This window comes from Lithobates pipiens, unplaced genomic scaffold (assembly GCF_037356315.1).
Source record: "Lithobates pipiens isolate NorthernLeopardFrog02 unplaced genomic scaffold, aLitPip1_a1.2 Scaffold_1, whole genome shotgun sequence".
NCBI lineage: Eukaryota > Metazoa > Chordata > Amphibia > Anura > Ranidae > Lithobates > Lithobates pipiens.
Genome location: NW_027507685.1, coordinates 220082758 through 220154846, shown reverse-complemented (window position 1 = coordinate 220154846; position 72089 = coordinate 220082758). Strand labels below are relative to the sequence as shown.

The 72089-nt window shown below is 43.4% G+C and overlaps 1 protein-coding gene across 1 annotated transcript; it reads right to left on the bottom strand.

Annotated features, from left to right (window-relative positions):
• Positions 1-37648: 37648 nt before the first annotated feature.
• LOC143983376 (lymphotoxin-alpha-like) lies at positions 37649-53402 on the bottom strand. Its single transcript, XM_077482988.1, has 4 exons — positions 53262-53402; positions 50171-50201; positions 40435-40461; positions 37649-39515 (listed from the first exon to the last, which is right to left on the bottom strand). Exons 1-4 carry the CDS (start codon positions 53361-53363, stop codon positions 39082-39084), a joined length of 594 nt encoding a protein of 197 aa, XP_077339114.1. The 5' UTR covers positions 53364-53402; the 3' UTR covers positions 37649-39081.
• Between the last annotated feature and the right edge of the window lie 18687 nt (positions 53403-72089).

The following is a 72089-nucleotide window of genomic DNA, read 5'->3' as shown; positions in this document are numbered from 1 at the left end:
CTGTCCGTAAATATGTGGGGCTAATAATTTGCCATGCTGTGTTGACTTTTGTAAATGTAAACCATGTAAATGAATTGTTATATGTATTTTCAGTGTTTCCATATCATGTTTATCCACTTCAGCTCTGAAAGGTTTACCCCCTCCCACTTCATGACCAGGCCATTTATTTGTTATATGGCACTGCGTTAGGGCCGGTTCACACTGCGGCGCGAGGCGAGGCGACACGGCTCGCCTCGCCTCGCTCCCGCAAGTTGTCCCCATTGAGTACAATGGAACCGTTCTGAGAGGAGCGACTCGAGTCGCTCCGACTCAGAAAAAAGGTTCCTGTACTACTTCGGGGCGACTTCGGGGGCGACTTGCATTGACTTCTATGCAGAAGTCCTCTGCAAGTCGCCGCTGACCCCCCCTGCAAGTCGCGGCGAGGAAGTCGGAGACGCCTCGCCGCGGCTCGCAGTGTGAACCGGCCCTTATTTTAACTGATACACAAAAAAAATTGATATTCTTTTTTTCCCACAAATAGAGCTTTCTTTTGATGGTATTTGATCACCTCTGCGGTTTTAATTATTTGCACTATAAACAAAATAAAACTGATCATTTTGAAAAAGAAAACAATATTTTTTACTTTCTGCTACAAAACACATCCAATAAAAAAAATAAAAAAATAAAATTTCTTCATCAGTTTAGGCCAATATGTATTCTGCTACATCTTTTTGGTAAAAAAAAAAAAAAATCCCTATAAGTGTATAATGATTGGTTTGCGTAAAAGTTCTACAAACTATGGGATATTTTTATGGAATATTTATTTATTTATTTATTTTACTAGTAATGGCAGCGATCAGCGACTTATAGTGGGACTGAGACATTGCGTCGGACAAATCGGACACTTTTTTTGGGAACCAGTGCCACTAATACAGTGATCAGTTCTAAAAAATATTCACTGTCACTGTACTAGTAACACTGGCAGAGACGGGGTTAAGATGAGGGGCGATTAAAGGGTTAGCCCTTGTACACACGGTCGGGCATTCCGGCAAAAAATGTCCGATCGGGCCGTGTTGTCGGATAATCCGACCGTGTGTGGGCTCCATCGGACTTTTTCCGTCGGAATGTCCGAAATTTTCCGAGAACATGATCCGATCGGATTTTGTCCGATCGTTTGTAGAGAATTCTGATCGGACAAAGTGCCACGCATGCTCAGATTAAATTACGAGACCAAAGCTATTGGCTACTAGCCTGAACGTAGTCCCGTCGTTAACAAACGAACATCATCACGTTCCGAACGATCGGATTTTCCGACAACTTTGTCCGACCGTGTGTATGCAACACCAGTTTCGGCCAAAATCTGTCAGAAAAAATCCGACAGATTTTGTGGTCGGAATATCCAACCGTGTGTACAAGGGCTTAAACATGTTCCCTTGGAGTGCTTACTAACTGTGTGGGGGGTGGTTTGACTGGGTAAAGACAGAGATCTGTGACAGGATCTCCATCTTCCTCTCTCACAGAACGGTGATCTGCCTTCTTCTTGGCAAACCACCATTCTGCCTCTCTCGGGAATGGTCGCTGGACCTGCTGATTGGCTCCCACTGTGTCCAATCACAGCGGAAGCGGGTTGCTGGCAGCGCGCAGTGCCGGAACAAGATCATCCAGTGCAAAAATGCCAAATTGCACTCCCCTTTATTATATGTGAGCTTAGGAAGGGGAAAGAGAGCACAGCCCGCACCTCCTCCCGGCTCTCTCCTCTTCTCCTTGTCACTTCCAGCACTGGGCTGACAGAAGTAGTGATGCCACTGTCACTACTCCTGTCAGCCTTAGTAGAAGGAACTTGCAGTGCCCCATCTCTACAATACACGCTGTGCCCAGAGCAGCTGTTCCTTCAAGCCCACCCCAGGCCCAGAAATAAAGATACTGTACGGGTATGTGATTTTGCGCTGAAGAGCGTTCCTGCCGCAGTACATGTACATGGGGCGGTCGGGAAGTAGTTATACTGTTTAAATATGGATTGTCTTTGTTTTATTAGGAGTTCAGATTGTCAGTAAACATGCTCAAATTGAGTAAATTCAGTAAAAATGTAAATTTCCTATGTTTTGTCATGACTATGGTATTAACTAGGGATGAGCTTCGTGTTTGAGTCGAATGTACGTTCGACTTGAACATTGGCTGTTCGTCCGTTCGGCGAAATCCGAACACTTGGTCCGTTCGCGTCAAAATTCGCGTGGCGCTCACGGCCCACAATGCACTGTGTAGTGTGTTGGCGTCTGAAGCAGTGGGTGTTCTGTGTACCTTCAACACAGTACACACCGATCGTTTTCGGCTGATTTTCTATCTTGCTGTTGTGTAGTGGTTATTGTCTGCGTGCCCTGACCGCAGTATACACCACTATATTCACCTCACCTATATAGCTAGTGATCTATCTTTAATAATAGAGCTTGCAGTCAGTAGTGTTAGGAGATAGTGCGTGCTGTCTGCGTGCTCTGTACCCAGTACATACCGCTATATCCACCTACATAGCTGTTCTCTATTTGAGCCCAATTGCCATCTGAAGGAGTTATTGGAAGTTGTGTGTGCCTCCAGCACAGCACAGTATACATCTGTATATACCCCTTTATCTCTGCTGTTCTCTGGTTATTGTCTGCATGCCCTGACCGTAGTATACACCGCTATATTCACCTCACCTATATAGCTAGTGATCTATCTTTAATAATAGAGCTTGCAGTCAGTAGTGTTAGGACATCTGTATATACCCCTTTATCTCTGGTGTTCTATAAAAAAGGCATCTGCAGGAGTTAGTGGGTGTTGTGTGCCTCCAGCACAATATAAACTACCCAACTGCTGTTTTACCCAACTCCCTTCAGGCCATTACCATGTCTGGAAGGCCAGCAAGGAGAGGCAGACAGGCGCGAGCCGATAAAAGAGGGCAAGCAGGCTCTGTGTCTAGAGACAACAGTGCTGGTCATGGACGCGGTGCATTGTCATCAGCACGTGGCCATGGGACATGCTTGTCCTTCTTTTCGGCAGCTGGACATGTTGAACCGCAACATGCCAACGACTTGGTAGAGTGGATGACCAAGCCCTCTTCATCCTCCTCATCCTCTCTCACCCAGTCTCAGGGTAGTAGCAAAGCAGCTGCCAATGCATCGTCTTCCCTCCTCTCAATGTCATCATCAGTGACTCCTTCCCTAGACCCACCACGTCCTCCTGAGGAGTCTTCTGAACTCTTTGAGCACAGTGTTGGGTACATGCTCCAGGAGGATGCCCAGTGTTTTGTGGGCTCTGATGATGACACTCAGCTAGAGGAAGGCAGTAGCGTGAGCGCAGAGAGAGGGGATGCTCAAGAAGGACAGCAATCTGGCAGTCATGTTCCACAAGCTGCAGCATACTGCCAGGTTTGCTACAGCGATGAAGAGGGAGGGGATGATGAGGGCACTGACTCCACGTGGGTGCCTGGAAGGAGGGAGGAGGAGGAGGAGGAGGAGGCACATGTCCAACGAGGCAGGATGCCCTCCGGGGGCCAGCTTAGGGGCAGCACACCGACTGAATCACACCGCAGAGCTCCGCCTGTGCAGAGCGCTGCCTCTGCGCGTTATTCTAAAAGTTCTTTGGTGTGGGCCTTTTTTGAGACGAGTGCATCAGATCGCACCGCTGCTATTTGCAACATATGTCTCAAGCGTATCTCACGTGGCCAAAACATCAGCCGCTTGGGCACCACATGCTTGACCAGACATATGTTGACCTGCCATGCAGCTCGTTGGCAAGCGTACCTCAAAGACCCACACCAAAGAACAAAGCGGACCTCTCCTTGCTCCTCATCAGCTGGCATCTCCAACCCCACTAGACCTTCAGTCCTCTCTGAAACCTGCTCTGAGAGGAATGAAGGTGTAGAATTAGGTGTGTCACAGCCAAGTGCTTCCGGGAACTCTTCTAGCGGTACACCCACGTCCGATTATAGCAGGCAAATGTCCCTGCCCCAGCTGCTGGACCGGCGGAAGAAGTTTACTCCCAGCCATCCACATGCCCAGCGGTTGAATGCTAGCTTGGCTAAATTGCTAGCACTTCAACTGCTGCCTTTTCAGTTTGTAGACTCGGCCCCCTTCCGTGAGTTTGTACAATGTGCGGTTCCTCAGTGGCAGGTCCCCAAACGCCACTTTTTCTCACGGAAGGCGATTCCGGCTCTCTACCGGCATGTGGAAGGCAATGTCCTTGCCTCGCTGGACAGGGCGGTCAGCGGTAAGGTGCATATTACCGCTGACTCATGGTCCAGCAGGCATGGACAGGGACGTTACCTGTCTTTCACGGCCCATTGGGTCACTCTTCTGGCTGCTGGGTGTCAGTACTAGAATCCCTTTAGGACCCAGCACAACTCACCTGACACAGCCTGTGTCTGGGAAACAACAGTGATTGGCCAGCTCACGTTTAAATCACCTGTATCAGCATTCAGTCAGCGCTCGTGTTAGAGTTCACTTGTGTTTGATCCAGCTGATATTTGCTCTGTGACTTTCTTGTTTGACCCGGCTTGTTTGACCTTCCTTGCTTGCTTCTGATTCTGTACCGTTTGGATTCTGATCTACCTGTGTATGACCCAGCTTGCCTAGACTACGCTTTGCCTGATTCTACTAGTACCCACATCTGCAGCAGTGAACCACAAGGTCCAGCAATCATCTATCCTCATCTACAACAGTGAACTACAAGGTCCAGCACTCATCTACCCTCATCTACAGCAGTGAACTACAAGGTCCAGCAATCACCTACCTTCGTCTGCAGCGGTGTACTACAAGTCCCAGCTGACCTGCTCTGCTTAGACCTGCTCATGGTATGTGCTTTGAACTCTTTGTATAATCAGCACACCTGAACTGTTACTTGTTATCTGCACCTAGCCTGACACTGGGAAGGATGCAGGACAAGGTGCAGTAGTGTTGGAGGTTGTTCCGCCACCACGCCTCCAAAATGCTACTATTGGTTGTGACACACCTCTCTCCTCCACCCCCTCCTCTTCATCTTCCTCCATGGCTATTCCAGTGCTCTGTCCTCAGAACCAGCGGTGCTCCGTAGGCTTTCCAGGGGCTATGCAAGTACGCAGGCAAACCAATGCCATGCCGTGCTTGCGCTGGTTTGTTTGGGGGACAGGAGCCACACTGGGGCGGATGTTTTGTCAGCTCTGCAGGGGCAGGCCGAGAGGTGGTTGACGCCACGCCAGCTTAAGCCAGGAATGGTGGTTTGTGACAATGGCACCAACCTCCTCTCCGCCCTCCGACAGGGACAACTGACCCATGTGCCCTGTGTAGCTCACGTCCTTAACCTGGTGGTGCAGCGGTTCTTGGGCAGGTACCCCGGCTTACAGGATGTCCTGAAGCAGGCCAGGAAAGTCTGTGTGCATTTCCGCCGATCATTTAATGCCTGTGCTCGGCTGGCTGAGCTCCAAAGGGAGTTGAACCTGCCCAAGAACCGCCTTATATGTGACATGCCCACCAGATGGAACTCAACATTGGCCATGCTGCAGCGGCTGCACACGCAGCAGAGGGGCATCAATGAGTACCTGTGCGACTACGGCACCAGGACAGGGTCAGGGGAGCTCGGTTTTTTCTCACCACGCCAGTGGGGCATGATCAGGGATGCATGCACTGTCCTGTCACCGTTTGAGGAGGCCACAAGGATGGTGAGCAGTGACAGTGCATGCATTAGTGACACTGTACCTCTTGTCCACCTCTTGGAGCATACGCTGCGTGGAATAATGGACAGGGCACTTGAGGCAGAACAGAGGCAGGAAGAGGAGGACTTCCTTGCCTCTCAAGGCCCCCTTTATCCAGACAGTGTTCCTGCTGTGCCACCCATCACACAGGAAGAGGATGAGGAGGAGGAAGAGGAGGAGGATGATTGTGTCAGCATGGAGGTGGAGGCTGGCACTCAGCATCAGCATCAGCAGCAGCAGCAGTCTTGTAGGGATGATTTACAGTCCCAAGAAACACGTGGACTTGTACGTGGCTGGGAGGAGGTAGCTGTGGATCATGTTGCCCTTAGTGACCCAGAAGACTCCGGACCAAATGCCTCAGCTAACCTACGCTGCATGGCCTCCCTGATCCTGCAAAGCCTGCGGAAGGATCCTCGTATTCTTCGGATCAAGGAGAGGGACCATTACTGGCTGGCCACTCTCCTTGATCCACGGTACAAGGGTAAGGTTGCCGACCTTATCTTGCCATCGCAGAGGGAGCAGAGGATGAGACATCTCCGGGAGGCCTTGCAGAAAGGTCTGTGCAACGCGTTCCCAGAGACTGGGAGGTTACAAACTCCTGTTCCTGGACAACGTGTTGCTGAGGCATCGGTCAGAAGGAGCGGTGGAGAAGGTGGCCGTCTGACTGATGCTTTCAGACAATTTTTTAGTCCGCAGCCCCAAGGTATGATCGGTTCCAGCACCCATCGCCAGCGTCTGATTTACATGGTGCAGGAATACCTAGGGGCAAGGTCAGACTTGGACACCTTTCCCACCGAAAATCCTCTGGCTTACTGGGTCTTGAGGATGGATCACTGGCCAGAGCTTGCACAGTATGCAATTGAGCTACTGGCCTGTCCTGCATCCAGCGTTCTTTCGGAACGCACCTTCAGTGCTGCTGGTGGCTTTGTTACCGATCACAGGGTGCGCCTGTCCACCGAATCAGTTGATCGACTGACCTTCATCAAGATGAATCAGTCTTGGATCACCCACAGCTACCAAGCACCTGAAGCTGATGTAACAGAATAATTTTTTTTCAAATACCACATCCCTTCAAGACTGCCTATGCTGATGCTGAGTGACTGTCCTGTTATGTTGATTGTCTATCCTCTTCCTCCTCCGCTGATATGTTGGAAGAACATTTCTGGTTCTGGTTGATGCCATCAGCCCAATTTTTCTGCCCCTGTTTAACAGGGGCGTTTAAGTACAATTTTTGATGCAATGCTTTGCAGCAGGGCTAATTCCTGCAATAAAACTAGAGTATATGGCAGAGGTTGCAGTGTGGTGGCACCAGCACCAGTGCCTAAGGCCCAATTTTTCTGCCCCTGTTTAACAGGGCCGTTTAAGTACAATTTTTGATGCAATGCTTTGCAGCAGGGCTAATTCCTGCAATATAACTAGAGTATATGGCAGAGGTTGCAGTGTGGTGGCACCAGCACCAGTGCCTAAGGCCCAAATTTTCTGCCCCTGTTTAACAGGGGTGTTTAAGTACAATTTTTGATGCAATGCTTTGCAGCAGGGCTAATTCCTGCAATAAAACTAGAGTATATGGCAGAGGTTGCAGTGTGGTGGCACCAGCACCAGTGCCTAAGGCCCAATTTTTCTGCCCCTGTTTAACAGGGCCGTTTAAGTACAATTTTTGATGCAATGCTTTGCAGCAGGGCTAATTCCTGCAATAAAACTAGAGTATATGGAAGAGGTTGCAGTGTGGTGGCACCAGCAGCAGTGCCTAAGGCCAAATTTTTCTGCCCCTGTTTAACAGGGACATGTAATTACAATTCTTGATATAATATTTCACAGGAGGGCCCCTTCCTGTGCCCACCCAGAGTAACGGTGAGGACTTATAGTGTTGTGGCACCAGCACCACAACCACCAAAGGTCAATTTTTCTACCACGGTTCAACAATGGCATGTAATTACAATTCTTGATATAATCGTTCACAGCAGGGCGCTCCAGCGCCCACCAAGAGTCACTTTGAGGGCTTACAATGTTGTGGCAAAACCAACACCTTGTTCCGCCATTTCTGCAGAGCATATAGGGCAGGCCACTACTTTCAAACATCCAACTTACAAACATCTCCTACTTGCAAACGGAAGGAGACAACAGCAAGTGAGATGAAAAAAGATGGACGACAAAACAAATTATACAGGGGTGATAACCCTTCCCTATGTTTTCCAAAAAGCTTAAAAATCGTTTTTTTGACTGGAGCTACACTTTAAAAATGTACCAGTTGAAAATTACAAACAGATTCAACTTAACACAACAAACCTACACAGTCCCTGTCTTGTTTGCACCGCCTGTATACTGCTGTTCTGAGTATATAGGGCCTGGGGGCCACACGCATTTCCTTTTTTTAATATGGGTACAGGGTTCCCCTTAATATGCGTACAAGACCCAAATAGGCTGGTAATGGGCAGGGAGGGCTACCCATGCCATTTTTCTTTATGATTTTCAACCATATTGCAGGAACCAGATATAACATTAAAACCGCAAGCAGTTTTAAATGGTGTTATTTCCGTTAAATGTCATTTTGTGCAGGGACTGTTCTAAACACGGGAAACACGTGGCACTTCACAGGCATACTACAGACACCCCCCAGGCACCATATTTACAGGAATATTTCACTTTTTTTTTTCACTTTAATCGTCATTAAAATCAGTGCTCCCGCCAAAACGGCCATTTTTAAAAACATTTTAGGCATTGACCCATGTCCCCTGGGGCAGGAGCCAGGTCCCCAAACCCTTTTTAGAACAGTATCTTGCATATTATCCATTAAAATTAGCACTTTTCATTTCGAACGTTCGAGTCCCATAGACTTCAATGGGGTTCTAACGTTCGTAAGGAACGTGGGGTCCGTTCATAAGTTCTGGTACGAACCGAACCGGGGGGTGTTCGGCTCATCCCTAGTATTAACTATGGCTTAACCTGTTACCAATAAACCCATCCCTCCCCCTAATGACCACACAACACATGGGTGGAGTGAATTGGCCACAGCATCCATTTTATTAACCAATATAGACCTTTCCATAATTAACATAAAATAACATAATAACCTTTTTATCTATATATATATATATATATATATATATATATATATATATATATTCAGTTTTATCACCACCATGGGGCACAAGGTCCAATAGGCATAACACATAACTGTAACCTGCTAGCCACTTCTCAGGCCTCAAGTTGCTAAAGCCTCTGACTCAGAGACAACTAGCATGTACCCATATACCAACTGGGAGCCGCCCTCAGACGGGTCCCTAAACCATGCCCTTTAGGTGCCCATATGACCTTAACAAGTACCTTGCACCCCGCCAAACAACCACCAACCAGTATTCTGGCCCCCCTCTTCATACCATCACACCAATCTCCTCCAATCGTAGGGCTGGTGGGTGGGAAGCTGCTTACCCTCACGGCTTCTCATGTAGTCTGGCCCCTCCCCTTCCGCTTCCTGCCTACCTTGCAATGTATGGAGCCCGCCCCGTCCTCTAAGACAGCAAGCCCCATCCAGTCACCCCCTCCATGGCTCCGCCCCGTTAACCCCTGTCATGCCGGCCCTCCGCCGAATACCTTCGGCATTGCTCCGGGCCTCTCTGTAAAAATGCAGTGGGAAGTTGGCAACTCTGCTCCGGAACATGATTGATAAATGATAATCCAAGATGCCATCATGATTCAGTACTACACAATACAAAATGAAGAATAGTGTCCCCTCATAGTGGTCCAGGGATCCAGAAAATCGAGACCATCTCTCTGCTGGAATCTTCAAGAGATATAACAAGCTGTTGGCTGTCCAACCCGCTGCTGTCTAACCAAAATCAGAATATCATTTTGCTATGGAGTCTGTGGACTTTTATTTTTCCAACTAGAGCAATTTTTTTGAAATTGGAGAATTGCAAACAGAATAACGTTTATGTTTTCTCTCTCATTTTAACGCTCGCTCTAGTTTTAGTAGATTTGAATGCAAGTCTGGCTTACGAGCTTAAAGCTAAGGCAAAAATAAGATAAAATAAAATACCCTTGAAGTGGGCTCCTCCTGTGATGCAAGGATTTAATGCTGGTGTTTGCATAGGCTACCAGGGAAAAGTACTTTTATTTACCTTACCCCTCACTCCCTTATGCTCCTTCTTCCATGTGACTGGTCCTTCAAAAGCATTCTGGCCAGCAGTCGCAGCTCTGATATCATCAACTACAACGCAGGACAAGCAGTCCTGGACTGTGAGGACGCCGAGAGCCTGCCCACAACCCAGCATGTCTGAGAGAAAAGATGCCTCCTGGCTGCCAGGGCAGCAAGGGGTAAGGTAAGTAAAGATATTTTTTCTTCGTAGCCTAGGAAAAACAAACACAGCACAGGGGAAATCCCGCCACGCGATTATATTTTACTTTTCCCCAGAATTTAGCTTTAAACTGAAACTGCCCTTTTTTGGAGAAGTCAACAGTAGTTTCCTATCAGTATCTATATATGCACTCTTTTTAGATCCATCTATCTATTTATCTATTATCTTGGTTTGCATTTTCAAGTGATGAGTGGTCAAGACACCACATCCCCCCGATATTGAACTAAGAAAAAGCTATTTTTTGAGAATGGAACTTTCCACAAAGACTTCTGCGAAGCTTAGGTGCAGTTTGTTTGACCAGCTATTATACACCAATACCTATCCCCCCAAAAAGACACCGGACTTATTTAATCACTTAAGCCCCGGACCATTTTGCTGGCCAAAGACCAGATCACTTTTTGCGATTTGGCACTGCGTCTCTTTAACTGACAATTGCGCGGTCGTGCGACGTGGCTTCCAAACAAAATTGATGTCCTTTTTTTCCCACAAATAGAGCTTTCTTTTGGTGGTATTTGATCACCTCTGCGGTTTTAATTTTTTGCGATATAAACAAAAAAATTGTGACAATTTTGAAAAAAAAAAATATCCCCCAAAAATTTGGAAAAAAACGTTTTTTTCCTCAGTTTAGGCCGAAACATATTCCTCTACATATTTTTGGTAAAAAAAAATCGCAATAAGCATTTATTGATTGGTTTGCACAAAAGTTAAAGCATTTACAAAATAGGGAATAGTTTTATGGCATTTTTATTAATAATTCTTTTTTTTTACTAGTAATGGCGGTGATCAGCGATTTTTATCATGATTGTGACATTATGGCAGACACATCGGACATTTTTGACACATTTTTGGGACAATTGTCATTTATACAGCAATCAATGCTATACAAGTGCACTGATTCCTGTGTAAATGACACTAGCAGTGAAGGGGATAAACACTAGGAGGCGGTGTAGGAGTTAAGTATGTCCTGGGGAGTGATTCTAACTGTGGGGGGGCGTGGCTATGTGTGAGACATCTCTGATCTCTGCTCCTGAACACAGGGAGCTGTGATCAGTGACACTGTCACTAGGCAGAACAGGAAGATGCTCGTTTACATTAGCATCTCCCCGTTCTTCCTCTCTGTGAGGCGATCTTGGGTATGCCCGCGGACATCGAGTCCGCGGGACCCGCGACCCAACTCATGGAGGTCCTGGCCGGTGTGTGCACGCAATGGCACGGCGGAAAATTTAAAGGGATGTACAGGTACGCCCATTTACTCAGCCATTCCATTCTGCCGACGTACACCGGCGTGCACCGGTTGGGAACCGGTTAAGTTGGAATTAGGGCAAGGCCATAACTTTATTGAACTTAACAACTTTAACAATATTCAAAATACCATATAACAATGTCAGTCATGGTTATACCGTGAGCATCCATAACAAAACACAGACAGTCTTATGCCATGTACACACAGTCGGATTTTCCGATGGAAAATGTTCGATGGGAGCTTTTTGTCAGAAATTCTGACCGTGTGTAGGCTCTATTGGACATTTTCCATTGGAATTTCCGACACAAAATTTGAGATATGGATCTCAAATTTTCCGACAACAAAATCCGTTGTCAGAAATTCCGATTGCGTGTACACAATTCTGATGCACAAAGTTCCACGCATGCTCTGAATCAAGCAGAAGAGCTGCACTGGCTATTGAACTTCAATTTTCTCGGCTCGTCGTACGTCACCGCGTTCCTGATGTTTGGAATTTCCGACAACATTGTGTGACCGTGTGTATGCAAGACAAGTTTGAGCCAACATCCATTGGAAAAAATCCCATGGATTTTGTTGTCGGAATGTCCAATCATGTGTACGCAGCATACGCGGCGGGTGAGTGATCAACTCTTGTGACGTCAGGATCTCTTCAGAGTAATGGAATGTGCCCTTGTGTAGCCCTTTTATAGAGTTCGCGAGCCACCCAGTCACCTCGTGCCTCGGTGGCCAATTAAATTCAGTTTTTTTGAACTTACCAACTTTAACAATAACAAAACACAGACAGTCTAAGAGGCCTCTCTCCATTATCAGTGCGAGACAGGCATTAAACTGATCCCAGACTTAAACTTGAGGGCATGGCCCATAAATCAATATCCACCACTGGCAAGGTAAAACCGCCACATGCACATCAGTGGTACACTGGCGAGCACCCCACCACAGCCAGAGCCCCCTCAATACCACTGATGAGACCCAAATTAAAAATATCAAGGCCAATATCATTTAAATGTACCCCATCAGGCCTGATTACATTACTTAACCAGTTCCCGACCAGTGCACGCCGATGTACATCGGCAGAATGGCACGGGCAGGCATATTGGCATACAGGTACGTCAAATCTTTAATGCCGCCCTGCCATCGCATGCTGGTCGGGACCCCCGTGAGCCCAGTCGCGGGTCCCGCGGACTCGATCGCGGCGGGCATACCCGCGATCGTCTCACAGGGCGGCTGAACGGAGAGATGCCGTTGTAAACAGCATCTCCCCGTTCTGCCTAGCAACAAGTGACGCTGATCTCTGCTCCATGTGATTGGAGCAGAGATCAGTGTTCACTAAATGAAAGCCCAGCCCCTAACAGTTAGTAACACACCGCTAGGAACACTTAACCCCTACACTGCCACCCACTGGTTAACCCCTTCACTGCCAGTGTCATTTACACTGGAATCACTGCATTTGTATAGCAGTGATTGCTGTATAAATGACAATGGTCCCAAAAATGTGTCAAAAATGTCCGATGTGTCCGCCATAATGTCGCAGTCACAATAAAAATCGCTGATCGCCACCATTACCAGTAAAAAAAAAAAGGAATTATAAAAATGCCATAAAACTATCCCCTATTTTGTAAAGGCTATAACTTTTGCGCAAACCAATCAATAATGGCTTATTTTGATTTTTTTCACCAAAAATATGTAGAAGAATACATATCGGCCTAAACTGAGGGAAAAAAATGTTTTTTTTATATATTTTTGGGGGATATTTATTATAACAAAAAGTAAAAAATAATGCGTTTTTTTCAAAATTGTCGCTCTATTTTTGTTTATAGTGCAAAAAAGAAAGCTCTATTTGTGGGAAAAAAAGGATGTCAATTTTGTTTGGGAGCCACGTCGCACAACCGCGCAATTGTCAGTTAAAGCGACGCAGTGCCGAATCGCAAAAAGTGGTCTGGTCTTTGGCCAGCAAAATGGTCCGGGGCTGAAGTGGTTAAAGTCTAAATGCAGCACTGAAGGTAGGAGATAAATGAGTAGACGGTGGGTATAGATGGACGTAGGGACGAAACACCTCACACACAGAATTATCGATAAAAAAAAGGGGTTTTCTTAAAATGCCTCTTAGTGACCATCTCTAGTATTGCAAGTCATTACATACTGTGCATAAATTTTGCAATCAACAGTAAATTTTATTAACGTCATAGGTTTTTACACTTCAATATATTGCTTGACTCAGTTCCACTGTGTTAAGCAAGAGGTGGCTGAATTCTCAACATGTTTCACTGTCTGCTTGTTCTTGAGATATGAGATAATCAAGGTGATATAAATAGATATAGGAATAATACCAAAAATATACACATAGGGGGAGATTTACTAAAACTGGAACATGCCGCATACACACGATTGGACTATCCGGCAGACTTTGCAGCGAAGGTCCACCGGACTTTTGGAACGAGCGGACCTGCCCACAAACGTCCACACACGACCGGACTTTTCCGGCGGACTAGGTCTGGCGGACAATCCGCCGGACTATGGCGGGAGTCCGCCGCACTTTTGAAATGAACGGACTTGCCCACACACAGAGTAAAGTCCATTTTGAACGTGGCTCCAGGTAGACGGAACTAGCGAAGGAATTCAATGTCGCCGCCTCCATCGGCGAGATTGACACCTCGTTAGCCCCGTCACCTGGTATGGATTTAAAGGGGAATCCCTACGCAGAAAAAACAGCGTGGGGATCCCCTCAAAGTCCATAGCAGAAAAAAAAATGAAGAACAAATTACATTGTAAAAAAAACAAAAACATAAGAATAAAAAAGACTATTGACACCATCCACTGCCCTACTGACACTGTCCATTGCCCTACTGATTCTGTCCACTGCCCTACTGACACTGTCCACTGCCCTACTGAAACCATCCACTCCCCTACTGACACCGTCCACTGCTCTACTGACACCGACCACTGCCTACTGACACCAACCACTGTCCTACTGACACAGACCACTGCCCTACTGACACCAACCACTGCCCTACTGACACCAACTACTATCCTACTGACACCTACAATTGCCCTACTGACACCAACTACTGCCCTACTGACACTTACTATTGCCCTACTGACACCATCCACTGCTCTACTGCCACCTTCCACTGCCCAACTGACAATGACCACTGCCCTACTGACACCATCCACTGCTCTACTGACACCATCCACTGCCCTACTGACATCGACCACTGCCCTACTGACACCGTCCACTGCCCTACTGACACCTTCCACTGCCCAACTGACACTGTCCACTGCCCTACTGACACCATCTACTATTCTATTGACACCATCCACTGCCCTACTGATACCATCCACTACCCTACTGATACCAACCACTGCCCTACTAACACCATCCACTGCTCTACTGAAACCTTCCATTGCCCTACTGACAATGACCACTGCCCTACTGACACCGGCCACTGCCCTACTGACACCATCCACTGCTCTACTGACACCGTCCACTGCCCTACTGACACCATCCACCGCCCTACTGACACCACCCTCTGCTCTACTGACACCGTCCACTGTCCTACTGACACCAACCACTGCCCTACTGACACGGTCCACTATCCTACTGACAACAACCACTGTCCTACTGACACCTACCACTGCCCTACTGACACCGTCCACTGCACTACTGACACCAACCACTGCCGTACTGACACCATCCACTGCTCTACTGATACCTTCCACTGCCCAACTGACAATGACCACTGCCCAACTGACAATGACCACTGCTCTACTGACACCATCCACTGCCCTACTGACACCGTCCACTGCCCTACTGACAACAACCACTGTCCTAATTACACTGTCCTCTGCTCTACTGACACCATCCACTGCTCTACTGACACTGACTACTGTCCTACTGACACCAACCACTGCCCTACTGACAAAGTTCACTGCCCTACTGACACCAACCACTGCCCTACTGACACCAACCACTGCCCTACTGACAGCATCCATTGCCATACTGACACCATCCACTGCTCTTCTTACACCATCCATTGACACCATTTACTGCTATACTGACACCTTCCACTGCCCTACTGACACCATCCACTGCCCTACTGGCACTGTCCACTGCCCTACTGACACCAACCACTGCCCTACTGACACCAACCACTGCCCTACTGACAGCATCAATTGACATACTGACACCATCCATTGCTCTACTTACACCAACCATTGTCCTACTGAAACTGTCCACTGCCCTACTGACACCTTCCACTGCCCTACTGACACCATTCACTGCCCTACTGACAAAATCCACTGCTCTACTGACACCATTCACTTTCGTACTGACACCGTACCAATGCCCCATACCCCCACCCCCTTCCCCATAAGCACTGTTAAAAAATATATTTAATAAAACCACGTCCCCATTAATGTGAAAAAAAAAGTACAAAAATAAATTGTAAAAAATAATTAAAAAATAAAAACAATTCTGACACTGTCCATTGCTCTACTGACACCATCCACTGGTCCCAAAAAAAGCATTTTGAAAAAAAAAATACTTAAAAAATTTAATTGTAAAAAAAAATAAAGAACTACTGACACTGACCACTGTCCTACTGACACCACTCTGCACTCCTCTCCTGCAAATACTACCCACCTCCATACACTCTGCACTCCTCTCCTGCACATACTACCCACCAGTGGCTGGTGAGGTACTGGCTAGTATCAGAGCCAGATACACACAGGTAATATACACTGTGATCGTTAGCGTGAGAGCAATAATTCTAGCACTAGACCTCTGTAACACTAAACACGTAACCTGTAAAAAAAAGTTTCTCCTATGGAGATTTATAAGTACTGAAGTTTGGTGCCATTCCACAAGTGTGCACAATTTTAAAGTGTGACATGTTAGGTATCTATTTACTCGGCGTAATATCATCTTTCACATTATACAAAAAGAAATCTGGCTAACATTAGTGTTTTTATTGATGAAACAGTTTTATTTCCAACAAAAAAGACACGTTTACAAAAATTGCTGCGCAAATACCGTGTAACATAAAAAGTTGCAACGACCACCATTTTATTCTCTAGGGTGTCTGCTAAAACTATATATATATATATATATATATATATATATATATATATATATATATATATATATATATATATAAATAATGTTTTGGGGTTCTGAGTAAAATGATGATTTCTACATGTAGGAGAGAAGTTTCAGAATTGGCCTCGGTGGCAAGGGATTAATTACCATAAGTAAGTAATATACAAATAATTATTATATATTGTTTTTAAGGTAATTTACTATATTTTCAAAAACTGTACTGGCTTAACAGATAAATTACTGAAGTTTGAAGTAACTTCCAACCAGTAATTTCACAGTAAATAGGTACATAATAAATTATTATGTTATAACATATAGTATATAAATATATGATTTAGCTTAATTATAACAGTACCTTTTCAGCAGGCAGCAGAGTCTCATTCACCCCTCTTAACTGTGTGAGAAAAACATGGGATTGTGGGTAAATCTTATGTAGCACTGACCCTCGAAGGAGCGGCTGGTTTTCTTGGGCTTACCGTTTACCTCCTCCACCTTGTAGCTCGTCGTTCTTGTCTAGGGGTTCCCGAAGTTGATGGCCCAATAACTGCAGAGACCGGCACCTGGATTCCTTTTGGAATTTTTATTTGCTTAAAACGTTGAACAATAACAGAGTCTCTCAGTTGGGAATAGAGGGTATGGGTAGGAAGCTCAGGCCCTTTGAAAACTGCTGACACTTAATGAATGTCTCTTTAGGTAATCCAGGGAGCCACTGGCAGCTGGATATTTCCACTGTCGGATAAGTCCTGGTTTTAGGGACTTAGCAGCCGACACATGAATCAAACTTAGTCTCTCAAGCATAGTCTCTGCCACAGACTTGGTTGCAAACTTTTAGATCAACACAGAAAGTCTCACACAGGAACTTAGTTGTAACAGAAGGATAGGAATAGGAACCTTCTTGCAGTACCAGTATCTTGCAGCCAGTCCGGCGATACCGTAAGAAATGTGGATTCAATTCGTGTCCATACAGCTCAACATCCAGGCTCTTACCGAGCAGCCAGCCTCGTGCGTGGCCCTCTTCCAGTCCTCCACTGGTTTCATGATGAGTTTCTGGGCCTCTCCAAAGCCCTAAAGTGGCACCAGACCACTTTAGAATCCTCCTTCCAGTTAATGTGCCTCGGACTAGCCAGTTCTGAGACTTGGAAATGGATGGATCCGCACCCCAGGCCATGAGGGCCTCTGGGGGCTGGTCAGGAGGACCAGGACCATGGAGTCAGAACATACTTCTGGACCGGAACCCAGAACCACGTGACTTCAGCTCCTTAAGTACCCTCTCCCCGAATAGCCAGACAATCCACTGATTGGCTCAGAGAGAGAGATTAGTACCTAATACGTCAAACCAGACTGTGTTCCATTGCCTGTCAGAGGTGATACATGCACCTGTGACCAGGCAGAACATTAGTACAGCCCAGCCAAACTGATGTCAAAACCAAAATTTAGAACAATTAACCCCAAGACTCAACTATAGTCTTTGGAAAAAAACTAAATTTACAGACATAGCGCGTACTCTTTAGGAGTACCGGTGCTACACCTATACCCATAAACACGTGATTTTTCCTTGTGGTTAGGAGGGCTGGGCAGAAGGCAGTATTTGTCTTCTTCCACGACACTGCAGTGAGAGGACAGCCTACACGGCAGCATTTTTATTGGACAGCTGGGACCAATGGTACTTTACCATTGGTCCAAGACTCTAAACTGTTTGTTAAGCTCAGTGACTCTGAGTATTGAGAGGCACTGTGAGCTCATCCTCTCAGTCTGCTGTAAACAGCGTCTGCCAGCTTGCATTTAAAGTGGTCGCTCAGTATTTAGTTTCTGACAGGCTGCGCAAGGAGACCCACATCTCTGGAACCATAGGTCATAGGAGCCCCAAATTTTTACCAGTGGTGGGGTAGCACTTAGGCTACATACCCCCCTCCCCCAGATGACCCTCGAAGCTTGATTTTCTTTTCTTTTAATGTTCATGGCCCTGCCTCACCTGCCTCCCCTCACTGCACGTCCCTGCTACCCACCTCCATACACTCCGCACTCCTCCTGCACGTAACATCCACCTCCATACACTATTCTGTCTCTATCATTTAAAATACACCTATGATAAATGTAGCACTAACCCCCAGAAGGAGCTGCTGGTTCTATTGAGCTTACTGTTACCTTCTTGACCTCGTGTTCATCTAGAGGTTTCCCGAGGTAGATGGCCCAAAGAATTGTAGAAACTGGCACTGGATCCACTTTTTAGGATATTTATTTGAAAAGGTAGACAAACAGTCTCTCAATAAAGGGTAGAGAGTTTAGGTAAGTCGGTAGATCCCGGACTACGAGCCCCCACATGTAGCACTAACCCCTGAAGGAGCTGCTTGTTTGATTGGGCTTACTGTTACCTTCTTGACCTTGTGTGCGTCTAGGGGTTTCCCAAGGTAGATGGCCCAAAGAATTGTAGAAACTGACACTGGATCCACTTTTTAGGATATTTATTTGAAAAGGTAGACAAACAGCCTCTCAATGAAGGTTAGAGGGTTTAGGTAAGAAGTTCAGGTAATCTTGGAACTGCAAAAGATAGAAAGTCTCTGACTATAGAAATCCAGAGAATCACCGTTCACAAGGGGATTCTCACAGCTACCAGATAGGCCTCCTCTCACTAGGCCTAGCAGCAAAGTGTTTAAGTAAATCAAAGTCTCTGCCACAGACTTGGATGTAGAACACTTGAACAAAATCTCTGCCACAGGCTTAGATGTAGAACACTTGAACAAAGTCTCTGCCACAGACTTGGATGTAACTGAGGGACGTAGGTAAGTTTAGAGAGCTATCATACGGTACCAGTATCTCGCAGCCGGTCCGGTGATAGCGTATGAGTGTAGATCCTTTAGTCTCCTCCAACTGAGCCTCCAGGCTCCTTCTGAGAAGCCAGCCTTATGCATGGCCTTCTCCCGAAGAATCCACCCCTGAGTGCTTCTCCAGTTGCTGGGCCTCTCCACAGACAGAGATGGCACTGGACCACCTTTGAATTCTCTTCTTAGTTACTTTGCTTCGGGCTATCCAGCCCCGAGACTCGAAATTGGGTGGATCCGCACCCCAGGCCATGAGGGCCATGGGGGCTGGTCAGGAGGACCAGGACCAAACAGACAGAAAGATCTTCTGGACCGGAACCCAGAAGGACGTGATCTCAGTACCTTAAATACCCTTTTCCAGAATGCACAGCAGGATGACACACCCACTGGGCTGGTTTAGAGAAAGAATGGCACTCAATACGCCTAGCTAAACTGTATTCTCACACTTGCCAGCAGTGACAGCGACACCTGTGGTCAAGGAGAACCCAGTGCAATCCAGCTAGACTGGTACTGAAATCATAATTTGGCATAATCAACCCTAAAACCCAAAAAAAAAACACATAGTATGTGCTCTTCAGGAGTCGGCGCTACATAAAAATGATAGACTCTTAATTTCTTCATAAGTGGACAAACTTACAAAATCTGCAGTGGATCAAATATTTTTTTTCCCCACTGTAAGTCTTCCAATAGTTGGTGTGAAATTGCATGCATATACATACGAAAAGAAATTGCATCAATTAACCTTGCATGGGAGGTGTGCCAGGAAAAAGCCTTTGCTGTCCAAACAAAACCTTTAAAACTAGACTACAGTTTTCCACTGAACATATCGGCAAACAGCAGGCTTTCTTGAACAATGGGGTTTATTTACTAAAGCTGGAGAGTGCAAAATCAGCTTCTAACCTCAGCTTGTTCAATTAAGCTTTGGAAATAAACCGTGGAAGCTGATTGGTTTCTATGCAGCAGTGAGTGTGGCTTTGTACTCTCCAGCTTTATTAAATAAACCCCAATGTGCTGCAGACAGATGAATCAAAGGCAGTTATTTTGTAATGCCCTGTACACACGGTCGGACATTCTGACCACAAAATCCATCGTATTTTTTCTGACGGATTTTGTCCGAAACTTGTGTTGCATACACACGGTTGCACAAAGCTGTCGCAAAATACAATTGTTCAGAATGAGGTGACGTACAAAACGTACGATGGGACTACGTAGAGGCCAGTAGCCAATAGCTTTCGTCCCCAAATTTATTCTGAGCATGCATGGCACTTTGTGTGTCGGAATTCTATGCACATGATCGTAAAAAGTCAGATCGGATTTTGTTGGAAAATGTTAGGTCCTGCGGTCAAATTTATTCCATTGGAAATTCCGACAGAAAAAGCCCACTAGAGCCCACACACAATCAGATTTTTCAACAACATAATCCGATCTGAGTTTTCCTGTTGGAATTTTCGACCGTGTGTACAAGGCATAACAGTAACAGTAGATATATTTGGTTCAAATTGAAGACAGAATTTCAGGGGAAGAACCTCACAACAACTGTGAAACATGGTGATAAAAGCCAGGCCTTCTCATCCACCTCAGTGCCTGACCTCACAAAGGTGCTTCTGGAAGAATGGTCAACATTCCCATAGACACACTCCTAAACCTTGTGGACAGTCTTCCCAGAAGAGTTAAAGCTGTTATAGCTGCAAAGGGTGGGCCACTCAATATTAAACCCTACAGACTAAGACTGGGATGCCATTAAAGTTTATTTGCGTGTAAAGCAGGCGTCAAAAGTCCCAAAACTTTTAGTAATATAGTGTATCTTCAAAGGCTTCCCCAAATCCCAATTGTCTAAAATGTATTTGTATCGTTTTTGCATTAACAATGACTGTCACTGGAAACACCTGAATTCAGTGATTCAAAGAGGTGCTCATATTTTGACCATACAGTAGGTGTTAAAGTAGAACTAAACTAACTCAAAACTTTTTTTTTTTTCATTTTGCATAGCGTAAGGGAGCATTATACCCCTGTCATTCTTTTATGCCATACCACGGTATCCTCACTACCTTTCTTTCCCCCTCTATCTCCCCCCCAGCCCTCTGCAGCCTCTCGCTCTACAGCTGGCTGCAGAAAGAGCTCCGAGGCGGAGCATCAATACTGCCAACTTCTGCTGACAGTGTGGGCAGGAAGGGAGCTCAATGACTATCCTCAGAGATCCCACTGGGAGGGATGTAACCTCCGGCAGATGTGTATGAGGAGTGAGCTGGTTTGATGTTTTGGGATGTAAGAAAGGTGTGAAGGTGGCAGTGTGCCAAGGTGTTAGGGGGGCAGGGAGGTGCAAAAGTGAGATGCAGGAGGGAGGTAGGCACTGAGACTGTGTGTCTGCAGTTAGCATCAGTTGCTGCCACTATGCATGCCATTGCTCAATGGCTGTGCAGTGATGGAGCATTGAATTAGGGCTCATTCACAACATGGAACTTCATACTATCTGCATTCCTCTCTCTGCACTTCTGAACTCTGCACTACGTATGTAGCACACTCTCGAACTCTGCACATTGTACCCTGCAGTCTGTATGCAGCGCACTCCTGAACCCTGCACTCTGTATGCAACACACTCTTGAACCCTGCACTCTGTATGCAGCACACTCATGAACCCTGCACTCTATACACAACACACTCCTGAACCTTGCACGCTGTATGTAGCGCACTCCTGAACACTGCAGTCTGTACATAGTGCACTCCTGAATCCTGCACTTTCTATGTAGCTTGCTTCTGAACTTTATAGATATGTACCCTTGAACGCTGCACTCTGTACATAGCACAACATGAACACTTCAGGAGTGCATAACACAATCCTGAAGCCTACACACTGTACATAGCACACTACTGGTATTTAGTAAACCAATTTTTTTTTTTAACCTTGTAAGACAATGGCATAATGTGCTAGTATGCATCGCATATACTTACCTTAGAACGAAGCCTTCCAGCAGCACCCTGTCACTGCTAAAGGCACTTCCATCTTCACCTGGTCTTCCTTCCGAGTTCGTGCTCTCCAGCCGTCTGATGTGCCATGATGACATCACAGAGCATGGAGCTCTGAATGGACAGAATGAGTATGCCATCCCTTTAGAGCAAACCGTGCAGGTTTAGGAAATATTCACTGTACCTACAACTAAGTCTTATTATAGGCTTACCTGTAGATACAAGTTCAAATAAAGGGGTTTACCTTTACTTTGACAATGTCCCTTTAAGACCCTACCATTGTTAATGCAGCTTGGCCACACCCACTATAGATGCAGTGCGCTCTCGCCCCCACGTTTTGGGGGGGGGGGGGGCATGGTTGAGTTCCTGTACCTATTCTCTGAGGAAAAAAGTCCTGTTGCGCATCATAAATTAACTTGCAGCCAAATAAATCTCTAGAAGCATTATTAAAAAGTCATCAATAGGGCTATAAGGAAGAGGACACTAAGATAAGAATACTCACCCATACTTGTTACAAATTCCTGGGCACCAATTGCCCAACAACCAAACATAAAATGTATGAGAAATACAAATAGTCATAAACCTAAGAAATGCATTGGTGAAATAGGTGAATGGGGTAGTAAAGGGACTTTGTGCATGCACAGTGCACGTGCTGGATTTTAGAGTTTCCTGGAAAGTCCCGTAACTAAGGAGAGAAATCAGGACAGGTAGTAGTAACAGTAAAAAACACAGTGGGGATAAGATGGGAAGTCAGGAAACAAGAAGAGAAAATAAAAAAGAATGGAAGGGAAAGGAAGGAGGCAAGGAAATAGAGTTAAAGAAGAAAGAAGGAATCAACAAGATAGAGGGGTATAGGAGCTCCCATTCCACCAGGGTATAGAAACCTCCATATAAACATCGGGTCCTGTTCACAGTATATGGAACCTAAATAACACCTGAAATGAAATGCAATTTATGAGACTAATACCCTGTACACACGATAGATTCAATTAAATAGCCAGTGTGGCTCTTCTGTTTGATTCCGAGCACACGTGGAACTTTGTGTGTTGGAATTGTGTACACACGATCGGAATTCCTGACAATGGATTTTGTTGTTGGAAAATTTGAGATCCAGATCTCAATTTTTGGGTGACGGAAATTCCTATGGAAAATGTGTGATGGAGCCTACACACAGTCGGAATTTCTGACGAAAAAGCTCCCATGTAGCAGTGAATTTAGTGATTCTGTCTTGAGAAATATGTATTAACTCTTCCATCTTCACTATTTTTTTAAGTCTAGTGATTCATTCCTTTATGGTTGGGGAGTTGTTTGGATCACCAGTGTACAGGGATACATATTCTGATGCCATTGACCATTTGCATTGCCGGGATCTGAAATAGGATTGTCAGGGCAAAGATGATTGGTGTAGGCAATATTGGGCTGGAGTTTAAGGTGACTAATTTAGTGTACCTCTTTCCAAAAGTGCTGAAGATCCGATGATGTCCACCAAGTGAGCAACAATGTGCTTTTCACCTTATTGCCCTTCCAGCATCTGTATGAGACAGTTGGAGACAATTGGAAAAAAACTGTGGAGTAAGAATGGTATTCTTGATCTAAGTTTATAGTCATTTTTTGTTGAGGTCTGCTAATTGCATATCCCTGCTCTAAAGCATCTCCTTCTGTCATGTACCTTGGTTGGAGAGCTGATGAGAGGGTTTCCCTTGCAGCTCTGGTCCGAGCACCCCTGAAGGTGGTGACAGAGGTACAAGGCTCAGAGAAGCACGGGGGCTGGTAGCTTGGTAGCAGGTGACTGCCAGGAAGAGAGACGTCGTCAGGGTAAGACAGGGTCATACACGGTAAGGCCAAAGTGTGGTCAGGTAGCAGGCAGAGTAGTCAGACGCAAGCCGAGGTTGGAATTCAAAATCCACAGATCAAGGTCAGGAACTAGCTGGGTCAGCCACAGAGGATCAGTTAGCATAAGCAGGAACACAGGTCACAAGGAAGCTGAAGAAGATCCAGCGATTAGCAAACACTAGGGTTTCCTTTAATTACTTGCCGACCAGCCGCTGGCATTACGCGGTGGCAGGTTGGCTCCCCTGCGCAAATCACCATAGCTGTATGGCGGGTGCTTTAATGGGTATAGCGGGCGCGCTCGTGCCTGCCACGTGATGTAGGAGCTGATACACATGCCCGGCGGCCGCCATGTCTACCGGGCACCATAAGATTTTACCAGCTGTCATATTCACAGTGTAGCTGGAGACACAGCCAGTCCTTTCTCTCGAAAACTATCTGCTCAAGCTTTGGAGCCCCTACTGCTGCATGCTTTCCAGCCATCCATTGCCTCTGTATATCTTTAGCTGATCAGCTCTGTGTGTCTCAACCTGCTGTGTTACTATCCATTTGTGGATTTGTGATTTCTGACATGTAAGTGTGCTGCTTTTAATAAAGTTGTTTTTGTGCTTGGTATTAATCTCAGTACCTTGCTATTTGCTATTTCTCATGCTGGATATTAGCTAGAGCTAGTCTGTGTGCTGGTACATGTGCACAAGTATTAGGTGCATAGTAGTGAGCACTAGCTGTAGCATTAGCATTAGCTGTGCGAGTATTGGTCCCCTGATACCTTCATACAATGAGATTAAAATGGGGTGAGTGTTGGGTTCAAAAGCTGATGAGATTGGGGTAATTTAAATAGCTGTTAGTTATACTTTAATTCATAAAAAGATAAGTGGAGCTAGGGACACTCTGTCCACAATCAGTAGGTACACCATGGTGTCTTCCAGTTCACCTTAGCAGTACTTTTAATAGTATTGCTCTCAGAATGGATATACGAATGTAGAGCTGGCTCCTGACAAGCTTTTTTTTTTTCAAAATTAACCTTCCTGCTGGGTTGCACTGGGTTTCTGCTTGGCCGCAGGTGTCACTGTCACCACCGGCAAGGGTAAGAATACAGTCTAGCTGGGTGTATTGAATGCCACGTTTCTTTCTGAACCAGCCCAGTGGGAGTGTTCTCCTGGTGTGCATTCTGGCAGGTGGTATTTAAGGTGCTGACATCACGTGTCCAGGGGATTCCGGAGAATATTTTCTGTCTGTTTGTTTCTGGTCCTCCTGACCAACCCGATGGCCCTCCTGGCCTGGGGTGCGGAACCATGCATTTCCAAGTCTCGGGGCTGGCTAGCCCAAGGCAACGCAACTGCAGGGACAGGCCTGAATGGATCTCTGGGCCTATTGATTCAAAGGTGGTCCGGTGCCGTCTCATCTAAGGGAGAGGCCCAGCAACTGTTGAAACCCCAGGGGAGGACTCTTCAAGAGAAGGCTGTGCGCAAAGCTGGCTTCTCTGAAGGAGCCTGGAGGCTCAGTTGAAGGACACTACATGGATCACTCATATGGTATTGCCGGATCGGCTGAGAGATACTGGTACCGAATGATAGCTCTTTAAATTTTTCTATGTCCCTCAGTTACTCAAGTATTCTACACTCAAGTCTGTGGCAGAGACTTTCCTTAGCACCCTGCCGGCTGCTAGGCCTAGTGAGAGGAGGTCTATCCGGGGGTTGTAAAATCCAGCTGTGAAACGATTGCTATTCTCTGGATTTTTTCTTTAAGAGACTTTCTATTTTTTGCAGTCCAAAGTACCTGAACTTATTCCTAACCCTCTACCCTAACCTGTGAGACTCTGTTTCTGCTTCAGATAAATAACCCAAAAGAAGATTCAGTGTCAGTTTCCACAGTTCTTTGGGCCATTTACCACGGAAACCCTAGACGGAGAGGCATTCAAGAAGGTAACGGTAAGCCCAATAAAACCAGCAGCTCCTTCGGTGGTCAGTGCTACACGAACATAAAAGATACATCTTCCATTGTGTAGCACATAACCATTTTTTTAAATATACATGTAAGAGCCATATTTCCAACATCCACAAAACAGCATTCCACATCACCACTGCTCTCTGCCCCACACGTTTTGACCCATGGGTCTGTTGTCAGGTTGTATGTGCTACACTATAGGAGGTTTCTCTGGTAAGTCCTTATATCCATTCTCAGAGTGTTAAAATTAACAGAATGGAGGAGCTGGATGTGATAGAGTGCACTATGGACCATACAAACGCACTGTACCACATCCAGCTAAATGTAGAACGATTCATAGAATGGTGGTATTGCTCCAAACCAAATTTTTCTGCACCTACTGGCCACGGGTCTTGAAACACGACTCGGGAGCTTTCTTCTTCTCAAACATCCAATAACTTACCAACAAGTTGACACTGCTGGCCTCCTGGAGTGTAATACAATAGAAAATCACTAATTCATGGCCTGTGCTTGGGCTTGTATGAAACACCGGTGCTCCAGCTGAGAACACCCAGTGTTCCTCAGGTGGTTCCACTTCTCCATGTCCACTTCCAGCCCACATCTCCACTTTGATAAAAAGAACAGAGCCTTAAAACATGCAGGGTGGTCTGGAAGTGTGCATGAAGAAGGTGTTGGGCAGACTCACCAGTGTCCTCGGCAGCAGAATCTGTATGTCACATACATTCCACTGCTGCCCATATACAGATGGTCGTCCCACCATTCTTCACTTTGCTCCCATCCAGGTCTATCTCACTACATTTTCTACAAGGGGACCATTTTAGTGTGTCCTTTCTCACAATACGAGCGATTCCTGCTCTATGTTGGTGCACGTCTTTTTTACTTGTTTCCAGCTGTTGCATCTTTTCCTGAGTAATTAAATACATCTACAAACATAAGAATATTATTTCCTAAATTATGGAAATCTGTTCAGAAATCGCTCAACCCCTCCAGAGATGTTCTACTGGAGACCTTGAGCCCTTTCTATGCACAGTAACCTGAATAGGCTCTTCAGTTAACCACATAAGCCCCGGACCATTTTGCTGGCTTAAGACCAGAGCACTTTTTGCGATTCGGCACTGCGCCGCTTTTACTGACGTGGCTCCCAAACAAAAATTAAGTCCTTTTTTCCCACAAATAGAGCTTTCTTTTGGTGGTATTTGATCACCTTTGCGGTTTTTATTTTTTGAGCTATAAACCCAAAAAGAGTGACAATTTTGAAAAAAAAAACACATTATTTTTTATTTTTTGCTATAATAAATATCCCCAAAAAAATATATAAATTTTTTTTTTCCTCAGCTTAGGCCAATACGTATTCATACTTTTGGTAAAAAAGTAAAAAAAATCGCAATAAGCGATTATTGATTGGTTTGTGCAAAAGTTATAGTGTTTACAAAATAGGGGATAGATTTATGCAATTTTTATTAATAACTTTTTTTTAACTAGTAATGGCGGCGATCAGCGATTTTTATTGTGACTGCGACATTATGGCCGACACATCGGACATTTTTGAGACATTTTTGGTGCCATTGTCATTTTTACAGCAATCAGTGCTATACAAATGCACTGATTCCTGTGTAGTGGTGGCAGTGTAGGGGTTAAGAGTGTCCTAGAGGCGTGTTGCTAACTGTGAGGGGCGTGGCTGTGTTATACAGATCACTGATCTCTGCTCCAATCACAGGGAGCAGAGATCCGTGTCACTTGTTGCTAGGCAGAACGGGGAGATGGTGTTTACATCGGCATCTCCCCGTTCTTCCTCAGCGTGAGGCGATCGCGGGTATCCCCACGACAATCGAGTTTGCGGGATCGGACTCACTGTGATTTCAACCGGCGCACACGCAATGGCATGGCACCAAATTCAAAGGGACGTACCTGTACGCCCATTCTGTCCGTGCCATTCTGCCGACATACATCGTCGTGCGCAGGTCGGGAAGAGGTTAAAGAAGTAGAAAAGCATCTCCAACCAGACTCATACTTCTCTCTCATTACCCAGAGCCAGCTCTGACCTACAGATCTGCTTTATAATCCACCCTGGTGAGAATTGAATGATCTGATACATCATACCTCCACCTAGATTCCATTTCCTGCATCTAATGCTCCCAGTGACCCCAAACTTTCCATTATGAACAGAAATCCATCAACAAGAGCATAATCACTGCCGGTCAGTGAGCATCTATTTATTATTGGGAGGGGAAATGGATGAGTGCTTGTGGTTTTGCCTAATGATATTTACTTACTAGTCGTGACAGTACAGATAAAATTATCTATCTATCTATCTATTATCTATCTATCTATCTATCTATCTGTCTATGTCTGTCTGTATGTCTATCTGTCTTATATAAAAAAACAACATTTAAAAAAAAAAAAAGTCTATTATAAATAAATACATTTTTCTATAGATACATTTTACATAATGTTAACCATACCGACAGAAGATATAACAGTTATATGACAAATATATAATTCCTAACTCCTAATTCTTATAATAGAATGGACTGAAGCCAGCTATGCTCCCATTCTGGAGGGGGGATGGATGAGGGCTTGTGGTTTTACCTAATAATATTTACTTACTAGCTTTGGCAGTACAGATAAATCTATCTATCTATCCATCCATCCATCCATCCATCCATCCATCCATCCATCCATCCATCCATCCATCCATCCATCCATCCATCCATCCATCTATCTACCTATCTATCTATCCAATTATGTCTGTCTGTATGTCGGCATGTATTTCCCTATGCCTTATCTAAAAAAAAATAAAAAAAATAATCTAAAATAGTCTAATATAGATAAATCTATTGTTCTATAAATGTTTCATACAAAATATTATTTTTCATAGGGTTAACCATAACGACAGAAGATATAATAGTTATGACACCATATATAATTCCTTTAGAATGGACCTTACCCAGCAATGTTGAGTTGCTCTAACACGTATGTATGAAATCTTGTATGAAAATCATGCTCTGCTGCTGCCACCTAGTGTTAAGAGTTGATGTTAAGGTTTAGATATTTTTTGCGTCGTTACGTTGGTATTGGTCTAACTTGAGAAAATGCAAAGTTTTCTCTGAATGGCATCTGATTGGCATCTGTGCCAAGTGTGCAACATCCTGTGTTGACTAAGCAGAAGGGCAGCTGCTCGGCACGGGAACCTGAAGCTAGTGGTGATCACTGTAATAGCAATGCCTATTACAGTGATTTCCAGCTTCTATGGAGATATATATATATATATATATATATATATCATTATATATTATATATATTATCATTACACCAGGGTCTTCAGAGAGCCCCCTTACATCAGGGTTCCTAGGGAGCCCCCCCACTTTACACCAGAGAGTTTCCTCCTTGCACCAAGGTCCCCAGAGAACCCCCCACTTGCATCAGGGGTCCCAGAGAACCCCCCCACTTAATCAGGGTCCCTAGAGAGCCTCCCCTTACATCAAGGTACTCAAAGAGCCTCCCCCTTACATCAGGGTGCCCAGCGAGCCTCCTTCTTACATCCGAGTCCCCAGAGAGCCTCCTCCTTGCATCAGAGTCTCCAGAGAGCACCCACTTACATCAGGGTCCCCAGAGAGCTCCCCCTTACATCAGGGACCCCAGAGAGCCTCTCTCTTACATCAGGGTCCCCAGAGAACCTCCCCCTTACATCAGGGTCCACAGAGAGCCTGCCCCTTACTTAAGGGTCCCCAGAGAGCCTCCTCCTTACAACAGGGTCCCCAGAGAACCTCCTCCTTACATCAGGGTCCCCAGAGAGCCTCTCCCTTACATCGGGGTCCCCAGAGAGCCTCCCCCTTACATAAGGGTCCTCAGAGAGCACCCTTTACATTAGGGTCCCCAGAAAGACTCCCCCTTGCTTCAGGGTCCCCGGAGAGTCTCCCCCTTACATCAGGGTCCCCAGAGAGCCTCCCCCTTACATCAGGGTCCCCAGAAAGCCTCTCCCTTACATTAGGGTCCCCAGAGAGCCTCCCCCTTACTTGAGGGTCCCCAGAGAGCCTCCTCCTTACATCAAGGTCCCCAGAAAGCCTTCCCCTGACACCAGGGTCCCCAGAGAGCCCCCTTACATCAGGGTCCCAAGAGAGCCTCTCTCTGACATCAGGGTCCCCAGAGACCCTCCCGCTTACATCAGGGTCCACAGAGGCCCCCTTTACATTGGGGTCCCACTCCCCAGAGAGCATCCCTTTAAATCAGAGTCCACAGATAGCCCCCTTTACATCGGGGTCCTCAGAGAACCCCTCCTTACATTAGGGTCCCCAGAAAGCCTTCCCTTGCATCAGGGTCCCCAGAGAGCCATCCTCTACATCAGGGTCTCCAGAGAGCCCCCCTCTTAAACCAAGGTCCCCAGAGAGCCCCCCCTTACATCAGGGTCTCTAGAGAGCCTCCCCCTTACATCAGGGTCCCCAGAGAGCCCCCCTTACATCAGGGTCCCCAGAGAGCCCCTCCACTTACATCAGGATCCCCAGAGAGCCCCCCACTTACATTGGGGTCCCCAGAGAGCCTCCCCCTTATATCAGGGTCCCCAGAGAGCCCCTCATTACATCAGAGTCCCCAGAGAGCCTCCCCCTTGCATCAGGGTCTCCAGAGATCCCCCACGTATATCAGGGTCTCCAGACAGCCTCCTCCTTACCCCAGAGTGCCCAGAGAGCCGCTCTTTACATCAGGGTCACCAGAGAGAAGGCGGGCAGTGAGAGATGATATAATCTCTCTGCTGCCCATGGCTGCACAGTGAGGGCGGAACAGCGATGATGCAGGGTGGTGGTGAGAGATGATGTCATCTCTCTGCTCGCCCGCCTGGGTCTTCTGTGCTGCTTGCCAGCTCTCCGGCTCTCCCATGCTGCCCGCCACACTAGTGTCCCAGTTGCAGGGAGGCCGCTGCCCGGTAGTGGGCCTCAGCCCTGTAGTTGGGGACCCCTGCAGAGACTCTGGGCTATGGGCCCCAGATTCGGAGCTATAACCCCAAAAGCCACCCCCTAAAGACGCCACTGCTTGCCACAGATTCTTAATAGGATTAAGGTCTGGACTGTTGTTCTTTTTGGCTCCTCTGTAATCATTGGTGCAGCTTTTGATACCTTGGGGCTGTTCTAGAATTCACAGGTTGCAGGGTTGATTGCTTCCCCCTGCATTCTGGAGGCTTCTGGAACATAGATGGCTGAGAGAGGCAAATGGACAGCTTGAATATTTAGTGTGCTTCAGCCAATCCCTGGGGAGGTGTGTCTAGTAGGTGGCTGGAGAGAACACAAATAGCCTGGGGTCTGGAGCAGCCCTTGTTCTTATCCTGCGGGGGATGTTCCACAGCCTCAGGAACTCTGCCCCTCTGAGGTAGTTTTTACTAGAGTTTACTGATGTTTATCAAGGTCCCAGCTATGGCAGAGCTTGGGGCTATTTCTAATCATCTTTGGAGCTAACAAAACAGTATCTAATGCCGCATACACAAGACCGGACTTTCCGTCAGACTAGGTTCAACGGTCTTCCCGACTGACTTTCGGCGGAGTTACGACTGACTTTCCGAACGAACGGACTTGGCCACACATGAACGAACTAAATCTGTTCGAAAGTCTGTTCCTTTTGAACGTGATGACGTAAGATGGGACTAAAAGAGGAAGTTCGATCGCTAGTGGCGTCTTATTTGTTCGGACAAGCATACAGACAAACGGTTTTCCCGATAGGAATTGAGTCCATCGGACAGATTTGAAACATGTTCTATTTCTATTTCTGATTCTGTCTGACCTAGTCGGACCTAGTCTACCAGAAAGTCCGGTCGTGTGTACGTGGCATTAGGCTCTGGTCTGGAGGACTCACTGAAGAGTGCTGGAAGCTGAAAATATGTAGCTGTCCTGTGACATTGTGAGTGTTGACCTCTTCCTCACTGAAAAGCATCTGGTGGAATCTCAGAACTGAGGGGTTGTCCTGCAACATAGGGAGTTTAGCTGTCCTTGAGAAACATGTGAGAATAGACCTGAGCTCAAGATTCAAGTGACTGTGTGCTATTTTGAAGGATAAGTCCCAGCAGTAGTACTTACTGAGACAGTTCTTGCAAGGTCTCAGTTCTGGCCATTCCTTTTAACCCTTGGTAGACAGACTGTTTAGAGAAGCCCAGCCTAGGCAAGAGTGTTCTCCTGTTACAAGTCAGCATTTTTTTTCAGCATCCCATACCACCCCAACCCCTCTTCCGTTACAAGTTCTACCAGCAATAAACCTTAAAAGACATCCTAGACCAGGGGTGTCCAAGCTTTTGACCTTCCCAGCACTCCTCTAGATACATGCAGCATTTACTTTCCTGGTGCTATCAGAGGTCCCTGTATTTGCTGCTGTTAGTGCTATTACAAAAATGACATCCTCTGGATCCCTCCAGTCATTCCTGTGCCTTGATTCTCAGAGCCCGGCCGCTGCTATGCTTGCACGGCATCCCTGGCATCTCTCAGTACACGCCGGTATCTAGCTCCTCCCTTCTGATCGAAGTGGCTTCTATGCTTGCACGGTACTGCTCCAGACATGCTCGGGCCACATGCTAAACTCTCTTGGGCCGCATGCAACCCGTGACCCACAGGTATGGACATCCCTATCATAGACTGTTTACTTTAGTCAGAGTAAATGGACTAGTCTGTCTGAATGGTGGTCTCTGCACTGTTTTAGGAAGAACCAGTTAAATACAGTAGATCCTACAGGGGTAGCACTACATGTAATTAATTGACTCAATGATAATAGGAATGTTCTGACAAAGAAAACCTGTTACTAGTGTAGCACCCTCTAGTGTTCTAGGAGTGATAGTACAGTTTTGTAATAGTAGCCAAGCCTGGGTGTGTTTTTGTAATCTGGATTGGGAGTGACTCAGAATAGAGCTAGGACCTCTCACTTCTTTCCAGATTCCTCTGGTGTTTTCTGGAAAGACAGGTGAAGAGGGGAGGTGGAGACACCTGGCGTATTCTGAGAAGGCCTGACCAATCCCCAACCTGGATTGACAGGGGGCAGGCCACCTTAAATACCCAGGGTCAGCCCAGCTGGTGAGGAGTTGATCAGGTGGAAGATGGAAATGGATTGTTAGACTGTCGGGGCCTTTTAGGGAGCTCCCCAGTCTGGGGGGGTGACCTTGGGCCTGGGCTTGGGTGCAGACGGGACCCTCTTACAACCTACAGAGGTGTTCTGACCAGGACGCACAGGAGGAGCAAGAGAGGACAGTGGGAGAACACTGCCGGGCAAGTTTCCAGGAGTTCCACAGAAGCGACCGGGAGGGCTGGTGAGTGTTCACACAGTCAGGAGGACTGGGAGGCATGTCTGAGAGGACTGGGATAGAGCAGTCTGGGATGGATGCAGAGCCAGTCTAGAGGATTGTGGTGGCACGGGCAGTGGAGAGGGGCAGCTGCAGCCAGGAGGGCTGGCAGTACCTGAAGAGGTGGAGCTGGGTGCAGTAGCCACAGGGACAGCTAGCACTGGAACTTTCTATTTTTTCTAAACTATAGGGGCCCACGGTCCCTGCCTGCAAAGGGCATCTGCTTTGGGCCTGGTAGAGCCAGCATCAGGCCTACAGTGCTAGCTGGTCTGGGAAGTGCTAGCAAGTGATATGCTGGAGGAGCAAGGAGTGATAGTCTAAGCAAGGAAGTGTAGGAGAAGAAGAGGAGGTTATATATACTGTGTATATACCATGGTGTATATAGTTGGTCCCATTGTCAATTACCTGGCCATCGTATGAATTTCCTATCTCCATCCAAGTTACATCCTCCTCAATAAAATACAAAAAAAACGAGTGCAAGGACTGCTTTCATGTCTCTGCATGCTTGAAAAGTGTGTGCCTGGCTGGGAAGGGTGACAGACGGACTACTACACTCAGCAGCCCCTACGTGGGTACCGCTAAACTTTTTTCCCTGAATAGGCAAAGTGACAGACGCTCTTTAACAATGAACACTAATCCACTTCTCTGATATACAAATGACCTCTGAAAACACCTTTGTATGGACTACAGTAATCAAATTATGGAGCAGCAAATAAGAATTCAAAAATGTGTCGTAATAACTTCCAGGCAATCGGTATAATAATATCCCAAAATATCTTCATACTAAAAATAGACTTGAGTTCACCTTCAAATGAGATAACATTTGATACATATTGTTTTACACTTGAAAGTTTTATTTTTGGATTTACAGCTGTTTAGTACATTTCAAAATAGATCAGTATAAAATGTAACAAAAAAATACAAACAGACACTTATATTAAAACATAACATAAAATAAAACAAGTATATAAAAAATGTCTTGTTTTAAATTATTTTATGTTTTCAATAAACTCCTCTCCTCTTTGTCTCATGAGAACACTGTCCATGTCACTGTCCAGGCATAAACATGCCTAAAATATTTCACATAGGACTTGCAGCTATTTATCTGGCAGTCATGACAACATCCATCACAAATCTATAAATAAACTTTAAATATTATTACATAAATAACAATTTAGGCTCACATTTGTAAATATCACTAAATAAAAATATAACACATTAGTTAGATTTAGTGCATATATAGTGTGTCATACAATTTTAACAGTACAGGAAAAAAAAAAAGAAAATTCTAGGTAGCTTATAATCTCTTTTTAAAGTGACTCTGTCACCATTTTATAAAATAAAATAAAAAAATCCTGCAAAAAAATAAAAATAAAGCCATGTCTATTCACCTGCTGCCCGTTCTTGGAATCTTTATATTGCTTCCAGATTTTTCAGTCGTGCCCAATGGCTCTATCCCCTGCCACATGCCGTGGTTCCATCCGCTGGTTCCTATGTCACCACTGGACACAGTACGCACATAGGGGCTGTTGGGAGGAACCACTGAGGGCAGTGGGGGGGATAGGCATCTAAGGACAGGTGATTATAAATCTTTCTTATGCAGGATTTTTTTTTTTCAAAAAGGGAAACAGGGTTGTTTTAACATTCATAAATACAGTGCATGAAATTTTAAAATGTACCATGAAAAATATTATTCATTATTTTATTAAAAAGAGTCAGTTTGAAAAGGTTTTAAGGCTTATTACAGGAATGCACGTCGGACACATATAAGGGGGCAGCCATTGAAGACGCCCTTTTAAAAATGAAAGTTCCTTGGCTGTCTCTGTCTTCAATCCATTAAACATACTCATGGATCAGTGAGGTCAGAGTGAAATCAAAACCCCTAAGCTACATATAATCTACATACGTGTACTAAGGCAATGACTTACAAAGCACTGAAGCCACTGGATAATGGCCAGGGCTAGGTCAGCAATGGTAGCCTCCAAATTTCTCTAAATCAGGTTTCCTTTAACTTACCCTGAAGGGTCCTATCCTGCTTGTGTTTTTGTTGCTGTTTGAATATTTAAATTGTATGTTTTTGATAATTTTTCTATCACCTATATACAGTTTTTACTTTCCAAATAAATATTTAATACAGAGTACTACTAAATACTATCCCAGTGTTTAGTTTGGGGAGAAAACTAGGCTTACTAATGAGAAAGCCCAGCACCACCTCTATATCATTATATATATGAGTGTGTATAAGGTAGAAGAGGGGGAGGGAGGTGTCCCTCTTCTGACTTAAGCCTTATTTACCGGGGGAGCCAAAGATTGTAAAAATAAGTAGTCAAGCTGTGTTTTTTTTCTGCCCCCCCCTCCCCCCAACCAGTACTGGGACAAGATCATCCCGTGCCCAGGGCAAAGATGTCAATTTGCGCCCCCACCACTACCACATTAATAATGTGCAAGCTTAGGGGATCCTACGCCCAGCAGCTGCTCACTTGCCGCTATCACTACCCCTGCCAGCCTTCTAGCAGAAGGAAGGCGCCCCCATCCCTACAGTAAACCATTGCGCCCAAGGCAGCCGTCCCTCCTGGCCACCCCTTGTCCCGGCCGAGCCCCCAACTGCCAAGGCCATGTTTTTACACAGCTGCAGTTGTGGTGCATTGCAGTGAAAATGACGCAATCTGTCGCATTTGGCAGGCACAAAGGCAACCCATCCAAGCCTATGAAACAACACCACAGTCATTTTGCAACATTGTGTAATGCACACAGTTGTGGCGCAGTGCTTGCTGTAGGCTTTCGCTAGTTAAACCAGATGTTCAGGAGGCAACATATCACTTCCAAGCCGCCTGTCAAATGCCTCTGAAAAAACAATTCCGGGTGGACCATTGCATGTGTAAACGAGGTCTTACTCTGCTTTACGCAGCTGTGTTTTATTCATGAATAGCCCTGTACTGCAGGATTACACAAGCTATTTACAACATAGGAGTAAATCACTGCAGAGATCCTAGAGTCTGTAGTCTATAGCCTGACACCTACTGGCAGCAAGCAATAAGTATGAAATATCCATATGCAAAATTGCATACAATATATATATATAATATAAAAATGATATACAGTATATAAAAAATATAATATAAAAAGAAATATTATACATAAATGCAATACAATTTGAAAGAGACCCTTTCATATCCCTAAATTAATCCAAATACCAGAACCCTGTATCAGAAAACACGTTATATTCAGCTCTCATGTATTCTGTGTTGTTGCTCCATCCTCGGACCCCAGTATCAGAGTCCTGTAGTGACATAGGGGTCAGAGGATGGAACCATGGCATGTTGACGACACCGATGAAAGCGGTCGCTCTGGAACAGATGAAAGGCAAGACATATAGACCGATAAAGAGATGAGCATAACAGCTCTTATTTTGCAGGTTACTGGATTCGTTTAGGAACGTGACAGAGTCCCTTTAAACAGCAGGTAAAGTACATAGTTCATAATTACTGTAAACAACGCAGTCCTCGTCTATGTATTTTAGCTTGGTGTGTTTTCAAACCCTGCATGCTGCAGTTTAGATTTAATTTCCAGAAGCTGAATGAGACAGCTTGAAAAAAGTATATAAAATACATTATATGTACAAAATACCCTCCCCATGGAAGATGCAAACACATGAAAACCGCACTTAAAAATGCAATTGGTGTCTTTAGGGGAACTGGAATTGGATTACATTCAAGGATACGGTTAGTAAATATTTTATGAGACTAAAATACAGAGAAGAAAGAAAGATTCCTGTCTGGTAATGTCATAGGAAATGAAGAGAAGTGAGTCTGTCTTTGCTTTTCAGTGAACCTTTTCTACGAGAAATATGGGTGCTGCCACTGAAACCAGAAGCTGTTGGGTACCTGATTGCTTTATACCCCAATTCCTGGCTGCATTTAAAAGCAGCCCAGAGTTGGGCTTTAAGTAATTTTGGAGTCCCAATTACAAAACTCACGAAGGTCAGAGTAAAGTCGAAGGTCCCTATCTGCATACTTGTTGTTCTGAGATGGGGGGGGGGGGGGGGGTATGAGGATTGATTTATTAAAGGCAAATAGACTGTTCACTTTGAAAGGGAAGTTGTGCTTTACAAATTCATTTTCCCCAAGGCTTAGTGAATGAGATGAAGCTCCGCTGACTTCCATTATCCAATCACATGCAAGCAAAAATGCTTTTTTTTTTTTTTTTAATTTACCTTGCATTTAATTGGGTATTCTTCGCAAAGTGAAATTTCACCACAGTCACTAAGCGCTGGAGAAAATTCCCTTACAATCGAAGCTTCTCTTGGAAAGTAAAAAGCTTTGAAAAAAGCTGTTGTATGGAAGTCTGTTGTATGGCAGCTGTCTTGCTTGCAGATCTGTTGACTGCGTCACCCCCCCCCCCCCCCCGGTAAAGTGAATCAACAACGGTAACTCAAAGTATTAAAACCAAAGGTCAGCATGCTAGCCAGGCATCTAGAATTTTAGAAGACAAATGGGTTGATATACTAAAACTGGAGAGTGAAAAATCTGATACAGCTGTGCATGGTTCTATCTAACTTCAGCTTGTTCTATTAAGCTTTGACCCAAAAACCTTGAAGCTGATTGGATTCTGTGCAGAGCTGCACCAGATTTTGCACACTCCATCTTTAGTAAATCAACTCCAAAGTCATCAATGACATCCCCTATGTTTCTTTCAAGGGAGGTTTCCTTCAAACATCCAAGCATATCTAGAATAAATTTTGAAGTGAATATCGAATTGCATCACCTTATTAGGTCAGACATTTCTGAAAGATCAAGCATGCATAATTAGGCAACAGCAGAAAGCCTGGGGGGCACGGAGTTGAGAACCAATCACATGCACAATGTCAGACTCGGGGTGAGGTGTTCCATGAACACCCAATCTCCAGAAGACTGAACAAAATAGGGAAAGCTGGTTTACCTAAGCAATGTATGGACAACATTCAATATATCCACTCATTATCCTTATTGTATTGGACAAAACTCAATGTTCCTGGGAGGTTAAGCTTTATCCCTCTAAATTTACCAACCACATTTCAGTTTGATGGGATTGTACATTTAACACCTTCATCAGGGAATTTGTGGAAGCCTTTTAGTGATATTGTTTTCCTAGACAACAAAAAGTATTTCATCCCAGTGTTCTCCCCTCCGATTCACTGTTTTTTTGGCAATACAGCTTTGTCAGATGATCACTTATAAATGATTCTTAAAAGCACACTCCAATCAAAATTGAAAATGAAACATTAATATACATACAGGGAGCCCACCCATTCTGTTCATTAGTTGTTTCTTCTAGGCACGACTGTACAGCACACAGAGGCTTTTAGGTGTACATTCCCAGATCACCTGTATGGTGATCTCTGGATTCTGTCTTCAGTCGTCCATGCAGAATCCAGATTAAAGTGTGAACAGATACCTATGATTCAGTCAGTAAATAGCATTAACACTGCAGTTTTGTTTTTCTGAGTCTTGCTTGCAGATTTGTTGACCTTTTGTAATAGGCCACGCTGTCCAGCAAAAGTGACAGTTACATTTCTTGGGACAAACCATATCACACTGACAGGGACCATAAGACTACTCTATCTCGCAAATGACAATACTCCTTTACATTGTCCCCCCCCCTCCCCGGTAAAGAAAGCGTGAGATTAACAGATCTACTGGCAGTATAAACAGGTAAAACTATGTTGTAAGTGGCAATCACAAATACAAAACTGTTGTTTTGCTATTGACAGACTGCATCAGATATTTTTTCGAATTTGCCCACTTGAAAGCAAACTAAGGGAACTCTCTGATTTTAGCACAGTTGTCCTGGAGACCCTTACCAGTTACAAAGCATACAAGCCGAAGTAGGTGGCACCACCCTGGCCCAGCAGGTAGTTCATTTCTAAGGTGTGGGTGTACAGCACATCTCCGTTTTCCAGCTGGAACACCCCTCCTTGGAAGATGGACTTCCTCCATCCAAGGGTTACAGCTGAATTTTTGGGCTTCCCTGCAATTTTCTCTTCGCAGACGGTCTTCTGTGCATGGAGGAGTTGTATTTTGTCTTGCAGCTGTATGGAATTTAGGATCACAGCATGGGAGAGGAGGAAGGGTTTATCCTTAAGGCAGGCTACAATGTCAAATGTAGCCTGGGTGTAGACAAAGTAAAGACCCTTCTGTTTGATGTGCACCTCATTGTTGGTTAGTGAGAGCCCACCATGGACGAAGGCGCTTTCCGTATTGTTGGTCCAGATCAGAGATCCATTAATGGGTGTGACAGCTGAAGAGAAAGTTTGCCAAAGTTGGTAAATACAACAAGGATAAAAAATAAATAAAAATCATCACAGAAGAAAGAGAGGGAAGAAGAAGAAATGTGAGGAGTAAGCCCCTGTACACACGGTCGGAGATTTCGACAACCAAATCCGTCGGATTTTGTCCGTCGGATCTTGTCTGAAACTGTTGCATACACACGGTCGGACAAAGTTGTCGAAAAATCCGATCTTTCAGAACGTGATGACATAATTTCGTTACGATGGGATTACATTCAGACTAGTAGCCAATAGCTTTGATGTAGGAATTTGATCTGAGCATGCGTGGCACTTGGTCCGATCAAAATTCTCTACACATGATCGGAGTATGTCCGATCGGACCAGTTTGTCGGAAAATATTTCCAACAAGTTGCATACCACACACAGTCGGATTATCCGACAACACAGTCTGATAGGACACATTCCGACGGATTCTCCGACCGTGTGTACAAGGGCTAAGAGGAGGGTACAAAGGTAAAGAAAACGAGGGTGATGGGAAAAACAGAAGAGGGTGGTAAGGGATAAAGTGGAGGATTGTGGTGGAGAAAGACAAGGTAGTTGAGGATGTAGAAGACAGAAGTGCAGGATAGGGGGGTGTTGGAGAGTAGATAGAAAAAGGATGTGGGGAAAGGAGAGGAGAGAAGGTGGAGTTGATAGAATGTTGTGGGGAAGCAAGAGGAGGTAGTGGGGGGCTGTCGGGAAGAAGAGTGTGAAAGAACAATAAGAGTGGGTAGAGTATGGGTGTGAGGTAGGGAAAGGGATGGATGAAAGATTGAGGAGAAAGAGGATTGGTGGAGGAAGAAGACAAGGAGAAGTAAGAAAGAAGATGAAGGAGGAAGAGGATGGGAGTTTAGCTATAATTGAAATAGTACATTGACATGAGATTCGTACCTTCAAGGTGAGCAGCGGGTATCTGGCCTGTGGAAGGAGAGAGACAAATTTGAATCACTTTTGATAATTTAGAGGGATCAAATAAAAGTATGCTACTACAGCATAATTAAATTGCTTGCAAAATATGCTGTCGTCCTTCCTTTAGTACTTAGACCCTGATCTGGAACAAACATGCAGCCAAAGTATCAGGATCTCTGACAGAGATTGCACATACTGGCTCCAGAGCAGTGACTCCTCAAATGGTGGATAAAGGTTAAGGATGACAGCCTCGGAGACTGCACTTTGTTGTGATTAGGAGATTTCATAAACTGTCAGCATGGTCCGAAATAGAGCATGACTGAGACTCACAGTTGGTCCTAATAGAATTTCCAGTCATCGGGTCCATGTGTCCAGTTTGACCAACAATGTCAAGCCTAAGCTGTTCTTATGTAGCTGTGATGATTGGTCTCGTCAGTGTGAAGCAAAGGCTAGCTTGGGTAGGACCCGTGATAGTATAAGATGGATGGCCAAAGGAGTCCACCCAATTCTGTTTTTCTAGTTTTGGACAGGTGTCTCCTGCTTAAAACAGCCACCAAACTCATATCTGTTGGATTGCCTCAGACAATTATAAGGGGCTCCTCATACTCCTTTTGGATTTTCTATTCATGTACAGTAATGTAAAGAAAAGATTTTTTGGCTTGGGTAAGGAATAATTAAAACTCCTGTCATTTGGAAAATTTCCTTTTATTTCCCCGCTTGAAGATACAATGGGAAGTGGGGGGACATCTCTTCAAAATGAGGACAATCCCCTTTTAACCACTTTAGCCCGAAAAAATTTACCCCCTTCCTGACCAGAGCACTTTTTGCGATTCGGCACTGCGTTGCTTTAACTGACAATTGTGCGGTCATGCAACATAACTCCCAAACAAAATTGATGTCCGTTTTTTTCCCCACAAATAGAGCTTTCTTTTGGTGGTATTTAATCACCTCTGCAGTTTTAATTTTTTGCGCTATAAACAAAAAAATAGCGTAAATTTTGAAAAAAAACGCATTATTTTGTACTTCATGCTATTATAAATAGATCAAAAAGAAAAAGAAATACCGCGCTAAACCTAAATCAACACTAGTACAACTAAAAATCGTTGCAGCTCAGTTTTACAAGATACACGTAAACACAATAAGATAGCAAAAGAAAAAAAAACGCACACATACATAAATACTATAAATAAAATTAAATATAAACATCTAAGAGTGATTAATTGATTGCAATAGTAGTGAAAAAGGTTGATCTACCCCTCTAATAAATCAAGCATACCATAATTTATAGAAAGAATTATTAATAACAAGTGTTAAAAATGGAATTCAAAAAATCCCAGTGAAGTGATAAAAAAGTCCAATAAATGAAAAATAGTCCAGTGAAAACTTAATAAATACCTAAATTTCATAAGAATTCATGGAAAAATAAAAAAATATTAGATTAATAGTAGCAATAAAAATTTAATGTAAAACATATATATTAGTGATAATAATAAAATAATTGGTGATAATATTAGTGTAATAATAATGTAAAAATAAAAAATAAAATAAAAAATAATAAAAAGTGTTCAATCTTCTGTGCAACCAAAACACACCAAGGATCGTGACCACCCCCCACACTAATAGTCAATCTCCACAGCACCTCCTCAGACCATGATCACAGTAGGCTCCCTTATTGAATGAAACAGGCCGGGACCGTCAACAGTAGCACGTGACACAGAAAGGCAGTACTCAGGATTCCAGGGAAATGAAAAGAAGACCCACCATAGCATAATTCCGTATAACAAATGTAATAAAAGTAAAGAAATACACTTACATAGAAAGCAGTAAAAACACCCATAAAAAATGCCGGCCGGCATGCAATCGCCCATCCAACCTACACTGTATCGCAATGACGTCAGCATGTCTGCCACCCGACGTACGTTTCGTCGTAAACAGACTTATTTGTGGGGGCCAGGCGATACACTGACTCATCGCTTTATATAACAACACATTCCAACCAAGCCTCGCTGTGAAGCATAAGCGGCCCATCCAGATTGGCTGATTCACTACAATGCAATATAAGAATGTCACTAAATACTCAAACTTTTTTTTTAATAAATAGTAAATAAAAATAACAACTATTTAAATATACCTGAAAAATGAAAATATAATGGAGTAACAACTAAAATATATATATATATATAAATAAACTGACATTTGTGAATCATTATCTGTGAAAGCACTGACTCATCACTTTATGTAACACATTGGAACCAAGCTTCGCTGTGAAGTATAAGCTGCCCATCCAGATTGGCTGATTCACCACAATGCAATATAAGAATGTCAATAAATACTCTAACTGTTTTAAAATAAATAGTAAATAAAAATAACAGCTATTTAAATGTACCTGAAAAATGAAAATATATAAAGGAATAGCAACTAAAAATATATATATAAATAAACTGACATTTGTGAATCAGGCTATTCCTTCTATGTCCACAATGATGCCATCACATATAAGTGAGGACAAAACTCCTCACTGACATCTAGTGGGGCAATAAGTAATTGCAATCAGGCTATTTCGTCTCTCTCCACAGTTATAACATCCCATATAAATGTGGATAGACCGCAACACTGACATCTAGTGGGAAAATGGAAAAATAAAATCCCATTACCATAACACAAAGGAACTGGGACCTCGAAAAATCTAATATCCCAACACCCTACAAAAAATAGAAATAAACCAGATGTCATATATAAAGAAATAACAACTAAAAAAAATATATGTATAGACTGACATCTATGAACCAGCCTATTCCTCTGTGTCTACAATAATGCCATCACATGTAAGTTCTGACAGAACTCCTCACTGACATCTAGTGGGGCAATACATAATTACAATCAGGCTGTTTCGTCACTCTCCACAGTTATAACATCCCATGTAGATGCGGATAGACCTCAACACTGACATCTAGTGGGACAATAGGGAATTAAATTCCATTAACATAACCCAAAGGAACTGGGACCTCAAAAAATCTAATATCCCAACACCCTACAAAAAATGAAAATAAAACCAGATGTCAAATAGTCCATAGTATACCACGTGTTGAGAAATCACTCTACGCAATATGGAAAAAGGTATATTAAAATAAATAACAACACCATTGAAGCAAAAAACGCCACAACATGTTCACTAATGGGATGGAGGTTATTTCATATCCAACCATCACATCCCAAATCAGCCTCAACAAATATCGCTTATCAGCAGACATTGTGCCAACATTCCCTCTAACCACGATATGTAACTAAATTACTGGGAAACGGCCTCAAATCGCCACCCTCACAATAGCATAGTATCACATTATCCCACTGCAAAAATCAAAAAGTATATATCAAATAAATAAAAATAAAAATTAATTAAAAACTAAACCCAATGGATATGGCCACTGAGGCTTCACAGCAAGTTCACAGAAATTATATTAAAATTAATTGGTATCAGGAATTATCAATAAAAGCATTTATATCAATGTCCACATTCAACCCAAAAGGGGTATAGCATTTTATTTTATGAATCCACGCCATCTCAAGTCTCGAGATTCCCCATACTAAGGAACCACCTCTCCAATGAGGAGTATAACGATCAATGCCAAGAAAATGGTCTGAGCCGGATATTTATTATGGACCTCTAGGTAATGTCTCAAGACTGGATGTTTAGGAAAGCTGTGAATATTAGTTATATGCTTGTTGCGTCTCACCGAGACGGCCTACTTAGTCCTGTCCACATACTGCAGCCCACATGGGCACTGCAGCAGGTATACAACCCCCTCAGTAGAACATGTAACAAAAGGCTTAATTTCAAACTCTTTCAGGGTGCTGGATGATGTGAATTTGTGGGTTCTTCTATGCGTGCACCCATCTAAAATATTAGGTGCCACAGGTTGTTTATAAGGGAGCTCCTTCTATTAGGGGCAGAGTGCCACCTAATATTTTAGATCCACCGCCTATTAAAAGAGTTTTTTTCTAGAATCTAACTGAGTTCTATCAGTGCAGGAGGTGTAGGGTCTGCTCGTTGAGTGGGTGCACGCATAGAGAACCCATAATTTCACATCATCCAGCACCCTGAAAGAGTTTGATATTAAGCCTTTTGTTATGTGTTCCACCAAGGGGGTCGTATACCTGCTGCAGTGCTCATGTGGGCTGCAGTATGTGGGCAGGACTAAGCAGGCCCTCTTAGCGAGACTCATCGAGCATATAACTAATATCAGCCACTGCTTTCCTAAACATCCAGTCTCAAGACATTACCTGGAGGTCCATAATAAAGATCCGGCTAAGACCATTTTTCTTGGCATTGATTGTTATACTCCTCGTTGGAGAGGTGGTTCCTTAGTACGGGGAATCTCGAGACTTGAGATGGCATGGATTCATAAAATAAAATGCTCTGCCCCTTTTGGGTTGAATGTGGACATTGATATAAATGCTTTTATTGATACTTCCTGATACCAATTAATTTTAATATAATTTCTGTGAACTTGCTGTGAAGCCTCAGTGGCCATATCTATTGGGTTTATTTTTTATTTTTTAATTAATTTTTATTTTTATTTGATATATACTTTTTGATTTTTGCAGTGGGATAATGTGATACTATGCTATTGTGAGGGTGGCGATTTGAGTCAGTTTCCCAGTAATTTAGTTACATATCGTGGTTAGAGGTAATGTTGGCACAATGTCTGCTGATAAGCGATATTGGTTGAGGCTGATTTAGGATGTGATGGTTGGATATGAAATAACCTCCATCCCATTAGTGAACACGTTGTGGCGTTTTTTGCTTCAATGGTGTTGTTATTTATTTTAATATACCTTTTTCCATATTGGGTAGAGTGATTTATCACCACGTAGGTATACTATGGACTATTTGACATCTGGTTTTATTTTCATTTTTTGTAGGGCGTTGGGATATTAGATTTTTTGAGGTCCCAATTCCTTTGGGTTATGCTAATGGGATTTAATTCCCTATTGTCCCACTAGATGTCAGTGTTGAGGTCTATCCGCATTTATATGGGATGTTATAACTGTGGAGAGAGATGAAATAGCCTGATTGTAATTACTTATTGCCCCACTAAATGTCAGTGAGGAGTTTTGTCCTCACTTATATGTGATGGCATCATTGTGGACACAGAAGGAATAGCCTGGTTCACAGATGTCAGTCTATACATATATATTTTTTTTAGTTGTTATTTCTTTATATATGACTTCTGGTTTTATTTCTATTTTTTGTAGGGTGTTGGGATATTAGATTTTTCGAGGTCCCAGTTCCTTTGTGTTATGGTAATGGGATTTTATTTTTCCATTTTCCCACTAGATGTCAGTGTTGCGGTCTATCCACATTTATATGGGATGTTATAACTGTGGAGAGAGACGAAATAGCCTGATTGTTATTACTTATTGCCCCACTAGATGTCAGTGAGGAGTTTTGTCCTCACTTATATGTGATGGCATCATTGTGGACATAGAAGAAATAGCCTGATTCACAAATGTCAGTTTATTTATATATATATTTTTTAGTTGCTATTCCTTTATATATTTTCATTTTTTCAGGTACATTTAAATAGCTGTTATTTTTATTTACTATTTATTTTAAAACAGTTAGAGTATTTATTGACATTCTTATATTGCATTGTTGGTAATCAGCCAATCTGGATGGGCAGCTTAAGCTTCATAGCGAGGCTTGGTTCCAATGTGTTATATAAAGTGATGAGTCAGTTCTTTCACAGATAATGATTCACAGATGTCAGTTTATTTATATATATATTTTTTAGTTTTTACTCCATTATATTTTCACTTTTCAGGTATGTTTAAATAGTTGTTATTTTTATTTACTATTTATTTTAAAAAAGTTAGAGTATTTAGTGACATTCTTATATTGCATTGTGGCGAATCAGCCAATCTGGATGGGCCACTTATGCTTCACAGCGAGGCTTGGTTGGAATGTGTTGTTGTATAAAGCGATGAGTCAGTGTGTCGCCTGGTCCCCACAAATAAGTCTTTTTATGACGAAACGTACGTCGGGTGGCAGACATGCTGACGTCATCGCGATACAGTGTAGGTTGGACAGGCGACTGCATGCCGGTCAGCATTTTTATGGGCGTTTTTACTGCTTTCTATGTAAGTGTATTTCTTTACTTTTATTAAATTTGTTATACGGAATTATGCTATGGGGAGTCTTCTTTCCATTTCCCTGGAATCCCAAGTACTGCCTTTCTGCGTCACGTGCTGCTGTTGACGGTCCCGGCCTGTTTCAATAAGGGAGCCTACTGTGATCATGGTCTGAGGAGGTGCTGTGGAGATTGACTATGGGCATGAAATCGCTTGCCTTTTGGTAAGCGCATATTTAGTGTGGTGGTGGTCACGATCCTTGGTGTGTTTTGGTTGCACAGGGGATTGAACACTTTTTATTATTTTTTATTTTTACATTATTATTACACTCATATTATCACCCATTTTTTATTATCACTAATATATATTTTTTACATTTCATTTTTATTGCTACTATTAATCTAATATTTTTTATTTTTCCATGAATTCTTATGAAATTTAGGTATTTATTAAGTTTTCACTGGACTATTTTTCATTTATTGGACTTTTTTATCACTTCCCTGGGATTTTTTTTACCACTTGCTATTTATAATTCTTTCTATAAATTATGGTTTGCTTGATTTATTAGAGGGGTAGATTAACTTTTTTCACTACTATTGCAATCAATTAATCACTCATAGGTGTTTATATTAAATTTTATTTACAGTATTTATGTATGTGCGCGGCTATTATAAATATCCCCAAAAAACATTTAAAAAAACATTTTTTTTCCTCAGTTTAGGCCGATGCGTATTCTACATATTTTTGGTAAAAAACAATCGCAATAAGCGTTTATTGATTGGTTTGCGCATAAGTTATAGCGTCTATAAAATAGAGGATAGTTTTATGGCATTTTTATTGATTTTTTAATATTTTTACTAGTAATGGCGGCGATCAGTGGTTTTTATGTGACTGCGACATTATGGCGGACACAACGGACAATTTTGACACATTTTTGGGACTATTGGTATTAATACAGCGATCAATGCTAAAAAATTGCATTGATTACTGTAAAAATGCCACTGGCAGTGAAGGAAATAACCACTAGGTGGCACTGTAGGGGTTAAGTATGTCCTAGGGAGCAATTCTAACTGTGGGGGGAGGGGCTGTGTGTGACATATCACTGATCGCCGCTCCCATTTACAGGGAGAGCTGATCAATGACACTGTCATTAGGCAGAATGGGGAGATGCCTGTTTACATTAGCATCTCCCCGTTCTTCCTCACCATGAGACGATCGTGGGTATCCCCGTGGACATCGGGTCCGCGGGACCTGCGATCACGGTCACGGAGCCCCCGGCGGGTGCGCACCTGCGAGCCGATTCTTAAAGGGCAACGCACAGGTATGTTAATCTGCCTGTACGTGCCCTTCTGCCTCAGTATATTTGCGTGAGGTGGTCGGGAAGTGGTTAAACAGTTTTACCTAGAAAACATGTCCCTGTTGAGGCTATCCAGGCTCATATGGAAGAACAAGTACTCTGGTGGTTGATATCAAATAAAATAAATATTTAACCAGTGAATTATAAATGTTAATACACATATAACATACTATGGATAATATAGTGTCCAAATAAGTCAATAATGACCGTGCTGAAAAACGTGATTTAGATCATATAACAAAGTGCTCATGTGAATGTAAATAGCGGCCAATTGCGTCATTAATCCAGCAATGATCACAGTCTGTGTAATCCAAAAGATGTGATCCAAGCTGTGCTAAAGTGTGTGCTAAGGTGTTATCACTCAGGTGCCCCCCCCCCCCCCCCCCCAGGTAATAAATGCTCACCTTGGAGCGTGCGACTTTGCGATTCATCTAAATCAAAACACGCCTCTGAATCTGTGTGAGTACCCCTGAAGGGGATCTTTTTTGCTTTATTCAATAAATGGTTCAAACTGTATTTGCACTTTCAAGTTTTTTCCTGTTTCATATCCTGGTTGGTGTATTCTGAGGAATCCATGAGCCCAATACTATTCATAGTTTTATAGTTAGTAAGGTTGAATAAAGACACCAGTCCATCCAGTTCAACCTGAGTGAGTATCTACAATTCTCCCTATCCCTGTACATTGCACACTCAAAGTTACATAGTTACATAGTTAGTCAGGTTGAAAAAAGACACAAGCCCATCCAGTTCAACCACAAAAAAATAATAATAATAATATCATACAATCCCATACACCCAATTCTATACCCACAGTTGATCCAGAGGAAGGCAAAAAACCCCAGCAGAGCACGATCCAATTTGCTAAAGCAGGGGAAAGAATTTCTTCCTGATCCCTCGAGAGGCAATTGGATTTTCCCCGGATCAACTTTACCTATAAATGTTAGTACCCAGTTATATTATGTACACTTAGGAAATAATCCAGGCCTTTCTTAAAGCAATCCACTGAGCTGGCCAGAACCACCTCTGCAGGGAGTCTATTCCACATTTTCACAGCTCTTACTGTGAAGAAACCTTTCCGTATTTGGAGATGAAATCGCTTTTCCTCTAGACGTAAAGAGTGCCCCCTTGTCCTCTTTCTTGACTGTAAAGTGAATAACTCGACACCAAGTTCACTATATGGACCCCTTATATATTTGTACATGTTGATCATATCCCCCTTAATCTCTTCTTATCGAGAGTGAATAAATTCAGTTCCTCTAATTCACTTGCAGTGTTCCCTTCCCTCAAGGAGCCCACAATCCAAGGTCCCCATTCATATACTAGAGCCAATTTCAGACAGAAGCCAATTAGATATTATGAGAGTGCTAACCACTACACCACTGTGCCACCCAACACCACTGTTCCACCCAACACCACTGTGCCACCCAACACCACTGTGCTGTGTGAGATTTTGACAACGTGACGTCATCATGCCGCCCGTTGTCCTGGCAACATTGCAAAATAACAGAGCTCGTAGCTGTAGCTACTAAGTGTGCGTGGGAACCAGCAAGGAATGCTGGTTCCTCAGAAGCGAGGAAAGGAGGAAGTAATTGCTTGTGGGCTTCAAATGCCCACAAGCAAAATGACATCGGCCGAAAAATTGTAATATATGTGTCTGCAGTTGCCGGTTAATCTTCGGCTCCTCCAGTGCGTTGTTCCTGTGATTCCCTTGTTCCTGTAACTGACGTGGCTTATCCTGAACCTGTTTCCTGCCTGCCTCCTGACCTGACCTCAGGTTGAATATTGAATCTTCCCTTCCTGCTCTATTGTGTATGACACTGGCTATCCACCTGACCATGTTTGCTCTGAATCCCATCTGACACCTGACCTTGACTTTGAACTGACTTTGCTTCTCTCTCCTTGCTACCAAAGACCTGTTATGTCTCATGGGCACCAAATTTCTGCAGACACCACCCCAGTGTATCATCAGCTGTACTCCTGGGTTCCTCTAACAAGCATCCTAATCAGAACATCCCAGCAGGAAACCCACACTTTGGGCCTGACTCCTCCTGTTTCACCTTCAGGGGAGCCTGGAACTTAGCCGCAAGGAAAGCCCTCTCTCCATTGGCCTCCAGCACCAGGTACATTATACTTCCTGACACACAGCATTACATTTGATTGACACACAGGTCAGACAAAACAACTAAATAGCAGGATGTTAGGATGCATAGAATAAGAATTTGGCCATACCTCGATTTCTGCTTCTGTGGCTTCTATCTTTCTGTGAAAAGGAAGGAAAGTCATATTATTAATATTATTATTATTGTATTTAGGAAACAAAAATATAATTTGACTTAAACTACAGTATATCACAAAAAAACTTTTTGGCTAAACACAAGAACAAACGGGGCGCTGGATTCAGATTTCCTACAGGCCACTAAAATTGTCATGGGGCACACTGATTCTGGTGCAGCAGCACTCTACAAAATGGGGACTCACCTTAGGAACAGGGAAAAGACCCAGAGTTGAGAATCCACATACATACAGTCCAATGTGCACACCAAACAAATGTCTAAAGGTCCAAGGTTTTTAAAGATAAATCTGATCCACAGCACAAAAAACAATGTGTTATAGGGGACAAAAACACTCCGTCTTCATCAGGGCTTAGGAATTTTGACTGTGGCACATACCAAATAGATCTGCACTGTGATTTACTGCTTGGAACAGCCTCAGGAGGGCAGGATAAGCCAATGTTAGTAAATGCAGCAAGGGCCCCTTATCAAAAGGAACTCAGTGGAAATTCCCAATCCTTGATAAAAGGGGAGGGTGTTTGGGCCCCCAAAATGCGTTGGCTTGTTTCAGCCGTAAATACATTCTATCATTAAAACCCTGTCCGTTTTTTTGGCGCTCTCATTGGAATGTATGTATGAGGTTTTTATTGCGGTCTGTGGATTCAGCTTCTTTATTTTTCCTGTTGACTATTAACAGCAACACAGAAAACGATGGGAAACCCAAAATGAACCAGTTGTTACTGGACCAGAAAATGAGGGGAAATCGTCTTTGCCCAACAGAGACACCTGGTCCAGTGACAATCATTGAAGACTCTCTGATTCCCACTTCCTGTTGTGTCTCTGGGACAGGAAATGATAGTGACTCTCACAAACAGCAACAAAAAAAAAAAAAAGACAGGGTCCAACTCATCTCCTACTCTGTAACAAAAAAATAAAAATAAAAAAAGAGAGAAAGCTTTTGCTATATATACACTCATAGCTACATTCAGCCCACATCAACTATTTTAAAAATGAATGAACTCTGCAGTGGTCCTGCACCTGATCACATTGTGTTATTATCAATGCATGGGTCATGAGGTGTCTGCTGAGAAGGAGAAGCTTGAGAGAGAGAGGTGGAGATTTACTAAAACTGGTGCACACGGAATCTGGTGCAGCGGTGTCTATTCAGTTTCTAACTTCAGCTTGTTCAATTAGGCTTTGACAATAAAACCTAGAACTATACACCGCTGCACCAGATTCTGTGTGCACCAGTTTTAGTAAATTTCCCCTGCAGTGTCACATATTTTTAATTTTGACTCCTATTTTGTATGGCTGTCCTATGTTATTTCAGAACAATTATTAACAATTGATAGATGATTGATAAGGAAATACAGTATCTAACCATTACCAAAATGGAATATGTTATAATCATGGCATGGAAAGGATGAGGAAAGACTTATACTGCAGTGGAGTCAGCCAAACAGATTATGTAATTTTCTTTAATAAAATAGGATGGTCCACATGTAGAATCACATTAGGGTTAATTTAATGAGTAGTAGAGATGAGGGAAAGATTTCTGTATGGTCAACATAACCTGGGGCTGGGATTTAAGGGGGGGAAACATGATCAACTATACATCATGTTGCTTATTGTCAGCAACACGTTTTGGTGCAGAAGAACAGGTTCTAGACTGCACAATTTTTTCTGGTGGAACAGTGTACTGGGTCCACACACCTAGAACTCAACTGTTAGCAGAATAAAGTGACAGTTTGTAGAAGGTCCTTATGAATACTAGAATATTTAAGACTGAAATTGAGATGGGTCTCATGTAAATGGCAGTTCGTCCCAACAAATTTTCTAGTCATCTGTTCCGGGTGGCCTTTGGCCAAACTGTCTTTTTCAGCCTTTCCATCCCCAGCCCGTAGCTGGTCTTATCAGTGTGATGCAGGCTAGCTTGGGTAAAGGCATGGTGGCACAAGAAGGCTAGCCAAGGGGAGTAGGAAGTATAAATTCATCCTCTAAGTTTTTTTGGGTCAGTCCATCCAATTCTTTTGTGCCAATTTTGGTTGTCTCCTATTCAAGACAGCCACCATATCTCATGGGTTTCCTCAGCCATTATAAGGGGTTCTCAATGCTCTCTTTTGGATGTTCTATGCTTCTATATCTAAAGTTAAAACTTTTTTTTTGTTTTGGTTAGAGTAGGCAATTATTAGAACTCCTATCATTGGGATATTTCCCTTTACTTCCTGCAAACACAATAGGAAGTGAGAGGAAATGTGTGAAACATGTCCTGTAAGATCTCTTTCACATGGGTTGCAAGGGAATGGTAAAACCAAGCAGCTGAGTCTCAGCAATACTGCTCCCAACTGACCACCTACATTCTACCATTACAGCTAGAGGGGGCTGTACACCCGTTGCAGCTGCAATGCTCTGCATTTTAACTGAAATAGAAGAGTTTGACAGGTGGCACCACCTGTCAAATGTACCCATTAAAGTCAATGGGAACTGTGAGCACTGCCGCCCATGTGAAAGAGTCCTTAGTTGTCCCCTTTGGAAAATGTGCCCTAGATTGCTGTTCCGGGGACAACTTAAAATATTGCATTCTTACCCCTGTGGTCCACTCATTGGTCACCAGTGCAAATAGAAATGCTGAATCACAGGAAGACAGGCAGAAATACATTGCTTACACTACTCAATTTAAAATTAAAATAAAATATTTTTTATCTTTCAATACACTGCACCTAGATATTTTTACCTTCCCTATTGACTTTAGTAGATTCTTAAAATATTCAAAGAAGTATGGGTCAGTGAGTACCATCTGAGAGGCGGAAATTGCTGATTGCCCAAGGAACCTCTAGCAACCTCTGGAGGAACCATAAGAAGAACCCTGGATGAGAAAGGCTGGACTAGATAGCCCCATCAAGATCAGTTGTCTGCTTTACACACATACACGGGAAAGATATGGGCTTGGATAATTTAGTGCTTTCTTTAGTTTTTTATGTTCATCATCCAAATTGTACAGAAAAATTGGACTCGTGCCAAAGTCAAACTGAAACAGGAAACAGACTTACCCTTGTAGAGTTAGCGGTGTCTAAACCCAAAAGACAGAGCAGGAGAAGCGCTGTAGCCAGCCTCTGCAAACCCCAAGTGGTTCTGGGTAATGTCCTAGGCATGATTTGTGCGAGATAAGAGCTTTGTCGCGTGGCACAGGATGCAAGAGACAGCAATGGCAAAAGCATGCTAGTAACCTGTCTTATAGACTGCAAAGCGAAGGTGGGAGGGAAGGGAGAGTTCAAAGAACAAGGGGAAACCCACAATCAAAATACACAGGAAATAGTGACAGGGTCTGCACAGAAAATCCCACTGTCGCATAGATGAGGTTGAAAGTAGGTATCGGTACCCAAGCAGCCCATTTGAAATGAAAGTGGTGGACAACCAAACGATGTGGCAAACGTATATTAAAAGTGTTATTACATACTCCTTAAAATAGAAGTATGTTTTTTTTGTTTTTTTTTGAGATTCATTCTTACCTAAGTGGATGCAGCATCAGACCGATGCTGCAACTGTCCCCCGGCATCTCTACACTAAGAACCGAGCCACCAAACACTGCCGCTGGCTCGGTACTCTCACCTCCTTGAGTGGAGAGCTGCTGACTGTCAGTCAGCATCTCTCTTCTTTGCTACCCCACGCTCATTAGAGCGCTGAGCTGTTTACAGGCGGGGATCGGCTGTCAGCCGCTGAGACTGCCATCAGTCAAGGCAGCTGGCGGATCCAGACTTCGGAAGTCGAGATGATACGCTGCCTCAACTGATTGCGGTAATATCAGTGGAGAGCGGACTTCAGACCGCTCTCCGCTGAAAACAGGGTCACAGGAGTGAAAAACAAATTGCACTCCTGTGACCTATAGGAGAAACCCAGCCTAAAAAGCTCAGGCTGGACTTCTCCTTTAAAGGAGAAGCATAGCCACAGCTATTTTGGCTATACTTCCCCTATAAGTCACAGGAGTGCACTTAGTTCTACACTCCTGAGACCCATTTTCAGCCAACAGCTGCTAAAGCCCGCTGTTAGTTGATGTCCCAGAGCCGGTCCAGGCTCTGAAAAGATCCTGACCATATGGTTGAGATCCACCCAGATGCCTAGACCAACATCTGGCTCAGCCTCTCAGCGATCTGCCATGAGCCTGAGCCAGACCTTCCTGCCCCCTCCACAACATATTGCTCCAGTGAGCGCTGGGGGGGGGGGGAGGCAGAGCAGAGAGCTTGTGACTGACAGTTACGGCTCTCTGCTTAGAGTGGAGGGGAGAACTGAGCGATCAGTTGTGTTTGATCGCTAAATTCTCACTGCATCCACCTAGGTGAGTATAAATGTTTGTTTTTCCTAAAGTCCATACTGCTCTTTTAACCGTCCCTCATTTGGAATCAAATGTCGCTGTCCCTCCTTCCTCCTTAAATGTCGCTCTTTTAGCTCTGTTGTAAAGGACTGCATAAATAAATGTACTTACCTGCTGAAGTTTTCTTCATTGCGCTAAACTTTTCACCCATTAGATTATTGCAATAGGTAAAGTGTATGTCAAAAAAGCATATCCAGAACATCTCTCGCATATTTCCTCATGCTATATCCCTTTAAAGATCCTGCATGTACGTTTTACAGAAAAATGGCTATTGATTTGCCAGAAATACACTCAGCTCCTAAGGCTTGTTGTGAGCTTTCATTGTGCTCTGGCTTTCCTATGAGGCTACAAGACCCCCTGAGCCTCTGTGTGGACAGTGCTGATTGGCCCTGTGCTAATTAAATGCACCCCCCCCCCCAAAAAAAAACTGAGCATGTGCAGAGTGCCCTCAAGGATCTGTACTATCAGGAGATGGATTGGGGACTGTGGAAGAAGGGGAGGATTAGAGAAGACAGGGTCAAGCAGCCTTTTTACACAATGAGCAGGATTAACTTCTTAGGTTTGACAGTGAGTATAACAAGCATGCTTTATTGCATATACGGACTGATTTTACTGTTGTGGGTTTATTAACACTTTAAAGCTCCCATGTACTCATAGATTTTCAAATTATTATTAATATGAACGTTTGTACTAAAACTTTCAATACATTTATTATATTGTTCAAAAGTACTTAAAAATTTGCATTCAACATTCCATTTTTAAATAATGGACATAGCCGAACACAAAACACTCACGTTGTTAGAAATTCATTGATGGTGCTGCACATATGATCAGTTATAACACCACCTATTTTAATGGTTTGACGGTTTGGTTGAGAGCACGAGCATATTTGACAGTTACATTTTGAAATTGTTGAATTGTTCGGATTAGTTACGCCTTAAGTTGGAAGTTATGTAATTACCTAACAGAAGTTAAATACATTGATTATAAATGAATAATAATATTGATTGATTTCAATTAAAAACTTAACCATTTGCCAACTGGGGCAATTTTTTACCTTTTCACATACATAATGCATACAATCTGCATTTTTCCCCCCAGAAAATTACTTATCACCCCCAAACATTATATATTTTCAGGAAGCAGAGGCCTTGGACAATAAAATGGTGACCATTGCAATTTTTAATGCCACTTGATATTTACGCAACCCTTTATCAAACGCAAATTTGAGTAAGTAAACTCCTTAAAGCGGGACTGCACTGTGGAAAAAAAAAATTAAAAGCCAGCAGCTACAAATACTACAGCTGCTGACTTTTAATAAATGAACACTCACCTGTCTCGGGGTCCAGCGATGCCGGCAGCCGAGGCCGATCGATCGCTCGGCTCTCGGCTGCTGCTGCCACCATTCTAGGTGAGGGAGTTAGGAAGTGAAGCGCTGCGGCTTCACTTCCCGGTTCCCTACTGCGCATGCGCGAGTCGCGCAGTGCAATAGGAATTGTCCGCGCTGTCTCTGGGACCCGTTTGTGTCCCAGCAGACAGCGCGCAGGGACAGGAAGAGGCATAGACTCCCGTGGGAGTCTATGCCCGGAAGTGGGTGTAAATACCTGTCTTTGACAGGTATCTGCACCCACCTGAAAGGTGCCAATTGTGACACTGGAGGGGGGGAGGGTTCCGATTAGCGGAAGTTCCACTTTAAAGGAGTTGTAAAGGCGGAAGGTTTTTTTTATCTTAATGCATTCTACCCAGGGTTTTGATGCTGTATAATTTAAAGAGTTTGACGTCTTTAGGAACTTTGAAAACCTGCACAAGGCAGTTCCCATACCTTTGAGTCCAATAAGGTTAAAAGAGCGCCACCAGTGACCAGAATTTTTCCCAGTCACTGCAAAGTCATGTAATGCCATTGAAAGGTATGAGTGAACATTTAACAAATTATCGTTCATGTGCTTTAATCCCCAAGTCCCGCTACAAAGGGAGAACGAAGATTCGCAGTCCAAGGACCACAACTATGAACACTCTACCCAATAACATCCGCATGGAAGAAAACCACCGGGCCTTCATAAAAAACTCAAGACCCACCTCCTCTAAGAAGCAGGACAACACAGGATGGATTAAGCGCCTTGAGGCGATTCAGTTCGCATTTGTCGCACTATACAAGTAATTCATTCATCCATTCATTTAAATGTTGCTTAACATACCATCCAAAATGTTTATTTTATTTACTGATTAATATGTTTATAATAAATGGACATACATCCGTTGTACACACATGTTATTACATTTCAAAAACAAATATACCATATTTATGCTGCATTGGCAGGAAAAACAAGCATATTGGTATAGTGTATTTTTTCATATAGCGCTCTCATTTTGTATCCAAAAGAATGATTATGGAACACATTTATGCTTTTAGCCTGAGCTACCCTGAAAACCTAAAATATACCTTTGAATTTTTTCAGAAGATCTTTTTAGAGCTAGATGTGGGCAATCTATCTTCAAACGTTCACACTTTAAGGCTGGGTTCACACCGCTGCGGGGGGAGAACCGGATGTGATTCGCACAGCAAATCACATCCGATCTCCGTAGCGCTGCGAGTTCAGCCATACAGATAGTATGGCTGAACTCGCAGCGGTCCCGCAGCAAACTTGCACGGGACCCTTTTTTGGGTCCGCAACGGAATCGGATCGCATGGGGGTTCACACCATGCGATCCGATTCCTGTGCGAGTCGGCAGATCGCACTGCGATATGCCGACGGATCTGGGGGTGTCATTAACATAACATTGACACCCCCAGCCGTCCGCATAGGGCAGTGTGAACTGCCGGCGGGAGGTATGCGATGCGGGAAAACGCCGCGGATTCGCGGCGTTCCCGCATCGCAGCAATGTGAACCTAGCCTAAAGTGCAAATTGCTTTCCTAAAAGGCTTAAAAAAAAAGTTAAAGTGGTTGTAAACCCTTACAGACCACTTTGACCTACAGGTAAGCCTAGATTAAGGCTTACCTGTAGGTGCAAGAAATATCTCCTAAACCTACACGGTTTAGAAGATATTTGCAAATAACAGGTAGACAGCGGCGCGCAGGCGCACTAAGCATGTCTTTGCTAACGGCAATCATGCCGTTAGTGGCGGCTCCCACGGGTATGCGCCGGGTGATGTCATCGCCCCTCCGGACAGTCACAGTGCCGGAGCGGTGATACCCGGAAGTCACTCCGGGTATAATGGCGGCATCGGAGGAGGACGGCGAGGGTTGCTTCAGGGGCTTCCATCTCAGGTAAGTTATTCATAATGAGCTAGTATGCTATGCATACTAGCTCATTATGCCTTTGCCTTGCAGGGTCTATTTTTATTTTTAGTAAGGCTTTACTTCCTCTTTAATACATTCTGTATTCTATGTTCTTTACAGATATACTGTATGTTACATGGGTGTGTTTCAGTTTGATTTGTTAGCTGAGAAAGAGGCATTATTTTATTTTTTATTTTTTTATGTTTACGTTTGGTGCTGCTTTTATAATATTACATTTGTAACACTTTATATATAATATATTTTAATTTGTTTTAAAAGCCTGTTTCATGTGACTATTCCTTTAAAAAAAAAAAAAAACATATTATTTTTATATAAAAACCCTCAAACATATATCAAATACATTTGGAAAATAAATTTTACTAACTTAAAAAAATTGAGTAAGTTACAAGTTAATATCACTTAAAACTAAACAACTAAGCAGCTAAGTAATAGGGTAGCACAGTGGTGTAGTGATTAGCAGCAAAATGATCACTGGTTCAAATCCCAACCACAACACTGCTTGCCTGGAGTTTGCATGTTCTCCCTGTGCCTGCGTAGGTTTCATCCCACACTCCAAAGACATGCTGGTAGGGTAATTGGCTCAGTGTAAATTGGCGCTAGTATGTGTATGTATGAATGTGAGTTAGGGATCTTAGAATGTAAGCTCCTTGAGGGCAGGGACTGATGCGACTGTACAATTTATATGTAAAACACTGCGTTAATTGATGATGCTATATAAGTACTTGAAATAAATAAGTTAATGTATGTGTTCATATCGTAAACTTTTCTAGAAACTATAAAAATTGAGTTGGCTTTACTTAAACCTATGGTCTATAAACTGGAAAAATTTAGTTGGCTTTACTTGAACCTATGGTCTATAAACTGGATAAAATGAGTTGGCTTTACTTAAAACTATAGTTCCAGACAAAATTTCTAACTTAAAACACTATGGTCTATAAACTGAAAAAAAATGAGTTGGCTTTACTTAAAACAACAAAGCTGAAAGCATGAAAAGTCTAATGATTCAGACAAAAATAAGTTCTGTTGACAGTACTTAAAAAGCTGATGCAAATAGTTTCCTCAATTTTTTTGAGCAGACCCGGCACAATATTTTTTACAGTGTACCAGGATGAGCTGTGGTGTACTAAAGTACATTCCCAAGGAGCAAACAAGGTAAGAGTCCTCCAGGAATAGATGTGGTATCTTGTTTATGCTATCTCATGCAGTGGAGTGCAGATACAGTATGGGTGAGTAATTTTGGCAAAAGCTCAAACTCTAACCCTCCGTATTAGCTAGTCACAGGTAGTATTCCACAGTACAGAAACAGAACCGCAGAAGCAAATGTGGTATCTTGTATATATCTTGTGCAGTGGAGAGCAGATATGAGTGAGTATTATTGTTGACAAAAGCTCAAACTCTAACCCTCAGTATTAAGCTAGCAACTCCCCTTAAATCAGTGCATGCAGAAAATCTAGCCATATTAGAGATGTTGTACACTGTCTCCACTTGGGTCATATATATATATATATATATATATAGTGTACAGTCCAAATATAGTGTTGGAACATAAGCCATTGCAAATAAGTAGATGCAGATAAGTATATAAGTCTTTTGTGCACATATAGGGGGTATAAAGCTTGATACTTATTCGCTTGGTTCTTTCAGCTGTCAGTGGGATTCCCTCACTGACAGCTGAAATGTAAGAAAAAAAAATTGCAATTACCGGTTGTTAAGGAGCAGGGCCGCTGAGTCCTTAACAACTGATGATTCATTCAGCTGTCAGTGGGGTTCTCCATTTGACAGCTGAACTGTAAACAAAGTTCCTGAAATTGGAGCTGTCAAAAAAAAAAAAAACAGCCCAGGCAATGTTTAGCATCAACCTTGCTCAGCCAAAACAGAAAGGGCCCGCATCCCCGGCCATCGGAGATGAGGCGTGTCCCTCAGACATAGCCCATCCCAGATCAGTGTAAAGAGCCAATAATAATCGTGTCATTACCAAGTGACCGGCTATGTCCAATCACAGCCAATCACAGAATGTCAACAAACTGCGGTAACCAGCTGTTACCGGGTTCTCCTACTCACACACCAATCGTGATTTGCAGTTACAGCTCGTTACTGCCTACAATGTACACCCAATCACACTGATTGGCTGCATTTGATGCCCCCGCTTATGTTTAAAAAAAAACAAAAAACCTAGTGGCGATTAAATACCACCAAAAGAGAGCTCTATTTGTGTGAAAAAAAATTATAACATTTTTGTTTGGGTACAGTATTGCATGACTGAGTAATTGGCATTGTAAGTGCGAGAGCGCTGAATGCTGAAAATTGGTCTGGGCAGGAAGGGTGTATAAGTGTCCTTTATTGAAGTGGTTAAAGCAACCTGTCAAGAGAAAAAAATATGTTTGTTTGTTTTTTTAAATTAATTGTTCCACTGCTTAACCCTTTAGTTTACTCTAATCAGTCTTAATTTACTCCTTATTCTCCTTTTCCATTTAATTATTATTTTCCGGCTGATTGATTTATTTTTTGTTCATTTCTATTTTATAAACTATTAATAATTAAAACTTAATTTTTTTTTGTTTTTGTTTGCTTTGTTAGTTAATATTTTTACACCTGTAAGCCCTTGTACACACGGTCGGAGATTCCGACGGAATGTGTTCTATCGGACCGTTTTGTCGGATAATCCGACTGTGTGTGGTCTCCATCGGACTGTTTTCCAACTTGTCCATAAAATTTTCCGACAAAATCCTCCGATCGGACATACTCCGATCATGTGTAGCCTACTCCGACGGACAAAGTGCAACGCATGCTCAGATCAAATTCCTAGACCAAAGCTATTGGCTACTAGCCTGAATGTAGTCCCGTCGTAACAAAATAGCGTCATCACGTTATGTACAATCGGATTTTCCGACAACTTTGTCCGACCGTGTGTATGCAACAGTTTCGGACAAAAATCCGTCAGACAAAATCCGTCTGACAAAATCCAATGGATTTGGTTGTCAGAATGTCTGACCGTGTGTACAAGGGCTAACATATATTTACATGTTTCACATTGAAAAAAAACACATCATTAAAAATAAATAAATAAATAATGTATTTCATATGTAAATTACTTTTCAGTGCTTTGTACCATTGCTGACAGCTGAAGTGTAAACAGAACAGTTGCTGGTAGGTATTGGTAATTGGTATCAGCAAATACAAAAAAAAAAGTACTCATACTCACTGTAAAAAAATGGTATCGGTGCATTCCTAGTTTTTATAGTATTGTATATATTGTTTTAATAAATACCCTCTCTTCAGCCTAGGTGTGTCAGAGAATGTGGTGCTGCTTAGAGAGTCATTGGGAACAAGGGACCTGAGGAAACAGTGGCTTCTTCGGATGGAAGCACTACATTGACATGAATGGCTTGAATGGCTGTGCATTGCTGTACCTGTGTATACAGCAGTGCCATTGTAAACATGAGTACAGTGCACAGGCTCAGCCTCCCCGTGTGCAAGAGCCCTGGCTACACTTGGAGATTAAAAATACATGGTAATAATAAAAAGAAAAATAAGTATTACTCATATTAAATAATAACTTATATGCATAACTCCTACTCGTCTTCATATTGTATAATACTGCTCTTTAACTGCTTGACTCTTCCCCAAATCTCCCTAAATTTTTTTGGTATTATAATACATTTATTGCTCAGCCCCAAATACCAGGTATTAGTGCTTCAAATCTGGGACTGTCCCCATAAGTAAGTGTAGCGCTAGTACTCCTTACTTCTTAAATTTAGTTTTTTCCCAAGACTATAGTTGAGTCTTGGGGTTAATTGTTGTAAATTGTGGTTTTGGCATCAGTTTGGCTGGGCTGTACTAATGTTCTGCCTGGTCATAGGTGTAGGTAGCACCTTTGACAGGCATTGGAACGCAGTCTGGTTGGAACGCATTGGGTGCCAATCTCTCTCTCAGAGCCAATCAGTGGGTGTGTTGTCTCGTTGTGTATTCTGGGAGAGGGTACTTAAGGTGCTGAAGTCACTTGGTTTTGGGTTCCGGTCCAGAAGTATGTTCTGACTCCATGGACCGGCTGCAAGATACTGGTATCGTAAGAAGTTTCCTATTTTCATCCTTCGGTTACAACTAAATTCCTGTGAGAGACTTTCTGTGTTAATCTAAAAGTTTGCAACCAAGTCTGTGGCAGAGACTTTGCTAATTTTGAGTCATTTGTCAGCTGCTAAGTCCATAAACCAGGATTTATCCTACAGTGGAAATATCCAGTTGCGAGTGGCTATTCCCTGGATTACCTAGAGAGAGACATTTATTAAAGTGGTTGTAAACCCTTACAACACACTTTGACCTACAGGTAAGCCTAGATTAAGGCTTACCTGTAGGTCCAATAAATATCTCCTAAACCTACACGGTTTAGGAGATATTTGCCGAAAGACAGGCGCACTGAGCACGCTGCCGTCATGCCGCGCGTGGCGGCTCCCATGCGCATGCATGGGAGTGACGTCATCGCGGCTTCGCCAAATGACAGCGGTGGAGCAGCGAGACCCACCGAGAAGATGGATGCGCTGGACTACAGGGGACAGCGGTGACTTTGCTGGCTCCTGTGTCAGGTAAGTGACACATAATGGACTACTATGCGATGCATAGTAGCCCATTATGCTTTACCTTTGCAGGGAATGAAAGAGGAAGTAAACTCATCAGGGTTTACTTCCTCTTTAAGTGTCAGCAGTTTCGAAGTGCCTGAGCTTCCATACCTATACCCTCTATTCCCAACTGAGAGACTGTGTTTCTGTTCAACGTTTTAAGCAAATAAAAATTCCTAAAAGAATTCAAGTGTCGGCCTCTGCAGTTGTTGGGCTATCAACCTTGGGAACCCCTAGACAAGAATGACAAGTTACAAGGCGGAGGAGGAGTTAAACGGCAAGCCCAAGAAAACCAGCCGCTCCTTCAGGGGTCAGTGCTACATAAGGGACAATTTATTGCTGTAATCAGTTACAGTGACACACAGACCAAAACTCTGAAAGCTCAATGGTGTTGTTAAATGTAGGAAGTGTGATAAGAGTTCCATTAAATAGAGAAATGAATATTCTATGTATACTCCAAAACCACAGAGAGGAAAAAAAATGTAAGGATGTATGTGGAAGAGTCTAGAGTCGCAGAATACATGTGGCAGGGAAGTATGATTATAACATGTATCCTTTGATTACTGTAAAATAAAAGAAGATTTAGAACATAAAATGACATTGTGTTTTCCCCTAGTTTCATGTTTTTAGATGTTAGCATTCCTAATATTAATATTATACAGGCATTAGCTTAGCTGGTTAGAGATGATGACTCTTCATTGTATTGCGAAATTTTAACTTAGAAAATGTCATTTCAAAAGACTAAGTTGATCCCCTTGGGCCGCGTACACACGGGCGGATTGTCTGCCCAACTAAGTCCGTCAGACAATCCGACAGACAGTCCGTCCTACTTTTGAATGAACGGACTTGACCACACACGATGAACAGACAGTTCGCTGAAAGCTTGCGAGATGACGTGTACAGCACGTACGACGGGACTAGAAATACGACGTCCAATACACTGCAATGCAACCTTCGGCCGTGTAAATCCTTTCTGAGCATGCGCCATACTTAGTCCGTCCAACTTGCCTACTCACGAGCGGACTGTCCGCTGAAACCAAGTTTGGACGGACTGTATTACGGAAATTCCGAAAGACTTAGTCTGCCAGACTGTCCGCTGAAAAAGTCAGCTGAAGCCCACACACGAGCGGACTGTCCGCTGAAACACGTTTCAGCGGACTAAGTTGGACAGACAGTCCGCCCGTGTGTACGCGGCCTTGGTCTTCAGCAAGATGGTGTTGGGGTTCCATCTGCAATAAATATGGCATCTGCTACATCATATGCATAACTGAGAACTTTTGAAAATCAGAATTTCTGAGAATGGGGTGGAGTAGGACGTGGGCGATGCACATATCACCAGGGGCGGATCCAGGGGGGGCATGGGGCAATTGCACCCCCAAGAAAATAGTGAGCGGGCCGGCAGGTGATCGAGCGGGTAGGCCAGTGAAAGGGCCAATGAGTGAATGAACAGGCAGGCAGGCCAGTAAGCCACCCACCTTGCATCATCACAGTTCTGCCCTCACCGTACAACCGCAGGCAGCAGAGAGATTACATTATCTCGCACTGCCCGCCCTCACTCTGGGACACAGCCACTGGCAAGTGACAATCTGCATCTGGTGGCAGGAGACACAGCCAGTGGCAAGTGACAATCCACATCTTGTGCCAAGTGACAATCTGCATCTGGTGGCAGGAGACACAGCCAGTGGCAAGTAACAATCCACATCTTGTGCCAAGTGACAATCTGTATCTGGTGGCAGGTGACGTGGCAAGTTGCAGTCACAAAGATCTCCTGTGAAGTTGGTGAAAGTGTTAAGACTGCTGCCACTTTCATCACTATGGTTGGCAGGTCTCACTATTCTTCCCTACCTCCTCCACTCTGAGAGGAAGTGGCATCATTTTAATAGTGTCACTTCCTCCTAGCTGCATAGGAGGGAAGAATAGTGACACTGTCTGACAGGATTACATTTCCAGGGATTGGTTCTGTAAGCAACACCTTATCTTCTGGCAATGCACCTCCTGAGACTAGACTCTGAATCCGCCCCAGTACATTGTAAATAACAGGGGGAGGGGTGTCAAACCTGAGCCTATGTGGAGAGTGAAGGAATAAGAAGTACGTGATTTACAGAGTGCAGGCTTCAGGAGTAAGTAGCACACATGCAGTGCAGTGGTCCTGGGTGGGTAACATACACAGTGCAGGAGTCAGATGTATAATATATAGAGTGTGGTTGGAAGGATTGGGTAATGCATAGAGTATGGGGGTCAAGTGTATGTAATGCACGCAGTTTAGGAGTCCGAATTATATGCAGCTCAGCAAATAGCACCCTTTTTGATTGTTTTCACCACCACTCTCTTATATAAAGCACAGCAGTACCACCTATACATATACATACCCACAGCATACAAATGTATACCCACTACATACACATGCATATACTGCATACAACATACACATGCAGGCAAGTGCCTAAAAGTGTTGCTGGGATTTGTACTAAGAGCTAAAGTGTGGTCATGTAGGAGTTAATGTGCGTTGTGGTCAGTGTCGGGACAAGGTCATCCAGCGCTCAGTAGGCTTACTGAAGAAGCCAAATCGCAGGGCGTAACGAGTATGGGTGAGAGGAGTCGAGCCCCACTACATCACAAAGTGGTTTTCATGTATCAGCCGTGTGCCAAGATTTCTGAATGCTTGTTTTGATTTATTGCTTTCTAATTGTTTTTAATCCCCATTTTAGTGTGAACAAAAGTTTACAACCAGCTCTATGGTTCTCCTTTTTATATCCTCTGTTATGTGGCCATACTAACAGCTGAGGATCGAGTAGAGGGGTGACAATAAGTGTATTCACAGGATACGGTTGAGAAGAAATTTGAACTGTCACTTGTTTTTGACACAGTGGTTTGAATTCTGATAGGACTGCTTTGGAGATATATGAAGGACTTTTGATGACACAATTTTTTGTTTACAATTTTGAGTTTTTTATGAGTGTATACACATAATTAATTGCGCTACCCTTCATCATATATTTTACATCATTGGCCTGCATTACTTACCCCTGCCCCTGCACTCTGCGCATTTGACTTCTGAGTTCTGTGCGGTAATTTATCCTGAGCTCGGGGTTCTTTGTGTTACTTACTTCTGACTCCTGAACTCTGTGCATTGCCTATTCTTTAACTAGAGCAGAGTAGACCTAGGTTTTATTTAGGAAGACCCCTTAAAGCCCCAGCCACTTGTCTTTGGCTAGTTGCCTTCAATAGCGATTCTGTTGTTGACAAAATCACAAGTGTGACATGGGCTTTAAAGCTGGGTTCCACCCTAAAGTGGAACTTCCGCTCTTCGGAACCCTCCCCGCCTCCGGTGTCACAGTTGGCACCTTTCAAGGGGAGGGGGGGTGCAGATACCTGTCTAAGACAGGTATTTACACCCACTTCCGGGGCATAGACTTCCACGGGAGTCTATGCTGTTTCTTGTCCCATCGCTGGGACACACACGGGTCCCAGAGACAGCGCCGACTATTATTATTACGCTGCGCGACTTGCGCATGAGCAGTAGGGAACCGGGAAGTGAAGCCGCAATGCTTCACTTCCTGATTCCCTCACCTAGAATGGCGGCGGCAGCAGCTGAGAGCCGAGCGATCGATCAGTCTCGGCTGCCGACATCGCTGGACCCTGGGACAAGTGAGTGTCCATTTATTAAAAGTCAGCAGCTGCAGTATTTATAGCTGCTGGCTTTTAATATTTTTTTTTATAGGTGGAATCCCTCTTTAACATTAAAGATTAATATTACAGTGAAAGTGGTTGTAAACCCTTTACAACCACTTTATACCACAGGCAGCCCTACAATTAGGCTTACCTGTAGCAACACTGGATATCTCCTAAACCGGCACGGTTTAGGAGATATCCCCTGTATTTGCATGTGCCAACATCATTGGCACGTGTGCACGTAAGCAAACTGAAGCAATGACACGTATTTGCCATTGCTTCAGTTGTGCTGTGCCGTGACCGGCGGCTCCTGCGTGCATGCGTCATCGTGGCTCCGGCCAATCACAGCGCCAGAGCTGAGATACCCGGAAGTAACCCCCCGGAGAGATGTCGGCCGCCAGAGCGGTGAACGAGGACCACTGCGGGGCTTTGATCTCAGGTAAGTAATTCATAATGAGCTAGTATTCTGTGCATACTAGATCATTATGCCTTTGTCTTGCAGTTTTTTTTTTTGGAATTCTTTAAAAGGGTTTACAGGCACTTGAAGTCTATCAAACGTGGGACTATCCCTGAAAATAAGGGACTGGTTTAATGATGTTAAAATTTACCATGTAATACAGACCAAACCCTGCAAACTTAATTCATTCAAAAAAATTGAGGAAGTGCAACAAGGACTATAGTATTAAAGAATTAGTCACAGTCCTAAAAATAACAAGGAAATTATCTAATAGTAATATATTATTAATAGTAAATGATCTAATAGTAATATATTATTAGTAATATAATAGTAATGCTCAAGACATTTTGTAGCTTGTCCAAGCAACTTTCATGGCAAGGAAATTATTAATCTACAGTATGTTTACTACAAAATCACCAAGAGGGAAAAAATAAGTAAGAATGTGGAAGAGTCTAGACTAGTGGAATACTCAAGACAAGTAGATGTATATAGTATATGAAATATTGAAATGTAATAATATTTAAAGTATATCTAAACCCAAGAACAAAAATGTAATTTATCTCAGCTCATCAGATGTGGTGGCTGAATTAGTTTTCTTTTTCACTTTATTTTCACCTGGTGATTCTGCCCCTAACACACTTCCTGTCCTAGTGTGAGAGTGCTCACTCACTGTATCTGTGAAGGTGAAGCCTTATTACCCTAGGATAGGATGCATGCTAGGACTACCAAACACTTCCAGCTCCCCTAATTTCCATCACATGGGGGTGGTGTGCTGTAGTACCCAGAGATAGCTTAGAACAATGGTAACTGATAAGAGTGCAGCATAGGAAGAGAGCATAAAAAGTTATCAGCTGATTTCTGGCAAGGTATTTTCATGCACTTTTCTTTTACCAATGAATGGGCAAAGCTTCGGTAATCCAACCAGCAAGAGAGAAATGCTGTATAAACAGGTGATTATTTATGTGCCCACTAAAGCAATCCTGCCATTTGTAAGTGTACTGCCCATATATACAGTATCTCTCAAAAGTGAGCACACCCCTCACATTTTTTAAAATATTTTATATCTTTTCATGTGACAACACTGAAGAAATTACACTTTTCTACAATGTAAATTAGTGGGTATACAGCTTGTATAACAGTGTACATTTGCTGTCCCCTCAAATTAACACACAGCCATTAATGTCTAAATTGCTGGCAACAAAAGTAAGTACACCTCTAAGTGAAAATGTCCAAATTGGACCCAATATGTCAATATTTTGTGCGGCCACCATTCATTTCCAGCACTGCTTTAACCCTCTTGGGTATGGAGTTCACCAGAACTTCACAGGTTGCCACTGAAGTCCTCTTCCACTCCTCCATGATGACATCACAGAGCTGGTGGATATTAGAGACCTTGCACTGCTCCACCTTCCGTTTGAGGATGTCCCACAGATGCTCAATAGGGTTTAGGTTTGGAGACATGCTTGTGTAATGGATATGATTAAGAGAATAATGAAATGTCTATCCCAATGTATATAAGAGCACATGTTTTATATATTATGCCTGACATATCAGCTTCAGTTTATCAGCCTTAAAAACATATTAAAGTGGGGTGCTCCTAAAAAAATAAAAAAATAATTAAAAGTCAGCAGCTACAAATACTGCTGCTGCTGACTTTTAATAATTGGATACTTACCTGTTCCAGGGTCCAGCAATGTGGGGGAACGAAGCCCCGCCTCGTTCCCCGCTCCGCTCGCGGCGCCGTCATTCATACTGTGGGCACCCACTGCGCATGCGCGAGCGGCGCAAGGCGCCGTAATACGCCGCACAGTCATCTGGGACACGTGACAGGTCCCAGATGACTGTGCGGCACGATGGGAAGTGATGTCACCAGCCCGGACAAGGAAGAAGGCAGACTACGAGGGACCCCCTAGCAATAGGTATTTAGAGGTGAGTAAAAAAATTTTTTTTTTACAATTATTTTATTTATTTATTTTTAAGAATTTTAAGCACTTTTTTATTTTTTGGTGGCAACACCACTTTAAGATATTTTGCAAAAGCTCACTCTTGCCTAGGAACTGCAACAGTTAAGAGAAAAGTTTGCGCCTGCTTCCGAGAATACATTCAAAATATAACAAGATAACACCAACGGTTTTAAAAGAAGCAAGGGACACTGCAAGGACATAGCAACTTCCTCATATAGACGAGCCAACTAAAGCCAATATATTTATTTATATATTTGTATTTTTTTTGTGGTTCCCATGCGCTAGTCTTTTTGAGGTATCTTAATCTTTAAGGAAATTGAATAAAAAGTCTGTAAAAAGAGGAAATAAAGGCAGAAAGTATTTTACTATTTTACTCTGAACTGAGCGTCAGCGTATTACCTCAGTGCGTGCACGCTTTATGATAAAAAGTATACCGCGCTAAATGCGACCCCTACACCTATGACCAGGCAGAACATAGTACAGTCCGGGAAAACTGATGCCGAAACCATAACCTACCGAAATTAACCCTAAAACCCAACTATGGTCTTAGGAAAAAACGAAATTGACAAAAACATAGAGCGTGCTCTTCAGGAGCCCGGCGCTACAGTTACTAAAAATTCTTTGTTTAGCAGGAGGTGTAACAAATCATGGTTTGGTTCCAAAGCATCCAGCTTTACCACATTTTGTATTCTTATTATTATATCTTTAACCACTTCAGCCCGGACCATTTTGCTGGCCAAAGACCAGACCACTTTTTGCGATTCGGCACTGCGTCGCTTTAACTGACAATTGCGCGGTCGTGCGACGTGGCTCCCAAACAAAATTGACGTCCTTTTTTTCCCACAAATAGAGCTTTCTTTTGGTGGTATTTGATCACCCCTGCCGTTTTTATTTTTTGCGCTATAAACAAAGATAGAGCAACAATTTTGAAAAAAACGCATTATTTTTTACTTTTTGTTATAGTAAATATCCCCCAAAAATATATAAAAAAACATTTTTTTCCCTCAGTTTAGGCCGATACATATTCTTCTACATATTTTTGGTAAAAAAAAAAATCGCAATAAGTAATTATTGATTGGTTTGCACAAAAATGATAGCGTTTACAAAATAGGGGATAGTTTTATGGCATTTTTATTAATAATTTTTTTTTTACTAGTAATGGTGGCGATCAGTGATTTTTATTGTGACTGCGACATTATGGCGGACACATCGGACATTTTTGACACATTTTTGGGACCATTGTCATTTATACAGCAATCACTGCTATACAAATGCAGTGATTCCTGTGTAAATGACACTGGCAGTGAAGGGGTTAACCAGTGGGTGGCAGTGTAGGGGGTTAAGTGTTCCTAGGGGCGTGTTACTAACTGTTGGGGGCTGGGCTTTCATTTAGTGAACACTGATCTCTGCTCCAATCACATGGAGCAGAGATCAGCGTCACTTGTTGCTAGGCAGAACGGGAGATGCTGTTTACAACGGCATCTCTCCGTTCAGCTGCCGCATGAGACGATTGCGGGTATGCCCGCGGCGATCGAGTCCGCGGGACCCGCGACCGGACTCATGGGAGTCCCGACTAGCACGCGAGCGCGCCGCCGCCGGCGCGCTCGCGATGGAAGGGCGGCATTAAAGATTGGACTTACTTGTACGCCAATATGCCTACCCGTGCCATTCTGCCGACGTACATTGGCGTGCGCTGGTAGGGAACTGGTTAAGTTCTTCTTGGGAAAGGCTGCTCTAGAGTGACACCATCCCTGCCTTCACACTTTCACCTCTTCTCTAATTATCATGAATCTCTTTCATATTAAACAACATCAGAGATGCGAAACTATGACAGTTTCTAGTGAGATAAGGTGATAAAACCACAGTGATTCTTTAGAATGTTTTAAAATGTCCAATTAGTGAAATTCCACTACAGTTTCTTCTTCAGCCTGAAACCGCAAACTGGCCGTGATTACAAACAAGGTCAGAGAAGTGACGGCAGTGATGGGAGGGAATGGAAAAAAAAAACTGCTGCTAGCCAATGGCTGACCATTAACCGGTGAAGAGAGGAAATCAGTGGGCTTATCCTGTCCTAAATACTAAAGAAGTGCGTGCAGGGGAAGTCCCTCTCAATGTAGTAGCACAGGGGTAAACAAAAATACTTTAGTAATGTGAAACTGAAATAAGTCTATCTATCGATCTATCTATCTATCTATCTATCTATCTATCTATCTATCTATCTATCTATCTATCTATCTATGTGTCTATCTGTATATCTATGTATCTATCTGTCTATCTGTCTGTCTGTCTGTCTGTCTATCTATCATAACCACTTACAGACAGGAAGATTTTCCCCCTTAATGACCGGGCACCGTGCCGCTTTAACTGACAATTGCGAGGTCGTGAGGCGCTGTACCCGAACAATATTGATGTCCTTTTTAGCCCAAAAAATAAATAAAATAGAGCTTTCTTTTGGTGGTATTTGTTCCCCTCTGCAGTTTTTTTTGTTTGCGCTATAAACGTACGCCACATAGCATATAAAATACATAGTGTGAGGTATGCTTAATGTATAATATACAACTGTATCAATGTATTATTACTTGTTGGTGATACCACTAAATTTGACATGCAGGCCTTTTCCCATCCCACATCTGTCAACAGACTACCACTTCCATAACTTGGCATTTAATAAATTAGAATGAATGAATGAATGAATGAAATACTTATATAGCGCACAATGCGAACTGAATCGCCTCTAGGCGATAATAAAGTAGAATAAAGTGTAGATCTTAGCCCTTTCTGGCCTTGATATCTCAATGCTAGAAAAAAAGAGATACCTTAATATCCTAGGGTTCTGACTACCAAATTGGGCCTACAATGCATGCCAAAGCTGTAGAATAAAAAAGAAAAGAAAAATCGTATGTAGCACCCTGGAGTTTAGGCAGGGATGCTCCTCACAAATTTACTTCCCAGGAGTAGTTATCCTGGTTGATTGTTAGAGATCCATTGGTTTCTCCCTAAGTTTGGCCTTGTTGCACTTTTCTCTTCTACCACTAGGTGGCCGGGTACTTGGTGGTATTAGATATGTGAAGGGCACACCAAGGTCAGGTTATGGGTTTATGGGGTATCTCAGCCAATGGGCAAGGGTTTTCTTGAATCCTTTGGCCTGCTGGGAGAGCCTATATATATCCCGGTGGAGTCAGGTGATCTAGGTTCTTTGCCACCTGGATGGCTGTCTGGGTGGACATGTGTTGTGTGCCCCGGGCTGCTAGGCCTGAGATTGAGACTATATTGGGGGCATCTGGCTGCTAGGCTTTCTGAGGGCCTATCCAGAAGCAACAGAGCAGTGCAGAGTTGGAATTGCGGCTTGCAGTCCAACCAGAAGTGACCATTCTGGTGGCTGGAGAACCTGTCATTGGTCGGAGGTAGCTGGGAAGCTAAGGGACCAACCACCTTATTAGCAGGGACCACAGTGAGTAACTGAAGCAAGTACCGGAGCTGTATTCTCACCAAATGGGCCTGGTG

Coding starts and splice junctions, on each gene's coding strand:
- LOC143983376 (XM_077482988.1), bottom strand. CDS start 53,363: ATGCCTAGGACATTACCCAGAACCACTTGGGGTTTGCAGAGGCTGGCT. Junction 50,202..53,261: donor ACACCGCTAACTCTACAAGG/GTAAGTCTGTTT, acceptor TCCTTTTCACAG/AAAGATAGAAGCCACAGAAG. Junction 39,516..40,434: donor ACCCGCTGCTCACCTTGAAG/GTACGAATCTCA, acceptor CTTTCTCTTCAG/CTGTCACACCCATTAATGGA.